Here is a 72,089-nt window from a genome sequence, read left to right as displayed (position 1 = left end):
GTAGAGTAAATACCACCACTGCCTAAGGGCACATTGTACCCTGTTTTGCTGAAGCCAAGCAGATCTTGGTCTGGCCAGTGTTCAGATGGGAGATTTGTGGGATGTAACATAAACAGTCAAGTACAATACTTCCTGTTTGTCCAGAGTGGACATGCAGTGGGGGGTGTTACTGCAGCCAGGAGGACTTCCTGTCACACCTGGTCTGGAGCTTCCTCCCCCTGCGTGTGACCAGGTAGGTGGACATGACCCTGGGAGACCCCATAAAAGGCACCACCTGGTCATGCAGCCATCTTCCCTTCTTGTTGTTGTTCTTCTCTTGATGCCATTCTCTCTCTTTTGCTGCTGGTACTGTTGTATTTTGCTGCCTGCTGCCTCTCAGCCAGCAGGACATGGGCTCAAAACCCCATATGGGATGAACCCACCCACATTCTCTTCTGTAACTCTACGCCATAGCTGCCAAGTTTTCCCTTTTCTCGCGAGGAAGCCTATTCAGCATAAGGGAAAATCCCTTTTAAAAAGGGATAACTTGGCAGCTATGCTCTACGCTAAAGCCTGCCTTCAGGGATCCAACTGTGAACTGAATGTGAGTCAACTTCTTATTACTTTTAAAAGAAGATTGTTGCGTCTTTCTTCTTTTTAGGAGGAATAAAAGGGGACTTACCAGGAACTAAACCCAATCTGGACAAAGCCGGATCGGATTGCTTAAAAGTGAAGAGATTCAAATGAATCTACCAACTAGCTTCCTGCTATATGCCAGGGAATGTACTCTGCTGCTGACTCACAAGCGAGAGTGAGGAAGGATAATATTTAATCAATATATATCCTCTCCTAGTATCCACAACATTCCCACAAGATTGCCCTGGAACCCCATGTGCATTGCCTTGAGCTTCATGACAGAAGAAATGTGGAGTATAAGATGTAGTAAATAAAAATAAATAATACTCCACAGTCATGGGTCAAGGTCTTTGCCAGCATTGCTGATGAGGATCCTTGATTGGACATATGTAGATGATTGTCTCAGTGGCGTGCGGTGAAATTTTTCGGAGGGGAAAAGTTAAGGCTAGAGGGGGCAGCTTTTGAGAGTGATGGGGGGGGTGACTTTGTGACATCACAAGCATTGCACCTCCCTCCCTAAGCTGGACAGAAGCTTCCTTGGCTTTGGGCAGGAGGCTCCAGGCCTCCAACAAGATGCTGGTTTTGGGAAGGTGGTGGGAGGGCTATTAGACCCCATCAGAGCAGCATGCCTCCCTATAAACCAGGCAGAAGCTTCCCAGGCCTTAGGAAGGAGGCACCAGGCTTTAATACTCTAATTTACCGGGAACATTTGGGGGACTAGCCCAGTCTCCATACCTGCCAAGTTGCTGTCGGAGAAATAAGGGACCGGGCCGGAAGTAGCAGACCGGAAGTAGTGCTGCTGCCATTTTGGAACTGGGCAGAGCAGCATCAAACGTCGCTTCTGAGCATGCTCCGCCCAGTTCCAAAATGGCCATCGTGCTAGAATAAACCGGGGGGGAAAAATCCATTTTTTCAGCTAGGAACATCTGGAAAACGGGGATTTCCCGGGGAATATGGGAGACTTGGCAGCTATGAGTCTCACTATTCTACTGACTACACACCACTCATTTCCATCCTGTATTCCCTTGCCTGGAAGTAAGCCCCATTGAACACACTGCATTGCCTGTCTGTACCTTGACTCTGATTCCTCAACTCCTTGTCCAAGAGAACCTAGCACAATTGCTTTAAGTTAATTATTCCTCTTCTTCCCCACCCCACTCCCACGTAAAGGAAAAAGACATTCTGGTCCCAGTGAGAAAGAAGAAGTCAGCTCGGAGACGAATGCCAAAATGTACTGCCAGATCCTTAAAAGGATGAAATCTTTATTAAAGACATTAAGTACAGTAGGAGCCATTAAGGAAATGGGTATTTTGAAAGATATCAACGACCTTAACTTGATGAATCATTAAGTGTCCTTACACCAAAGCGTTTTCCCCTTCTGTCGTGCAAGCGGGTGGGCAGGGTAGAATCCTTAACAGCTGCACTGCCAGCGGCTACTCTGTTGTCCGCCTCTCAAAAGCACAGGAGCCCCTCTAGAAGAAGAAGGTTGGCAACCCCTTGCATTTGCATTGCTTTCTGAGGTCACTCCATCTCTGACTTTGAGATTGTCAGGCTGATCTTCAGGTTGTCCTCGGGATGTGACTTTCACTGGGAAGGTCCCCAAGGAGTTCTCCTCTCTCTCTCGCTCTCTCTCTCTCTCTCACACACACACACACATACAACCAAGGCTCTGGACCTGCATATTATCCATAATCTGGAAACCTGAGAGAGGAAAGGGGCAGGATTCTAAGAGCTCGTGAGCCCCCTGGTTCCTGGTGGGGTGAACCATATCACTGGGCTGCAGGACTGGAGAGTAGAAGCAGGGCAATGGACAACAAGGCCTTGCTGGGTTGGTAACCAGCCAGCATTGCAATGAAGCAAATGAAGATGGGGATGGATTGAAGGGGAGTAGGCCAATGGACTTAATAAACCTGAGTCACAGAAGAGCTGGGCAGTTTTTTACACCAGGTGTCAAAAAAGGTTATTTGTGTATGCTACTATTGTGGCCCATGTTTCGTTAGCCCCAACATGGAAAAGAGCGAGGTCCCAACTAAAGAAGAATGGCAACTTAAGTTGACAGAATATGTGCAGCTTGCAGACTTAACATATGGAATAAGAGAACAAGAAGAACATACGTTTAGAGAAGACTGGAAATCATTTATTGAATATATGGGAAATAACTGTGTACAGCTGAAAACGCTGGTAGCATTAAGATAAATTCAATAGTGTAAGTCAGTTTTGATGGAAGTACTACCGTAATGGAATACTGAATGGTTTAATTTATCTAAAATATGCAGGTATTTATGATATGTAAAATGAACCATGGAAAGAGAAGCAGGGACGTCATTGGTATTTTAAGGATGTTTGAGTATTCGAAGTTGTAAAACAGAAAATTTAAGAAAATAATATTTTTTAAAAAGAAGAGCTAGGCAGTTAACTATGATCCAGTCTTGCACTGCACTATTAGAGGTGTGCCTTTGATGGTGGGTCTCCTCCCAGCTCTTGATACAGAGTGCTTGTATCAAGGGTTCAGTCTGATGACCTCACGTGTGACCAAACCACCCAGACCTGGTCCCTATAACTGGTTCCATCCTGGTTAGACATGGGTTTCTTGGTTAGATGCCTGTAGGGTTTCAAAGGCTCGTTAACCTCTTCAATGAAGTACGCTATGGTGTGGGAGGTTATAGATTCTATAGTGTGGGAAGCGGTAGGTTGCGATCCTGTCAATCATATGGGTACAAATGAATGAATGTCAAGGTCTAAACAAATGTAATATTTATATATTATAACATAGGGATTAAATAATTTAAAAAAACATAACAAAAAGAGGTCTATGGCTGGTGGCCAAAAGAATGTACAACAATAACCAGATAGTCTTAAGCGGTTTCACAACACTGCAATGTGTAAAATGACCTAAATATGTTGTAGAATATCTGGCTGTGCTGACATTTATGTGATATTACATACCATGTCTGCATTGCAATGTTGTGAAGCCACTTAAGATTATTTGATTATTATTTGTCACCAGTTGTCGACCTATTTTTTTTTCTTCTTGATAAAGATCTAAAATTATCTCATACCTCTGTGATTAGATACAGTAGGTGATAGATAGAATTTAAGCCAGTGTGGTGCAGTAGTTAGAGTATTTGGCACCAAAAAATGAAGTTCACAAAATGTTGATTCAGCTCTATAGAAAATGCTTGCTGTCACCTGCGGCCACCAGGAGCTGACTCCAGGGCTAGTTAAAAAAAAATATTACCCAGTAGCTTTTACCATTTGAGTTCCAAAGATGTTACATTTTAAAAATCTCACAGAGCATAGTTCATTAACTTAATGGACTATGCTGAAATGGCTAAAAAAGACCGGAAGAATCAGAAATCAGGAAGACCAAAATTTAAAAAAGGAATGGGGAAAATTTATAACTTATCTTAAAGACCATTGTAAAGAGTTAAAATCGTTAGTAGTATTGGAATATCACTTGTAGTTTAAGGCTGATTCTGGACATAATGTAAGAGGTAAAGGGTTTGGATTATCATAAAAGATCCAGGAGGAACTGGATAATAATAGGACCCACATAGGGGAGGATGGAAGTCTAGGAGATTCCTTGGAATCTTGTTTTTATTATTTATGTTTGACATATCTCTGTAAAAATGTAAGTTGAATATATATATACCGGGGTGTGTGTGTGTGTGTTGACCTGCATAAAAATCTACGACCTATTGCCGTTGACATGCTATTTTGCCTCCAATCAGCTTGCGGCCCTTTGTTAAAATGAGAATTTTGGCCTGTAAGCCACCTTCCCCGCATTGATATTTCATTCCAAAATACTGCAATGGCGCCCTCAAGGATAGTCGCATTGCAAAAGTACCCTTTGTGTTGCCCACTCAATGAAGTCCACGTACAAATGACTCATCCACCGCAGCTGTAACCAAATTGGCTGATTTGATTTGTCCAGAAGGCTAAATTTATTACGCACCTCTTAGCAAATGTAATCCCAGCTTCTCCTTGCTAATAAGAATAATAATAATGAATGTCGTTTTTGGTTCCCTTGAGACCGGAAAAAGAGACCTTTGCATTTTCCAGACACAACTCGTCCTCTTCCACCCCGCCTTCCAGCTCGGACAGATTCCATTTTCGTGATGGGAAATGGCTTTATCTTTGATTAAAAGAGGGACTAATCAAATAGAGTGCACCGTCAAGCAAGGGCCAAGATTCCAATACACTTGGCTGCTGCACAGCAGTAAGGCAAAGTCAATGTCCCTCTTCGTGCTGCAGCCACAAAACCCATTACCACTTGTTGAGGATGTGACCTGCATCTCAAATAAAGGAGAGCGCCCTTCAGCTAGTTTCCTCCTTTATACATTCTTGGTTTCGTCCTCAGAGTCTGTAGAGGACCTCTTTTTAAAAGCCCCAAGACAATTTAATGCATCAATCTAAGACCTGCAGACATTGACTTAGGTATGGGGAACCTGTAGCTCAATTTCAACTCCATTGTCCCTGCCCATTGGGCATGCTGGCTGGAGCTGTCGGAGTATAGTAGCATCCAGACAACCACAGGTTCCCCATCCCTAGTTAAGATTGGTGTTATTTTTCTAGAGAAAGAGGTACCAGAACTCTGGAAATGGTATTGGCACCCACCTGAGAGATGCCAGAACTGAGTTCTGGAGAATTCTGGCTGGAAAAAAAGCTCTGGTTAAGATGATGAGAGATCCTTCTTGATGAGAGACACTTTTGTAAAGATACAAGCTATCTTAGAAATGGATGGATAAACAGACTCTTGAGCTGAAATATTGCTTAGAGGTTTTAGTTGGGGCAGGGTTGTTGCTGCTATTATTATTTTTAATCTTTATTTTGTATTTTTATTATGATTTATGTGGAAATAGTTTAATTTGGTTGTGTACTTTTTGATGTTTCATTCATTGTGGATGGCTCTTTTTGTAGTGTTTTGAACTGTGTGACTTCTTTTCGTGCCATAAGCTGCCTTGAGCATGGTTTTAACTGTGGAAAGGCAGTGTACAAATAAAACGGTGTTTGTACATAATGAGTCTTCTCTCTGATATTTATTCATACCTTGCCTTCCAGTTCCAAGAACTCACAAGGAAGCTTCCAATCACAAAACAAAAAGAAAAGCATAGTTACAAAAATATGCAACTAGTAAAAGCAGCTAATAAAAACAGCAATAAAATGGCAGAAACTGTGCTAAAAACCACTTCCTTGTTCATTAAATGCCCGGATAAATAAAACAATTTTAACCTGGAGTCCACAACACAAAAAGGTAGAAAGCAGGGGAACATCTCTGAAGGTGGTAATTCTGCATCCGGACTGCAATTATAGAAATGGTTCCATCCATCCGCCATCTCCTATCTAATTCCTAGACAGACATTCTAAAGCTAATCTAAGTAAGCAATTTCACATTGAATCAGGCATTCCTTTGTGTACTTATGTCATAGTTGTGCTCTGATCATGCAGTAGAAATGTTCCTGGACTGTTCCACTTCAAAATGTTGGGGGTGCACATGTTTTGATGCTTCTCTCTCTCTCTCTCTCTCTCTCTCTCTCTCTCTCTCTCTCTCTCTCTCTCTCTCTCTCTCTCTCTCTCACACACACACACACACACACACACACACATATCCTCCCCACAAAGAACTAACTTGCCAAGCTAAAAGCCTTCTTCCTGGGATCTTGCCTGCTCTGATCAAGAAGCAAATTGACACAAGGAAAGCAATCCAGTCTTGCAATCTCCCAATTGCAACAAGATGGGACACCAGCCAGCAGGAACTCATGATTCTGCAGCTTGGCGCAGATGAGCTTTTAAGACTAAACCAGCAATGACAAACCTGTAGCTGCCAAGCCACCAGGTCTTATCGGACTCACAGCCAGCTTACCAAACTTTATTCAGGGGTTCGGTCAGGGGTCTCTATTTGGATTTTGCATAGGACATCTCAGGCAGGGGTATATACATGCGCTACACAACTCAAACCTAATGACACACGAGGGGGTCAGATCCTCTGACAAAGTCTCCATCCTGCCACGAAACTTGTAGGGCAGCTCGCTGAGAAAAGACATTTGACCATCCAACACAGCAGGCTGCTACTGCCAACAGGACTCCCTGGTCCTGAATGGGGTAACTGTGCCCCTGAAGGACCAGGTACACAGCCGGGAAGTCATTTTGGACTCACAGCTGTCCATGGAGGCGCAGGTCAATTCTGTGTCCAGGGCAGCTGTCTACCAGCTCCATCTGGTACGCAGGCTGAGAACCCACCTGCCCGCTTGGACTACTGTAATGCGCTCTACGTGGGCTACCTCTGAAGGTGACCCGGAAACTACAACTAATCCAGAATGCGGCAGCTAGACTGGTGACTAGGAGCGGCCACCGAGACCGCATAACACCGGTCTTGAAAGATCTACATTGGCTCCCAGTACGTTTCCGAGCACAATTCAAAGTGTTGGTGCTGACCTTTAAAACCCTAAATGGCCTCAGCCCAGTATACGGGAAGGAGCGTCTCCACCTCCATCATTCAGCCTGGACACTGAGGTCCAGCGCCAAGGGCCTTCTGGTGGTTCCCTCCCTGTGAGAAGTGAGGTTACAGGGAACCGGGCAGGGGGCCTTCTCAGTAGTGGTGCCCACCCTGTGGAATGCCCTCCCATCAGATGTCGAGGAAATAAACAACTACCTGACTTTTAGAAGACATCTGAAGACAAAGTTTCAGGGAAGTTTTTAATGTTTGATGTTTTAGTGTGTTTTTAATACCCTCTTGGAAGCCACCCAGAGTAGCTGGGGAGGTCCAGCCAGATGGGCAGGGTAGAAGTAATAAATTATTATATGATATTCTATTATTATATTATAACCACTCCCTTTCCTGCTGGCCTCAGCAGACTGCTAACACACACAAAAGATGGCCTGGACTCCATACTAATGACAAAAGTTGTAGCACCGGCAGGGTTAATGAGCTTCAACAGCATTTGTCAAAGTACTTCCTTGAATTAGCCTAGTCATAATTCTGCAACATCAAGGCATTATTATTTACTGTAGATAGTATTGAGATGTCAACCTGCTTGGCATTACTTAGGATCCATGGTCTTATGTGTCTTCTCAGTGCTCCACGGAACTCAGTAAGACTTGTATATAGCTTTATTTGGGCTAACTTTTTTATCTGTTACTTTGCTAAACTTTTGCTTTGTGGAGGTCTGATGGCTATAGATCAGGCATCCCCAGACTTCGGCCCTCCAGATGTTTTGGGCTACAATTCCCATCTTCCCTGACCACTGGTCCTGTTAGCTAGGGATCATGGGAGTTGTAGGCCAAAACATCTGGAGGGCCGCAGTTTGGGGATGCCTGCTATAGATAAGAAATAAATGAATACGACAAACTTCAGTGGGATTTGCTGCTAAGTGAATGTGCATTGTTAGTCTCTATTCTGTTAGAACTCACAGGGGATTGCAGTGCTTCAAAAACCTGCAAAATTTGTTTGGCCAGAGACCACTGACGGAGAACAAAAAAATGAATGTGTATGTACAATGATCATTGTATCCGGCTGCCTTTAAGTTTTGGGGGCACTAATGCCCCATATATTTGGTCTGGGTTTGTTTCTTTATTGATGAGAATCATTCAGATTGATGAAGAGTTTTGTGAAACTTGAAAGCTTGCACTCTCTAACACAGGCATCCCCAAACTGCGGCCCTCCAGATGTTTTGGCCTACAACTCCCATGATCCCTACCTAACAGGACCAGTGGTTGGGGAAGATGGGAACTGTAGTCCAAAACATCTGGAGGGATGAAGTTTGGGGATGCCTGCTCTAACACATGCTAACAGAAGTTGCACTAATAAAGTCAAACCGTTGCAGTAGTATTACTGAAATGACCTTCCTGGGGCACAAGTCTGGGCAGTGAATATGGGGGTTCTGGGCTGCCCAGGCAGCAAGACCCCCCTCTTGGCCTCTCTGATGTGGTCCAAAGGAAAGCAGAGCAATACATTTCGCAGCAGCTTGTGTGCAGGAGTTGCCAGAAGGAGGAGTACAAGGCTCCACCCAACTGCCTTAGGACTTCACTCCTTAGCCTTTACTTATCTCGAAGATCTCCTGCAAGGCAATGAAGTTTTAGGATCAGAGTTTTCCTTCTCCCGGGAGGGGGGGGGCTACCTTCCCAACTTGATGACCCCATCTGCCCCTCACTTCCCTCTAAAACATGTGCTTCTTGACTATTGGACCCACTATTGGTCTAGTCCACTCAATCCACCAGAGCCTGTCGTTGCATGCAGGGGCTAGCAAACATTGATAATTTATTTGTCTAATCCTCTTTTAAAGCCACCCAAATTGGTGGCCATCACTGCCTCCCATGGGAGTGTATTCCATAGTTTAACTATGTGTTGTGTGACATATTGTCAGGGACTGGACTGAAGGGGTTGAGATTGAGGAATGGTGGAGATCGCTCCCCCATCCCTTCTCTTCCTGAAGTGTCCAGAGAAGAGGAAGGCAGTACAGTGGCACCTTGGTTCTCAAACTTAATCCGTTCCGGAAGACCGTTCCAAAACCAAAGCGTTCCAAAACCAAGGCGTGCTTTCCCATAGAAAGTAATGCAAAATGGATTAATCCGTTCCAGACTTTTAAAAACAACTCCTAAAACAGCAATTTAACATGAATTTTACTCTCTAACGAGACCACTGATCTATAAAATGAAAGCAATAATCAATGTACTGTACCATAAAATAAATAAACCAGTAATGTAGGTGATAAAAATTAAAATTACTTTTTTTTCTTACATGCACTGATGATAGTCATTGTTTGGATGGGGGGCTTTTATCCATTTCACAAAAACCAAATTACTGTAATTGAAAAAGCCTCAAAAACAAAATGCTAAATAAATAGCAAAAACAAAAGCGCCAAACGTAATCCATTCCGGAAGTCGGTTTGACTTCCGAAATGTTCGAAAACCAAGACGCAGCTTCTGATTGGTGCAGGTGCCCCAGAAACAATAGCCAACAACCATTTCGGATGTTCGGCTTCTGAACAATGTTTGAAAAACAGAAAACTTCCTGGTTTTCAGCATTTGAGAACCAAGGCATTCGAGAACCAAGGTACCACTGTATTGAATTACAGCAGTGGTTTGAGCATGGGTTGGCAAACTAAAGCCCGGGGGCCAGATCTGGCCCAATCGCCTTCTAAATCCGGCCGGCAGATGGTCCGGGAATCAGCGTGTTATTACGTGAGTAGAATGTGTCCTTTTATTTAAAATGCATCTCTGGGTTATTTGTGGGACATAGAAATTCGTTCTTCTTCTTCTTTTCCTTCAAAATATAGTCCGTCCACTCCCCCCCCCCACAAGGTCTGAGGGACAGTGGACCCGCCCCCTGCTGAAAACGTTTGCTGACCCCTGAGTTTGAGGAAGGTCACAGCTCAGAGACAGGAGAACAGAAGAGTAGGGAGGTGTTGGGAGAAGAAACGGAGGAGGAGGCAGCTGACACGTTATCACTGGAGAGTATTTCTGACCGCCGCCCCCCTTCTCCCAAAACCTGACGTTTGTTGAGAGTGCAAGAGCAAAAGGGCTCAGAGACAATTAGTCCCTGGTAGCCACCATAAAGGGAAGTGCTGTTGCTAGGAAGGGAGGGGGAGGAGCTCAGTTGGAGCAACACCATTAATGGGATACTGACTGCATTCCTTTGTCTCTCGCTATGAAGATTGAATTAACTCATTAGTAAGAAATTCTTCTTTGGTTCCCCCCCCCCCCACCTCTATTTCTTGCTGCCACCGTGGGAAGGATAGAATTCCCCAAGCCTGACACATATGCTTGTATCTTGCTTTTCTACCCAGGAGTTCAAGGTTATGTGTGTTTCCCTCACCTTCCTTCCTCCCCTTTTATATTCACAACAGCCTTGTGAGGTGGGCTCAGCTAAGTTAATATATGTACATAAGCAGTGGTTCTTGTCAAAAGATTGCAAGGGGAGGATGCAATGTAATGTCGTTCTTCCTTAGATAGCTGACTAGATAGCACTTGAAACCTCACAACTGTTGGGGGCTTGAGCTGTCCTGCTCACCCCACAGATGGTTCTGGCTGTCCCGGCTTTGCCTTTCAAGACCTTCCCCTGGATTTTGAGCTTCCTCTTTACTAAAAAAAAAAAATCACATCTTTTGCTTGTGAATGAAAACAAGCTGTCATCCTTCAACCTAAATGGTGGTCGGTGAAAATTGGCTGTGCCAAGTGTTCTCTCCAATGAGAGTAAAGGTGATGATTTTGCAGTGCTGTTTAGCCCTTAGTTATTGTTATCAGCCTTTGCTACCATCAGTGACTTGGGTAGAATAACTCCTAATCAATATACGCACCCATCCTTCTGCAGCCACTCAACAGAGCAGGGTATATGCTCATTGCCATGCTGAACCTTCATCCAGTCTGAATGCAGGTGAAAGACGGCCTCTGAAGCAGCAATCCGCTAATGCCATGTTAGTATCTGGTTAGCCAACAGCCCTGCTTTGAGTTAGTAAGTTGGAGAGAAGTTGGCGGCAGCGGTGGGTTTAATACATTCATAGAGCACTTTACCAGCACGTTTACTCAGAAGTAAGTCCAATTTGCTTCCATCATTATAAAAAAGGCATTTTCGTGTTGCTGTTCATTATACAATCAAGGCATTTGAATTCTATAATAGTGTTGGTGGCAGCGGGTTTTTTTGTGTGTGGGGGGAGCGGGAATAGAAGATAATGCAAGGGGATATTTTCTGTAGGGTCTGTAAAGAATGTTTTCTCTAGGTGTCATGCAAGACTTGGTATCTAAAAACGGAAAGTTTCAGAGCTTGAGCTTGAGCCAGCTTGTAAATCACAGTTGTGCTCTCTGCATATGCTGTTTGCATATGCTTAAAATCACTTTGCTTTCTGTTAAACCTAAGCCTCTGCTGTGAACTGGGACTCCCAAGACTGAGCCTTAATCCAGCCCTGTCTGAATGTTCCCTCCCTTTGTCCCGACTCTGCCAAGTGCCCGTGGGGACGGTGAATCCCCTTCTCTTCCCATCCACCCACCTGCCTGTCCCCTTTCCCCCAGTGAGTCAGAAATCATTTCAGGGAAACTGGAATTTATCCTCTCGGGGTTGTCAGATTATCACGTTATACAGTCCTCTTCAGAGCTGAATCTGTTTCTACTAAAGCAGGAGGTGGGGGGGCAGGAAGTCTGTCCTGGCTGGCTCAGAACAAGGGCTCCTCCTCGCCCCACATCCCGTTTCCAGCAGGAACCCAGTCCAGCGCGTCTGAGAAGCGCTCCAGTAAACGCACTCGACCCTCTCCTCTCCTTTCCTTCCGAGTCCTCCGCGGTAGACTGCTTCTGAGCTTGGAGGCTCCACTCCGCTAGCCTGCTTGGTAGTCGCTAAGCCCGCCTGTGCGCGGACTTGAGCGGATTGCGACTTTCTCCGTTTTGTTTTCGTTTTTCTTTTTTTTCTTTTTTAAAAAAATAGCCCTTTCTAGCTCCAGCAGGTTTGGCACTCTTCTCTGCAGAGCGGCGCAGCAGCGCTGCACTCAACACACGCGTCCTCTCTCTCTCCCTCTCCCTCCCCCCCCCCCCCAATAGCTGCCAAGTTATCCCTTTTTTAAAGGGATTTTCCCTTATGCTGAATAGACTTCCTCGCGAGAAAAGGGAAAACTTGGCAGCTATGCCCCCCCTCTCTCTCACACACACACACACCGAGCCGGCTCTCTCTCCCTTCTTCCGAGGGGGATCTGCTCCGAGGTGCGGAGTCCCCGCTTAGCAATTGGCTAAGACTCCTCCATGTGTTAAATTAGCATAAAGAAACGCAGCTGGCGAAGTAACCACTCGGGGACCGGAGCTGAACTGTGCGTCACAACTTGCGCGGGGTGGGAGGCCAGTGTGTGAGGGGAGGGGGAGCCGGCTTTTTTGGAGAGGCGGGGCGGAGTGGAAGGAAAAAGTAAGAGCTGACAAGTCCATCCGCGCTGGTGGCACCAAGAGGTAGGCTTCTCCGTCAAGGAAGGCAAAGAGAGAGCGCTTGGAGGCAGCCAAGGATGGAGTTGCGGAAGGGACGGTCTGAGCTCTCCAAGGGTCCCTGAGCTGGAAGGAGAAGCAAGGGGGCGAGGAGAGAGGGAGAGAGGGAGAGATCCTTGTCCTCCACTCTCCAGACTGGACGGATTGATGGGCAACCCTCGGTTCCTGCCACCTCACCAAACCTTGGCCAGGGGCGGAAAGGCGAAGGCAAGCGCAAGAGGACGCGCCCTCGGATGCCTCCTGAAAAGGACTGACAGCACTCAAGAAGCGCAGCCACGGAGCGCCGCTTGACCAGAAAGAAAGGCGAGAGGGCGAAATCAGAGAGAGGCTCGGGATTCCGGGCGAGCAGGCGAGTGAGGTCCGAGGGAGACGGATAGGAGGAGGAGGGAAGAGACAGACGGAGAGAGGGAGGAGGGAGGGCTCCGTCTGGAAGTCGAGCCACCGAGGTGCGCGTCTGGCTCCAAAGCGCAGCGCGGAACACCCGAAGTAGAGGAGCCGGTAGGAAAGGCTTCTGGGTGGGGTGAGCAGAGGAAGGTGAAGGGGCCTCTGGAAGGAAAGCCGGGAAAGCCAGGGGAGGCATCGTGGAAGGGGGGCTGCGTTTAAGAACGGGGGGAGGCGAGGAGTGAAGGAAGACGGCCGAGCCTCCTGGGGAAGTGGAGGAGGGAGGGAGGAAGAGAAAAGAAAGAAAGTTCGTTCTGGAGAAAGGAGGGAAGTTGGGTAAGACAGGAGAGGAAGCATTGTTAGACCCTGGGAAATGAAATCTGGGGAAAGAGGGGGTTGAAAGGCACGGAGAAAGGAAGGGAGGGAGGGAAGAGATAGATCAGAGAGAGAGAGAGAGAGAGAGAGAGAGAGAGAGAGAGAGAGAGAGAGTGTAGGGCTCCTCTGCTCCCCTCGCCCCATGCCCAGCTAACGCCTCCTGCGGCTGCTTCTCCTCTTCCCTGAACTCCCAGCTGCTGCGAAGAATGGAGGAGGAGGCCTCCGCCCCGTCGGGGCCCCGCTCGGCGGTGGAAAAGCTGTCGGAGGCGGTGGGCCAGCGCACGAAAGCACTAAGTAGCGCCCTGCAGGAGGCCAACCGCCAGCGGCGCCTCCTGCTGGTCATCGTGTGCGTGGCGCTGCTGCTGGACAACATGCTGTACATGGTGATCGTGCCCATCGTCCCGGACTTCGTGGCCGCCCTCAACGTCGCCGAGGAACGCCTGCAGGGGGCGCAGCAGCAGCAGCAGGCGCCCGCCCCTGCCACCGCCGCCTCCAACAACTCCACGACTGGTGGTGGCCTGGGCTGGTCCCTCAACAGCAGCCGGCCCATGCTGAGGCCTCGCTACCCGGCCGACAGCGACGACATCCGGATCGGGGTGCTGTTCGCCTCCAAGGCCATCTTGCAGCTGCTGGTCAACCCGCTGAGCGGCACGTTCATCGACCGCGTGGGCTACGCCATCCCGCTGCTCATCGGCCTGGGCGTCATGTTCCTGTCCACCATCATCTTCGCCTTCGCCGAGAACTACGGCACCCTGTTCGCGGCGCGCAGCCTGCAGGGCCTGGGCTCGGCGTTCGCCGACACGTCGGGGATCGCGCTAATCGCCGACAAGTACACGGAAGAGTCGGAGCGCAACCGCGCGCTGGGCATCGCGCTCGCCTTCATCTCCTTCGGCAGCCTGGTGGCGCCCCCTTTCGGAGGCATCCTGTACTACTTCGCGGGCAAGAGGGTGCCCTTCCTGGTACTGGCCTTCATCTCGCTCCTGGACGGCCTGCTCCTCCTGTTGGCCATCAAGCCTTTCAGCGACAGGTCTCGGGACAACATGCCCGTGGGCACCCCCATCTACAAGCTCATGATAGACCCCTACATCGTTGTGGTAGCCGGGGCCCTCACCACGTGCAACATCCCCTTGGCTTTCCTGGAGCCCACCATCTCCAACTGGATGAAGAAGACCATGGACGCCAACGAGTGGGAGATGGGCCTCACCTGGCTGCCGGCCTTCATCCCCCACGTGCTGGGCGTCTATATCACCGTCAAGCTGGCAGACAAGTACCCCCACCTCCAGTGGTTCTATGGGGCGCTGGGCCTGGCCACCATAGGGGCCTCCTCCTGCATGGTGCCCGCCTGCCGGAACTTCTGGCAGCTCACCATCCCTTTGTGTGGCATCTGCTTTGGCATTGCCCTGGTGGACACCGCCCTGCTTCCCACCCTCGCCTTCCTGGTTGACGTCCGCTACGTGTCGGTCTATGGCAGCGTCTATGCCATCGCCGACATCTCCTACTCGGTGGCATACGCCCTGGGGCCTATTGTGGCCGGGGAGATCGTCCACTCCTTTGGCTTCGTGCAACTCAACCTGGGCATGGGCCTGGCCAACGTGCTTTACGCCCCCATCCTCCTGGCCCTCAAAAACATTTGCCAGATGAAGCCCTCGCACTCGGAGAGGAACATTCTCCTGGAGGAGGGGCCCAAGGGACTCTACGACACTATCAAAATGGAAGAACGCAAAGGCAAGGGCAAACACCTCCACCCGGTAGGGGGCGCTGAAGAGAATAGCGTAGACTCTTTCCATAGAGACTTCAGAGGGGCGTCTGAAGAGGACTGTTCAGACTATGACTATACTTAGAGGGTGGGCGGAGTACCCCAAGAGGGAGTTATGGAGAGCATCTTGGCTGTTATGCCCCAATGTGCCAATATACTATTTTAACCTTTGTCTTGATGTGATGGCTTTCTTCTTCTTCTTCTTCTTCTTCTTCTTCTTCTTCTTCTTCTTCTTCTTCTTCTTCTTCTTCTTCTTCTTCTTCTTCTTCTTCTCCTCCTCCTCCTCCTCCTCCTCCTCCTCCCCCTCTCAAAGGTATTACCTTAAACACCCTGTCAAGATGAAAGCTCCGGATAACTATCCTAACATGAACGGTTCATTTGTAGAGATCTGTGATGGTCCTTTCCCATTAAAAGAAGGGAGGGCGCACACGTCCAAAACTCCCTGACAAAAGCCTGTTGTGCCAAGAGGTTTTTCTCGCAATGTTTGTGTGTGACTTTCGGCTGGTTCACACATGCATGTACATCACTAAGTTTGCCACATACACGGGGGTAATGCTGTCCCTTGGAAGCGTTTGACACAAATACACGGGTTTTCTTTTTCCTTTTTCCCCCCTACACTTGACTGCGGCACACTTGATGACTTGAATGTGTGAACTGACTCCGCTGAGAAAGCGTTGTGTTTTTTGAGGTGGTCTGAAAATTATGTCTGTGTGGTGTTGGGCTTGTGAGGGTCTGCTCCTCCTTTGTGAATCATCCCCTGGATTTTGTAGCTCGAGGGAGACAGGTGCCAATCACCCTGTCCTGCATAAATTCTCACAGAAACACCTTACAACACCTCTGAAGTATCTTCTTAAAATTGTAAGGGAGAAAAAAGTAAGTTGCAAAATGCACACCCGGGGTCTCAATAAATATTGTACATTTTTATAAATATATATAGGTACCTATGTGGAAACTATCGGTTTCATATTTAATGCCAGCAATGGAAATCACGTCGTATTATTTCTCCTCTCAGTGAGGGGGATATAAATCTGTAACCATTTATTTATTTTTCTGTTGTGCTGCTACTCTGATAAATGCAATATACCGTACCATGTTTTAGTGTGAAAGTGCTACACTGGTTGTGCTGGCTGAATAAATGGCGTTCAGGGGAACCGTACGTCTTGGCTTCGTTGTTTGTTTGTGTAAGGGCACGGTGTGCAGTCCTAAGCACCCTTATTGAGCAAATTCCATTGAATTCGGTGGAACTTCTAACAATATTGCACTTGACTGTCAGATGGGTCCATATAGGAGCTTTAACTCCTGACTTCAACAGTAAAGTTATAGGAGTCATTCTGGAAATAGGACTTCCGTCCCTCGCAAGAAATCCATATAATATATTCCTGCCACCTACCCAAATATTATAGAAAAAAGACGAAGGCAGGCTGGCGAGATCCAATCAAAGGAAAGCACTTTATTTTTTTAAAAAAAGCCAGTGTCGTTAATGTACACCTATGTGCTTAAGGCTACAATCCATTACCCACTTTTCTAAGAGTAAGCCCAACTGAAATCAGCTGGGGACTTCTGAGTAGACGTGCATAGGATTGCACTGCCAGACTGGCCCGTGGAACTCAATGAGACGTCCTTCCCTCTCTTGCCCACGGTTTCTCACAAATTAGTTGCTCTGAGCTCGAGAGGACTTGCCTCCCGGTGAAGGCATGCGTAGGATCACAGCCTTAGCAATGGTTAACTGAAGATTTGGAATCAATTGAATTTTCAAAACTGCGTGCTCCAGCTGGCGCACCGCTCTCTCACAAGTATTTATACAAAGTAAAAGTATATTGAAAAGTTTTGTGAGCGACAGCAGGGATCGGAAAGGTTTTGGTGATGGGTCTGAATCAGGAGAGAGAGAGTGCTATTGCGCGCCTCTCGTTTATTTCGATGGGGCTTGCGGAGGATAACTTCCCAGTGGATCCTGAGATTAAGCGTGCAACGATTGTGTTTCTTTTTAAGGAGTAAGTGTGGCTTACTTCCGAGTAAGCAGGGTCGAGTGTACCTCCTAAGGAAGAAAGTCCACTGGATCAACCAAGCGGCACTTAGGATCCCGCTGCGCATCTCCTTCCAATCTTGTGCAAGGGTAATTTAGGATGCTTAAGACCGCGGTCCTAAAGTTACTTCCTCGGAGTAAAGTCTCAATACATTTACTGGCGCTCACTTCCCAACAAATGGATTACGGAGAAGGATTAGAGCAGCTGTTTTTCATGTAGAAGGTCCCAGGTGATCTCTAGGTCGGAGTGGGAGAGGCTTCTGCCTGAAACCCTGGCTAGCCACTGCCGGTCAACGTATGCAATAGAATCATAAAATTGTAGAGCTGGAAGGGACCACTAGGATCATCTAGTCCAACGCCCTGCAAGGCAAGAATCTATCGGCCAACTCGGGACTCGAACTCACGACCCTGAGATTAAGAGTCTTATGCTCTACCAGCTGAGCTCTACCTAGACCTACAGAAGGACACCCACCTTGTTCATGGCTTCTCCCCACCCCGCTTGGATCCGGCAGACTAGTTGTTAATCCTCTCCCCCACCGTCCCACCCACGTTTGCATTTCCCAGTATTCACGTGCGCGCGGGACTGGGTCCCCTTAATTCACTCGGGGTCGTCAGCTAGAGGAAAAAGGACCAAACGAGCTCGCGACCCAAGAGATCGGTTGAGGGCGTTGGTGGACAGCTTTCAGGAAAGTCAATACAATTGTCATCATAATTGAAGAAAGAAAGAAAGAAAGAAAGAAAGAAAGAAAGAAAGAAAGAAAGAAAGAAAGAAAGAAAGAAAGAAAGAAAGAAAGAAAGAAAGAAAGAAAGAAAGAAAGAAAGAAAGAAAGAAAGAAAGAAAGAAAGAAAGAAAGAAAGAAAGAAAGAAAGAAAGAAAGAAAGAAAGAAAGAAAGAGGGGGAGAGATCGCACAACTCTCCTGCAGACAAGCAATGAGAAGGAGGTTGGTTGGAGCGCTGTTCAGCTCCAGATCAGCCTCTGTCAAGCTGGGGAAACCGGAGGTAGCGCTGAGCTGATGAATAAGCGATTAGACTGTGGCATCTCCTTTCTCCCCTTGCTTCTGCGTGGTGCTATTTCGCGCCGGGTGTGCAGGAGCATCACAAGAACTTCGCTGGGTCTTTCCCGTCCCCCAAATTGGTCACGCTGATATGGGCAGCCTAAACGCAAAACCTACCTGTACAACAGGTCTTCAGTGGCGGACTGACTCTGAACGTGAAGATTATTACACTCGGTGACCCCAGCCAAGGGCACTTCATCTCTGCTTGCCCTCTCTCCACGAATACCTCCCCACCAATTCATTTATTAGTCCCTCCCTATCATTCTCAGGGCAACACAACATTCGGATCTTAAAGACGCCTGCTTGGGGGGGGGGGAATCCACCCGATTAGAATTACTGAGGTCAGTTCGCCCCCGCCCCCATTAAAATATTTGAAGGGGCTGGGCCCCCACAAAACTGATGAGCATCGCCATTCAAATAGTGTCCGTGCACCTGCCGTATGATCTATTATGCGGGGCGCCCCCCCAGCCAATATTTTATTCAAGTTGGCACCCCCGTAAGAGAGTATAATATCGCAGCCTTAGGTCCCTTTTCCAGGGTTAATGGGGAGGGCACACCTTTGTATCTGCAGCTCAGGGGGCGGGGAAAACAGCGAAGAGGTAGGATCTGACCTCCTACATTCACATCCAAGGGTTCATTTCGTGCCAGAACCCCGGGGAACCGAATATTTCGTTTCCCCCGGGAGCCCCGGTTCTTTCTCTTGCCACGCGCCCCCTTCTCTTCCCAACCCACCCTCGGAGCTCTCCAGCTGTGGTTCAATACGATTCAATCATTTCCTCGCAGACACACAAGTTGGGTATTTTCTCCGCAGCTCCAGTTGAAAAACCATCTGATTCCGACGCACGAGAAGGGCCCTGTCGAGCTGTTGGGGGTGTCTAAGGAGCGTTTTGGAAATGCATTTCCAGCCACACTTGACAAAGGAGCTCGTGGCGGGGGGTTGTTGGCTTTCGATTATGCAGCCAAAAGAGCTAGCTGCTAGAGGAAGGTGGGGGGGGGAGAGAGAGAGAGAGGAAAAGAAAACTGACGCCACTTTAAGAGGGTGGTGGTTTTTATTGGGGAGGAAATAAAGAAACCCAACAACGAATTTTCCTCTCCAGCTCGCTCGTTTGTCACCTAAGCGCAAGGAAAGATTCCTTCTAAACCCGTTGAATGTTATTAATACTTTAAAGGCTGAGAGCCGATTCGCGCTTACTCGCGAGGAGGCCCCTCTGAATTTAGACAGCCAGCCAATAGGAGTGGGATGCACAGGATAGAGAGTCGCTAAATCAAATTCACACCGTGCTTTTCACATTGCTCGTGAAAAAGATCTCAGATTACACGTTGTTGGGGTAGGCCGCTTGGATCCCGGGGTTGCTAAAGGGCGGCTTTCTTATCTTGATCGTTGCTTGATCATTCTGAGATCCGTTTTAGGGGGGGGGACATTAGCCCCACGCTTACAAAAAGGAGGCGGTGAATCTGGATATGGGACTGAACTGGGGGGGGGGGGGCGAGGGCGGGAGCAGGCACATTAGCAAAATCATCGCTAACACTTCCCCCACGGAGAAATAAGTGGTACAAGTCTTTGCGTGCCTCTTCATAAATAATCCCCATCGAGTTCAGTAGGATTTACTCTCAGGAAAGTGCAGATAGGATCGCAGCCCTAGGGCTGCAACTTCTGCTTCAGAAGAGTAACGTGCTGCGAGATCACCTGCGCCTTATGTGCACGTTTAATCGGAGCGAAGATTCACCGGGCTGGGTTGAATAGGACTTGCTCCCAAGTAGGTACGAGAGGATTGCGCTGTTGGGTTTTAGAGAGAGAAGCGGGCACTTAACTGGTGCCATGATTGTTGCAACGTCGCAACGAATGTCCAAGACATTTTTTTTAAATTGCAATTTTGTCCCACCTTTCTTCCAAGCAGCTCAAGGCAGCATACAATAGTCTCCCTCGCAACGCTGTGAGGCAGGTTAGGCTGAGAGATTCAATCCTTCCAGATTCTCGGAGTCTTTTGCAACCTCTCCGCCCCAGAACTTGCATCCTACAATAGGGGATTCAAAGAGATGTCTTTCTTTGTCTCCTTGGAACAGCGAGGGACATTCTGTGTTTTCCCCTCGGCTGTGAGGTTCAGTGAAGAAGAGCGCTGGACTTGGAATATCTTTGCCACAAACTTTGAGCAAGTCTCCTACCGGTAGCTCAATTTGAGAAAGGGAAATATTCTTGACATATCACAGTTGGGTAGGCGAGTTTGAACCCAGAAAGCGACAGGAAACATCTTCGCCAACAAAGAGTGTTACATGAATCACACCAGTTATTATAAGGCTCGGTTATATTTAAGGAAGCAATTATCTCTGAAATTTAAGTCTGGAGGCGGGGAACGGAGAGGGGCGAGGTTACGTGCCTATCGAAATCCACTACAATCTCCATTCTGGGATTACTCAAGAGCAGGGCACGTTTAAGTTACCGCTGTGGTTTGGAGGAGGGATGCTAAGAATTCGCACTCAAGATACCTCCAGCCCCTTGGATGGGAGCCCTAGGAGTGAAGCACCTATGGCCCCCCTTTCAAATGTGTAGACGCGCCCTAACTTTGCCCAGAAAGCGCCCCTTTCCCCCACGCTGCCTGACGCAGCGCTCTGTGTAGTTCGGCAGCCGAGCTTGCTTTTCACACAAGCACTTGGTCCAACCAGAGAGCGCCTTCCTTGGCCTATTGCAGTGGTCTTTTTCCTGACCCACCGCCACCGCTCATATCAAGAAGAAGCAGCCTGCCTTTTATCCACAAGCAGCGACCCTCTTCCACCTGAGAGAGGTAAACATTTTCGGTGAGCTTCTGTTGCTCGTCGGGTTCCCTAGTTTGGACCGCCTCCTCGCCCATCCCAGGCTGCGCGAATAGGAAGGGCGAAGGGGAGGAGTTTCCACACCCAGCGGCGGGGAGCGAGGTGGGTCGCGTGGAGAGGGGGTAGCCCTCCGAGCACTCGCGCGCGTGGCCACAAGGCTCGCCAAAGCGCAGCAGGCGGCGCAGAGGTACCATGGACAGTTCCGCTGGAGGCTGCTGAGCAGCTCCTTCCTCCTTCCAGCTGCCCAAAGCCCGAGACTTCTTCGCTTGCAGGCTCTTGCTCATCAGCCCCGGTCCTAGGGAGAAACTTTGCCTCGCCGCGATCGGTACAGCAGAGCCAGGTAAGGAGAGGTGCCGCTGCGCGTTTCCAAACTCATGGCCTCAAAGGACGCGCCCTGCGAACCCGTGTCTGGCGCCTGAGTCACATTGAAAAGCAAGGAATCGGTGGTCGCCAGGAAAAGGGGCTTCTTTGCAAACAAAACAAACAAACACGGTAGAACTTTCTGCCTCCCTCCTCTAGTCTAGGAGGGAATATTTTTCTTTTAAAAGTCAACGAACGCCCGTTTCCTTGCTGATCTGCGCGCTCTTTGGTTTCAATGGGACTCTGTCTGCTCAAAATCTCCATATTTTAAGTGGTTGGCGGATCCGGCTCTGTGTTACTAACTAGTGTCGCGTGGTGGTGTTGGTGGGGAGCATCTTACTAACCTCGCTCCAGTCCGCCATTCCCTTTCTCAACTTCGGGGAAGGGGAGGAGTGTAAGGACTGTATTTTACGCTAGCGCTGTCTTTGCGAACTGCGCCGAAATCATCTGACCTGGAACCTTACCCTCCCAGTTTCAATAATTCTTCCCGGCTAGGGCTTCCCAAGGAGTGAGGCCCATTGAACTCAGTGGGGCTTACTCCCGAGTAAACGTGCCGAGCCTCCTGCTGGAAATCATCCTCAGGCCCATCTATCGTGATGCTGAACTACTAGAGTGGAGAGGAACGCGATCCTCAAAGACCATCGAGGCTGCAGCCCCCTAAATGTTTAATCCGGAGCAGTGGCCCTGAAAAGAACGGGAGCAAGTAGCTTTGGGGGTTGACATCGCAGCAGCCCAGTTGTTTTCGAAAGCTGCAATAACCTGTTGCATCTGCACCACCCCTTCACAAGGCGCCCTTGGCTGGGGACAGACTTTCACAGGAACGATTAAATCCTTCCTCTCTCGCATCGTTTTCTCTTAAGCTTCCTACTTCTCATCAGCCTCTGGTTTTAATTTAGGACTTGGTCGCTTAGTGGTAGTATGTCTAGGTGGACTTGAATTCAAGACTCTGATCTCCCGAGAGAGGAAGAGCATGCAGATATCTAGCTTTATAGATGGGCATTTTTCTTGGTCCCTTTGACGTTGCTTGGGAGCCTGCCCCATTCCTCCCAACACCTCGTCCCCTGGCGTCCCCCACAGTCACCCCCATGTCTGTAATGCAAAACGCTCTTCTCTTTATGCGGGATTTCTCAGCATGCGCTTCCAAAGTCAAGAGCAGTGCTTCCCAAACCTGGGTCTCCAGCGGTTTTTGGACTACAAGTCCCATCAGTCCTTGCTGGGGGACCAGCGGACAGGGATGATGGGAGTTGTAGTCCAAAAAACGCTGGAGACTCAATTTTGGGAAACCCCTTGTCTAGAACAAAGGCATCTCGTCCTCATTCTCTTCTACCTCCCGCCATCCTGGTGAAAATGGATATCCAGCGGGTGTAAATCAATAGCTGTTGGCAATTCATCTTCTATTCCTCTCCTATATATGTTTCCTTCCTGGTGAAAAATGGATAGGCAGCAGCTGTAAATCAATGGATGCTCACAACTCCTCTCGCATCCCTCTGCTATATGTTTCCTTGAGTATAACCATCCTGACCATGTCTGCTCTGAAGTAAGCCCCCATTGAATTCAATGGAATTTACCCCCAGTTAAAAGTTGCATAGGATTGCCTTCAGAGCATATTGATCTAGACGCTCCCTTGCAATGAACAAACATCCACAGGGATGGGGAAAATATTGGCGCCTTCACAGCAAGTTTTCTCGCTGGGAAACTAGGTATGAAAATTGTGTACAGTTTAAAAGGCAGGGAAAATGTTTTCTAAGGTCTGTTTATCATTGCAGCACAATCGATCCAGGCTTTCTGCTGTCTTTTATTTTGTAAAGTTTATAGAATGAAAGAAAGAGAGATAGATTCCTTCCTTTTCAACAGGAGCTTACAGTTAAGCTCTGATAAGGGTTGTTGCAAGGCTTGGTTGTCAAGAGAAATGGATAAGGTATCAGGACATGGTGGCATGTTGTTGTTGTTTTAAAAAATAAATACTGGTAAATAGCACTACTCATACTGGTGTCACCACATATTGTCTAGGATGTACTGGTTGCTGCTTTCTAACTACCATATACCACATGTAGGGTCCTCTTGTCAATTCTGATGCACCTCTTGCAAATTACCATGCTTAGCTCAGTTGGCTGCAGCACGGTGCTAATAACACCAAGGTTGCAAGTTTGAACCCTATATGGGACAACTGCATATTCCTGCATTGTAAGGGGTTGGACTAGATGATCCTCAGGGTCCCGTCCAACTCTACAAATCTTTGATAATAACAATAACAATAATTTATTATTTATACCCTACCCAAGGGACCCAGGTGGCGCTGTGGTTAAACCACTGAGCCTAGGGCTTGCTGATCAGAAGGTCGGCGGTTCGAATCCCTGTGACGGGGTGAGCTCCTGTTGCTTGGTCCCAGCTCCTGCCAACCTAGCAGTTCGAAAGCATGTCAAAATGCAAGTAGATAAATAGGAACCGCTACAGCGGGAAGGTAAACGGCGTTTCCATGTGCTGCTCTGGTTTGCCAGAAGCGGCTTTGTCATGCTGGCCACATGACCTGGAAGCTATACGCCGGCTCCCTCGGCCAATAATGCGATATGAGCGCACAACCCCAGAGTCAGTCATGACTGGACCTAATGGTCAGGGGTCCCTTTACCTTTACCTTTACCCTACCCATCTGACTGGGTTTCTCCAGCCACTCTAGGCGGTTCCCAACAGAGTATTAAAAACACAATAAAACATAAAACGTTAAAAACTTCCCTAAAAAGGGTTGCCTTCAGATGTCTCCTAAAAGTCTGTTAGTTGTTTATTTCCTTGACATCTGGTGAGAGAGCGTTCCACAGGGTGGGCGCCACTACCAAGAAGGCCCTCTGATTCTATGTCATACTCCACAAAGACAGGCTTTAAGCTAGCTACAGGCCATGCTGTATCTAAATGTAACTGGAAGCCACTCTCTAGTACCAAGTTTTGTTTTGTTTTGTTTTGGAGGAGGGGTGTTCATGATAAAAATGCCCTCTGCACATGCCAAAAGCAGCTACCACCCTGTTTAGTTTTCCTGAACTTGAACCAGAAATGAGCTGGCCTCGGAGAGCTAGAGCTCAAATGAGGGGCTTTCTAGAGGCAAAGAATGTAAGGGGTTATGGGACTTGTGGTCCAAAAACAGCTGGAGACCCAGGTTTGGGAAGCACTGCTCTTGTCCTCATGCTTTTTAGTGAGTCAGATTGTTCAACCACCTAGCTAAGCGATGCCCCAAACTGACTGGCAATGGCTATCCACTGTTTTCAACAGGATTCTCTGCCAGCCCAACTTGAAAATGCCAGAGATTGAACCTAGAACCTTCTGCAGGCAAAACAGATGCCTTGCCACCGAGCTATGGGCCTGCATGGATGGGTCAGTTGGTTAGAGCCTGCTGCTGAGAATGCCAAGGTTGCAGGTTCAATCCCTGTATGGAACAGCTGCATATTCCTGCACTGCAGGGGTTTTTCCTAGATATTCCCCCGGGGTCCCTGCCAAGTCTGCAGTTCCATGATTCTTCACGTTACCTCTTGATGCAGCTTCTGAGAATGTCCATCGTATCACATGTGCAAGTACCAAAATCTACTTTTGGAACACACCTGGATTTTCCTACCTGTTTTGCTTTATTCTTAGTACTGGGGGAGAGAGTAAAGGACAAAGGGCACTTGGGAAACAAAGTGAGCTGGCTTAGGCATATAAGCAGACCAAATACAGATACAAAATACTTAATATGACCATTATATTCTGTCTTTGGCTGGAAGCAGATGACACTTGCAACTATCATGGAAGAGCTATTATCATTGCCTTTGATGTCTCCATGCACATTCTTTTGTCCCACTGGACAAACAAGGTTATAAAGCTCTACAAAAAGCTCGCAAACCCTATATATATCCAAGGCCCCATTCACAAATAAATAAATAAAAATAAATGCCTACCCCAGCTGCTGTCAGCTAAGAAGAATTAGTCTGACCTTCAAAGGTTTGCGGTTTTGGTAGCAAAATAGATGTCAGGAAGTATTAAAGCTGCTTATGCCTTAGTATTATCTTAATAAAATATAAATCATGCCACTTTCATTTAATTCTGTGCACCGAGCTGCAGTCCGCGTGATGTGCTAGTTAGAGCAGCCTTCTCCAATCAGATTCTTTGGACTACAACTCCCAGTCTGGCTGGGGCTGATGGGAGTCATAGTCTGAACCATCTGGAGGGCACCAGGTTGGCAAAGACTGAATCAGAATATTGGTTTAGCAGTCGAAAGAGTTGGTTGCAGAGCTCACTGGGTGACCCTGAGCCAGTCTCTCTCTCTCTCAGCCTAACCTACCTGACGGAGCTGTTGTGAAGATAAAAGGGAGGCATGAAGAACTATGTACCTAAACTTGAGCTGATGCTTCTTTTTAAATCTGACCTTCTTGGAAGACAGGCAGCATATAAATGTACTAAAGCAATCAGTAAAAATAAAGCACATTTTCTGAGATGACAACCAGTTTTGGTCTACCCTTCCCCATTGGAGCAACGTGTGAGTTCTGTAATTTGTTTTACAGACTGCATTTTTGTTATGGACTATGATAAACATGAATATGAATAAACCGAGCTATTTATCAGACATGACAGTGTGGTGATGATGCCAGTATTGCTCTGAAAAACAATGACTGCCTGTCTGCAGAATCTGCCTTTCTCCTCCTAAATGGAATGACATTTGACTATTCAGAAGTTAGTAAATTGTCCAGCTGTACAACACAGCAATTTTAATTTCATGGCCACCTGATCCCCAGCAGAGAGGGCTCCATCCCTTGCCAAAGTTGTGGAACAATGATGGGGAGCTTGTGCCCCTCCATGTTGTTGGTCCTTTTGGACCATTGGCCATGCCAGTTGGGGCTGATGGGAGTTGGAGTCAGACACCGTCTAGAGCAGTGTTTCCCAACCCTGAATCTCTGGCTGTTTTTGGACTACAACTCCCATCATCCCTAGCTAGCGAGACCAGTTGTCATGGATGATGGGAATTGTAGTCCGAAAACAGTTGAAGACCAAAGGTTGGGAAACACTGGTCTAGAGGAAGGGTGGGGAACCTGGCAACCCACAGACCAAACCCACTAGGCATCCCCATTTGGCCCATGAGGCTGTTTAAAGGAAGCTACACATGTCCACGGGGAAACCATTCTCATACATGTCAGGTGTGGGACAGGAAAGGGTGGCCTTCAGAGGAACCTCCAGGAGCTTAAAGTGGGCTTCCAATGGCTCCTTCATGCTGGAACAAGGTTTGTTCCCAAGTGGGCATCAGCTGGTGGGTGGTAGGAGCCTGTGTCACTCAAGGAGGTGGAAGAGGTTTGACTACAGAGCTTGAAAGGAGAGGTGCAAGAGGGACAGAACCGCACTCTGCACTGATGCTCTCAATCTACAATTTTGAAGTCGAAAGAACCAGTGCTGGGTTTTGGCCGATGGGCAGGGAAACCCACCTGTCAACCATGTGATATTATATTATATTATATTATATTAATTATATTATATTGTCAAAGTTGGCCCACAGGGTTGGGAGCAGGCCTTGTTCCAGCACAAAGGAACATTGGGAAGCAAAACAAATATTTCACACCCCATCCCTGTCTGAGCCAAGTCTCATCATTGAGCCCTTTGCAAGCAGTGCCTCCTAATCACCCTTCAGAATAGGGATCCTAACTCTGAGAGAGCGCAGGATCAACCCACACATTCAGCAGAGGTGTTGATAATTGCATGACCACATCTCATCACTTGGCAAGCTCGCCTTCTCTGATATGAGCTCTGTTAATGAAAGGCAGTTGCGGAGAACCGTTTTGCATATCCTGCCAAGCTGTCAAGCGATGATGGCCGCAGCTCTCAGTTAAGAAACATGTTTTCATGCAAATTGGCCTCTTGTTGCTCAACTGTGAACATTTTCTAGCCTGACATATTGTCTGAAGCATAGGGGGTGCCCAAATTGTTGCGGGAGAGGGAGAAAACACTTTTCCCATGGTGGGGCTCCAAGATTGCATTGATGGTTTATATGGATTGCCCAGGTCACATGGTTACTTCCCACATCAGCTGGAGATGTGATACTGGTCTGGATGCAGCCATGTGACCTGGGAAAGCTATGTGGTCCTCATTAGAAATGGAAAGTTCTACCAATGTGAGATGTGAAGAAAGTCCTTTCCCTGTGGTCCCCACACCACAGAGGCAGCCTGCTGTGAATGGGGTTGCTGTCTAAAGTTAATTACAGTGCTGCAGTTTCTCTAACTGGGCAACAGAAATGTACATTATTTAACCAGTTTATAATCTACTTTCCAAGAATACGCTTCACAAAGCAGCTTACACATAGATATAAAAAATAGAATCACAAAGCAAGATAAAACATACACCCCACACACTTTGCACCGTCTTTTTAAATGGTTATCTGTAGAAACTTCTTATTGAAATTTTTTGTGTGTCTTTGCATTTTTGTACGTATTTGTTTTCAGGCATCTAACCTACACTATATTTTGTATGAACATCCAGTTCCTATTACGCAAATGTGCATCTCGTATTTTTTTAAAACTCAACAACAAAATGCCAGTTAGTAAGTCTCATAAACTTGTGGTTTATTTTAAAGGTGACTTTCAAAATAACCCCACCCTGCCCCCACTAATGAACCTTATTTCCATTAACTAACCGGCCTATTATTTACCCCAGTTCAATTCTGTTTCTTCCTCCTTTTTTTCTCAGCATCACTGCCCTGCCCCACACTTCAAATGATGCTGCAGATCCGTAATGTGTGCATACCTTGAGTCTACCTTTAGCATAATACAGGGACAGATGGCAACTACACCAGGGTAAATATTGCCAAAAGAAAATGAACTGAAGTGCAAGCAACTGTGACATCAAGGGAATAACTCTGTCATGCTATTCACACACACACACACACACACACACACACACACACCTTTTGGGCAAGTGCATCAAGATCAAATAGAGATGCCAAACTAAAATAAATCCAGCAATATTGTCAGGAACAGGAATGTTAATTAAGACCTCCAGGTGGCGCTGTGGTTAAACCACTGAGCCTAGGGCTTGCTGATCAGAAGGTCGGCGGTTCGAATCCCTGTGACGGGGTGAGCTCCCGTTGCTTGGTCCCAGCTCCTGCCAACCTAGCAGTTCGAAAGCACGTCAAAATGCAAGTAGATAAATAGGAACCGCTACAGCGGGAAGGTAAACGGCGTTTCCATGTGCTGCTCTGGTTTGCCAGAAGCGGCTTTGTCATGCTGGCCACATGACCTGGAAGCTATACGCTGGCTCCCTCGGCGAATAATGCGAGATGAGCGCGCAACCCCAGAGTCGGTCACGACTGGACCTAATGGTCAGGGGTCCCTTTACCTTTACCTTTAAGACCAGATACCTCCCTTGTGTAGTTGTGGTTTCTTTCCTTACATTTGTGTAATTGTCATTGACAAGCACATCTCTTTTGGTTTGGTTTGGGGTTTTTTAAAACTATGACCATAGTTGGTTTTTTTAAAAAACAAAAAACTACAACCAAATCGGATTGTTTCCTGAGCCTGCAATCTTATGTACACTTCCTGTGAGTAAGCCTAATTAAACACAGTGGAATTTACCTCTGAGTATTGGAACCAAATAGATTGTTCAGTCCCCATAAGGGACAACTGCGTGTTCCTGCACTGCAAGGGGTTGAACGAGATGAGCTTCTGGGTCCTTTCCAACTCTACTATTCTATGAAGCATTTTCTACAAGGGTAGAAAAATTAAGGAGGGTTTTGTTTTGTTTTTTCCCTGACAAGTGCAGCAAATGTCAATCAAAGGATGATTTAAAGTTCAGATTGACCTCTCTCATCTATACTGGAGAGGGTTCCTCTGTCTGCCTCCTCCACCGCAAGTTACTGCTGTCGCTTTGAAGAACAGTGAAAACCACAGGATCCTTTAAATGTCACTTTCCCCATCACAGGGCTAACTGGAAGAGAGGCGCATATGGAGCTGGGCCTAATCAAAGTAGCTGGCATTCATTTGTCTCCAAAGTCCTCTGCTCTTTTCAGTCATTTGGGTGACTGGCTGTAAAGCCATCCAGGGAATTGTTTCCGTTGGCATAATCCAGTCTTCCTTTTGCAACACGAACCACTTGTGAAAGAAGCTGCTGCTCGACATTGAAGATGCGAGACACAGGAAATGTGTGAAAACTGAGACTTCCTGTTTTGCTTGTTTGCTTAGCTGTCTTCCAAGGAGATCAAGGTGGTGTTACCTGGTTCTCCCCTTCTCCATGTTATCCTCACAACAACCTCGTGAGGCAGGTTAGGCTAAAGGGACAAGGTCTGGTCCAATGATATTTCCTTAAAAAAGAAGAAGTTCATATTAGTTTGTTTGTGTTACAAAGCAAACAGATAAACAGGGAAAGGTACATCTATTATCTCCACTTTCAGTTCATAGTCTTGTTCGCAGTTCATTTACATTTGGTGAGAGATACTTTTGTCATGGACATCTTGAAGTTGGGGGAAAGGAGAAGGTGGGGTAGAGGGATGGGGATATTGTTCTTTTGTTCTATTACCTATTATCAGAGTAGGTCCAGTGAGCTTTCTAACTCACTCCTTGACAGGGCCTCAACAGATCCCCAGTGATGTTGGCCTCTGATGTTGGCTGTATCCATCCCTTGCTTATGGCAAGGCTAGGCAACCTGTGGCCCTGCAGATGTTACTGGACTCTAGCCCAGCCAGCATGGCCAGTGGTAAGGCATGATGGGAGTTGTAGTTCATCAACATCTGGAGGACTTTGGATTAGTGGTTTGGAACACAATACCTCCCTTGAACCTTGAGATATAAGAAAGAAATTTGGCATGCCGGTTTTATACTTCCAATATTCTAAGTTCACACATGAGGGGTTCTTTCGTCTTGCACACTTTTCAAACCTGGGAAGGGCAGGAAGCAATATATATTGTACAGGACAATCTGCCTTCAGTTTTGGGAACTGTTCTGTTTCTAAAGCTCAGAACTCTGTGATGCTCCCCCATGTGTTTTCAGAGAGGCGCAAAGAAAATTTAAAGCATATTGTCACGTGACCTCTCTTTTGAGCCTTGATGTATCACAAGGAAGTCTGGTATGCACTTTTCTGGTGTAGTTTTCAACTTCCCACCCCCATGAAATAGCTCAGAAGGAGGGAGTGGGCAGACATGTGAATACCTGGAACATTATTTCAGAGATCTATCTAGTTGTTGCCATATGCCAGGTGCTATGCAGAACTTAGAAATGATCCAGTTCTTGCCCAGGATTCAATCAGATGATATGAAAACCAGTGATTTAAAGAAAATGATATTTTGAGTCAGGTGGCAAATGAAGGCATCAGTAAGCTTCAGTTGAGTCAGGAAAAAAATTAGTTAAAAGGAATTGCACTACCATATTTCATTACTTTCCGAGCATGGAATGTAAGACCCAAGCTCACTTGGAGCCTTTTGAGAATTTATGTTGGCATAAAGGATAATGGATATTTGGCAAAGACCAAGAGTGGAGGGGAACTGTTAATCAATGCATTAACCTTTCACCTCGGAATATCCATTTCCACATCTTGAGCAGATTGTTGATCAAAGTGAGCTTGGCAGGCTTTCATTTCTCTGCCTATGAGGAACTAGCAGTTGCCACAACGCTGATCACACATTATTCCATCACTAGGAATCAGGAAGTCTGAGTCCAGCACAAACACACACTTTTGACTTGCACTCCCATTACACCATTCTGTAGAATGCTGTTCCTCAGGAATAACGGGCACCTGGAGGCAAAATGGTGGCGAGGAATAACGGGCACCTATTGGACGGTGCCTGTGACATCACTGGTCACGAGCAATGCCTATTCCTCTCATTTTAGGTTGTATTTGCTTAATTGTCAGGGACTGGGCAGAGGAGGAATGATGGAGACCACCTCCCCATCCTGACCCTTCCAGGGTAGAGGAAGAGGAAGACAGCATAGATTTACAACAGGGGTTTGAGGGAGGTCACAGCTCAGAGGCAGGTGAGGGAAAAAGCTGGGAAATCATGGGAGAGCCAGAACAACACCCGGCTGACACGTTGTCATTAGAAAGCACTCCAGACCCTCCATCTCTCAGAACTTGGCAAGCCTTAAAAGTTGGAGAGCAAAGAGCTCAAAGACAGAGGGCACCTAGCGTCACCCATAGAGGAGGTGATGAGAATGACAAATGAGGAAGTGGGAAAGATGGTGGGTGGAGATTCACTTGGGACAACGCCATTATCCAAGAGGCTGGGTTCTATAGCCGCTCTCTGTAATATCGAAATAAAAAAGGACTGTAAGAAACTTTCCCTTGTCTTTATAATTCCTGCTAATGAAACAACCCCTGTGTTGCAGACTTGAGTCAAAATACCAAAAAAAGATGCAACACGTCGACCAATTCCAACGGGCGAAATATATCTATTTTTATCTTTATAAACTATAACGACATGTGAGACAGTGATCCAAGGTAATCATACTGTTTCGGTTTGGTCTTCTTCAGTTTTTTAACTTAGTGTTTGTATACAATCTGCGGAACAGGGGTCATACACATATGTAACCCCTGCTCATATAAATGTATGGCCCCTGTTCTGCAGATTGTATACAAACACTAAGTTAAAAAACTGAAGAAGACCAGACCGAAACAGTATGATTGCCTTGGATCACTGTCTCGCATGTTGTTATAGTTTATAAAGATAAAAATAGATATATTTCGCCCGTTGGAATTGATCGACGTGTTGCCTCTTTTTTTGGTATTTATAATTCCCGGGCAACCAGTCGGGAGCCTCTGACAGCATCCTGACTTTAATTTTGTTCATTCCCTTGCTATAGTAACAAACATGGTAGCCCTCGAACCAACAATTGAGAGAATGACAGTGAACTGCCTTCTCCAATGTCTTGCTGTCATTTTGTGGACCTGTTTTCTGTTTCTTCTCCCTCTTCCTCTAGTGACTTCTTCTGCGCTCCCCTCTCTCCAAAGAGTGCACATCTCCCATGATGCACTAAGAGAGAGATAGGGTGCCCATTTGCGGCCTATTCATAACTATGCAGTCATAAGTCTCCCACAATTCCTGATATGTAAACAGGATAGCACAGAATGGTTTGAATTTGGGACGTTTGTTGAAGTTCACCTGTTGCTCCACTCATGCTCAGACTGTATATATGTGTAAATAAAATCATACAACACACACCACAACCCTCTAGTGATGACACTCAAAAGGAACAGAACTTGAGGAATGATGCACCCCTGAGGAGCTCACTACTTAGAAATGGGGTGCCTGTATGAGCAGTTATAATAAGGGGGTGACTGGTGACGGTAGTGGATGAAAATGAGAAAAGCCATATGCAATATTCTCTGAGGTTTTAGTGTGCATCGCATCTACAAAAATGATTTTATTTCCAAAAACTGCAAATCCCATTTTCTTCCCCATGTGCATTCCTGTAATAGCTGCGAGTTTACACATGAACATAATGCAGCAGACTTTCCTGAATCCCTGTTCAATCGATGAGTTGTTTCTGTCCCGTCCCCCCCCCCACACACTCCCAATTATTTTTATTTCTAGACCTGAGGCGTACGACTCTGCAATCACCTGCAAGTGTTTTCGATTTTAGCCTCTCCATCAAAAGGACCAAACGCAACGCAAAGATGCCAATCCTAGAGAAAGCCGCAAAGAAGAAAGAGAAAGAAGCTTGCAGCCAAGATGAGATGGTGAGCCACTGTTTCTGGGAAATAACATCAGAATGGGATGTTGAAGAAGGGGCAATTGCTGGGTGCGTGTGTGAAAGTGGTTGGTGTGACCTTGTCATTTGTCATGACAATTCAACACTTGGAAAATACACAAAAGGTGGCATTGAAAGATATAACATGCCACGTTGCAGTGGGGGACACCAGGATGGAATGTATCAGAAAAATGAGTATCCATTCTTCTTAATTGTGCTTAATAAATCAATTAACCTATTTCATTTTAAATGAATATTAGGTTGGAGCTCACTAATTCACTTACAGTGACACTGCCCTTATAGGGAGGTCTTCTGAGACCTGGTGTTTGATCACATCTTGGGAAGAACAGATCAATTGGTTTCAAAATCTCCTTTTGGTTCTGTTGTCAGTTTTGAAGGCCCCAGGGTATTTCATAAAGATCTAAAAATCTTTCTTCTGGTAGTAGCCAGAATGGTGATTTCTAGAGGATGGAAATCATCCTCTCTTAGCAGTCTCTTGTCATAGCCCTTACTGACAAACTTGATGTCTAATACAATGTTGGCAAAGTGGGTGACTCAGAATGATGCTTTTGAGCAATGTGGCTTCACTTCATTCCCTTTATTAATGCTATAGTGAAAGGTACATGACCCCCAAACTATCTTTTCATGAAGACACCCTTGTATGAAAGTAGCTGATACATAATGATGAATTGAATGGCTAGGGCAGAAATTCTGACTAGACCTTGTGACAAGCAGATATTTTGAAGTAGTCTACTCTGGATTTTGCTTCCTGTACCCCCTTTGTAGCAAGTGTGCAAGATGTAAGGCTTGTCGTTTCATTTGCTGTTAGACCACTTCTTGTTCTGTTCTATTTATTTTGGAGAACATTGATAAGATACCATTTTTAAAAATAAACAAAATCTCTGCCCTGTTCAGTACATCATTAATGCATGCAGCTTGAAGTACTGTAGCGGATTTCGGAGACAGACAGAAATGGTTGCATTGCTTCTTGCAGTTCAAATTGTTACAAATTCTGCATTTAACTATTTGAAAGGATAGGGGTTATACCCCAGAGGCAAAAGATATGCATGTACCAGATAGGTTTGTCATGGGATCAGATTCCTGCATCTTTGAAATTTGCACAAGAGGAGGAATTTCTCTCACTCACTCCTAGAGTCGCTCACTGCAACACCATAATGGAAGAAGATGCCCTGGCCAAAATCCTTCCTTTGGTGCAATGACAACAAAGACCTTAATCCTGTTCCATATGGAATCTGACAGATCTCAAACACGTGTAACTCATAGTTGCAACAAAATTTCAAAGAGCTATCCAGTGTCTGATCAATGGATATCTTTTTTTAAATAGGTGCTGCCCAAACTTCCAGTCCCACCACTGCAACAAACATTGCACATGTATCTTCACTGCATGAAACACTTGGTGTCAGAAGACCAATATAAGAAGACTAAGGTCATGGTGGATAGGTTTGAAGCTCCCGGAGGCCCAGGAGAGGTCCTTCAGAAAAAACTGCTGGAAAGACGCGAAAAAGTTGAGAACTGGGTAAGCCCAATGCTACTTTGTTCCAGATATCCTCATCAGATAGAACATGTAGAATAGTCTAAAAATGGTTGCTTGCTTGTGCTACAGCAGGCATCCCCAAACTTCGGCCCTCCAGATATTTTGGACTACAATTCCCATCATCCCTGACCACTGGTCCTGTTAGCTAGGGATCATGGGACGTAGGCCAAAACATCTGGAGGGCCGCAGTTTGGGGGTGCCTTTGCTACAGCCTCTCTCCCGCATCGCCTCCCCTCTGGGATTGGTTCATTTTTTTTTAAATATATTTTTATTAATTTTTCCAATTAAAACCAATTATATCACATTATTTCAATTTATACACATATATATCAATCAAACCGAATGTTATACCAAATCATCTAAAAAATTTTGGGGGTTCCCATGCTTCAAGAAATTGGGGATTCCTCGCAACCGTCTACTGCCGTCTTTTTTCTAAAATTCAAATCGTCTCTCCGGGTCCATAATAATCCAGATCTTTCCCTTACAGTCACATAGATGTTTTCCTCTTTCAACCGATTGTTTCCCAGCTGCTGAGATAAATATCAAACAAGGTTTCACAAATGTTCTTTCTCCTGTGTGGGTTAATCAGTCCAGCCTCCCCATAAATCTTCTTGGTCTGGAGCTCCCTGTTGCGTCGTCAACACGAAGCAGCGCCATCTTAAAAAACTCAAATCACTTTCGTTTTCTCTCATAACCATGTAGATTAACGATCTTTGTAAAATTTACAGCTTTTCCAGGCAGAAGATCCAAACATCAAACCATAAACTCTTGGTAAATTAATGGATCTCCTTGCCCTATAGCTGAACTTAGCTTCAGGTCGCTGCTCCAATTCAAAGTGCGTCACAGCTCATAAATCCTCCGAACGCGTCCAGGCACTCCTCCCGTCCAACTAGAGGGGGGCTTTTCTCGTCGGCAACTCCACATCTTTAAAAAATATGCTCAGTAACAACAGGGATTGGTTCAAGTGCTGTGGTGGCATGGTAGGCTTTGAAATATTTCAGCTACCAAGAAAAGCTGACACACAGTGAGACCGAAACTAGCATGGGTGGGGTGGGGTCCCACAGGGCCAAGAAATGCAAGGTGCCCAGAGATGGAAGGTAGATAAAATTCCTACCATAGAAGAATGGTTGACCAGCTTGATGGATTACGCCCAATTGGCAAAAATGACTTTGAAAATCAAAAATCAAGAAGATAAAAACTTTAACAAGGAATGGGGAGAATTTATAATTTATCTTGGAGAACACTGTAAACAATTAAAAACATTAGCAGGATTGTAACAACCCTTGTAATGTAACAAGAACTAAGGATATAACAGAGTTTTATTAAAAGAAAAATGGAGGAGAATATAAGATGCAACGGAAAGAGATTAACAAGAGAGCCCACAGGGGGTGGAGGGAAGACCAAGGATTTGGGGAATACTATATCTTTGTGATGTTAACTAATATTTGACTGTAACCTTTAATTGTAAAACTATTGTAAGGGGGAAGGCTTATAGGGAACAGCCCCCCCCAAATCAGGTCGAGTTCCTCGCCAAGCAGTAAGTCAAGCACAGGATCAGATTACAAGAGCCAGGAAACAGAAAGGGAGACCCGAGGCTCTGACAGCCTCAGAGAGCCCTTGCTCCAAGGGGAGGGAGAGAGCGCGGTGGAAGAAGGGACCGGCAGACAGTCAGCCGGGAGGCCATTCCCCCCCCCTCCACGCCGTAATTGAGACGAACGGCTCCCCGTCAGAGCAGGGGGAGGCGCTTCGGGGTTCCCAGGCTGTTATGTTGGGCGCGAAACAGAAAGCAGCCATTGCGAGATTCTGACTCAGACTGAGGCAGACATGATTTATGGACACTTTGCACTGTAAATAGTATGCACAAATAAAAACATCTGAAAGACAAGCAGATGTGGAGGGTCGTTACTCAAGTGTAGCCACAACAACCCCTGACAACTATATATATGAAAGAAATGCAAGGTGTCATATATTGCTGGCAGGAAGGGCAAAGATGCTGGTGGTAACAAGAAAAACAGGGAGGATGAGAGCTCGGAAGATGAGTGGGGTAACAGGACAGAGGCCAGATGGTTGAATGAAGGAGAACAAGATATGCAGTGGCCTACAAAGCAATGACTAGAGAAGCAGAGGCCTGAGAGAAAGAAGAACAAAGGAGCCATGAATTTCAAGAGAGAAAAGGTCAAAGAGAAATCTGCCCCTTGAGTAAAAACAATTTTTAAAGATGGAAGAAGAAGAACTTCAATGTCTTAGTATAATTAGAGCCGTGCAGGTGAAAGTTGTCCTAAAGTTCTTGTTCCATGTCCTCCCTATTCCCCTCCCTGAAATACTCCCAAAGAGATGCCAAAGCAAAAACAATGATTTCATTATTCCAGACTAAAAGACACAAATAGCAATGAAGGTGTGCTATTAAAAAAACATATATAGGAAGAAGGATTGGAAGACCAAGCTTATATTATGATACTTTTCAGCTGTGACAGTTATAATACATTTTAGCAGAGAGTAAAAAAAAAAAACATTGTTAATGATAGAAATCAAAGCAAAACCATGGTTAACTATAGAAATCAAAAGCTCTACCACAGTAGCAGGCCAGTTTTTCTTCTCCACCTTAAAAAGGTTGCAACAGTTAAGGGTAAAATTCCAGTGGCTGATCATAAACCCAAGAGATTCTAAAACAGAATTTGGCTTTTGCTCTTCTTCCTTAAGACTCCAGGGAATGTGGGGGAAGGACTCCCCCCCCCTTACAGCGTCTGTTCCTACAGCAATGAACAAAAGTCTCCAAGGAATTTTATTCCAGCAGATGCCTAGATTCAGAATTAAGCACACTGATAAGCACAGAGGGCATGCCTTGTATTGCTCAGCTATCTAATCATCTATAACCATTTCCCCCCTTCTTGTAGGTTTTAAACTACTGGCTGGATGACATGTACCTTAACAACCGGTTGGCCCTTCCAGTCAATTCCAGCCCAGCAGTTATCTTTGCTCGGCAACAGTTCCAAGATGTAAATGACCAACTGAGGTAAGGTATCTGTCGATTACATTCCGGGGAGAACCATCCTTCCATCTACTCTTGTGGCCAGGTAGTGCCACCCTTAAACCAGCCTTTGTGGTCTGGGCATGCACAGGAAGAAGTATTAATACTTCTCTTATAAAATGGACTATGTTCATTCATTACTGGTATTGATTTGTAAGATATCAAGGAATTTACAAAATGTTGTAGATGTCATTGATCTAAATACACCTTTTCTTTAGTATTACAACATTCCTGTAAAAACCTTTTACAAATTTAAAAATGGGTTTCAATGCAGAAGTACTTCTGCCTAACAGGGTTGATCTGGATCAAAGCCCGTGGCTTAGTTAGAAGAGGAAGCTTCTATGTCTTGTCATGTGGAAACCAGAGGCCACGGGTCATGTTTTTCAAGGAATATATATTCAGTGTGTTTGCTACTGTATGTGAACACAAAATGACAACATTCCTATAAAACAGACTGTATGTTAAGCTTCTGTTCCTGCTTTATGGCATAGTTTGTTGCAGGGAAAGTATCTTCAGGGAGATCAAACCCAATGAGAGAATAGCTTCTGCTTTGCGATAGTTACAACTCAGTGAACTGAAGCAAAGCAAAGCATGTCGCCTGATCTGAGATTCCATGTCACGAAGGGAAGTGCTTTTGTGTTCAGTTTAAAGCCTCGGTGGAACAGAGGGTGAGGATGTAGCAGGAGTGTAAAATGAAAGATATCCAGGAAAGTTACTGGTATTCGTATTTTAAAGCCCTGTGTCAACAATGCCTAGTCCAATGCTGAAAATATCAGATCTGTTTGAAAGGCTGCCATTTTCCACAAATGATCTGCAGCATTTTATGAGCACTATGAGCCCAGTCCTTGACAAACTGCATGAGCCACTGATTTAGCTACAATGGCACAAGTATTTCAAAATATCCACAAGGCTGGAGTAACATTGTACACTGTGACCTAATGGTCACTACACCCTACTTTGTATTCAGAGACTAGTGCAACACATTTTTGAATATGTTCCCAAGACCTGGGAACAAAAATGAAATATTGCGTTACACAAATATATCAAGTGAACCAATAAACAGTGACGTCAAATTTCACAATGCAGACCTAGGCTTCTTTTTCTGTTGAAAAGGGGATGGAATACATAAGTTTGTCCCCTTCCAAACTGGTTCTTGGCAAGGATTCATGGCAAGAACGACACTACAATCATTGCTTGATTGGGCCCATCAGTGCTCACAATGGCATGCAGCCTCCTGAGAGATCCATATCTCTGGATTAGGCACAGTTTTTGGAAACATCAGTACTTTGCAATCCATATACAGTATATGTAAAAATAAAAGATGAGAGAAAACATGTCCCGCTAAATGGGTCAATCAAAAAGATCTCATTAGGGAATGAGACATGTGAAAGAAGACTAAAAGTAAAGTGTTGTGGGTAGAGATGTTCCCTTTTGAATTCACCAACTTACTGGCCAAATGGACTCAAAGGAAAGTCCCAGAGGTTCATACTAGTACATGTAAATATGCATAGGATTACAGCCTTAATACTGCAAGGTAGTAAATAATACAGGAACATACCTTGTATGGGCGCAGACCATTGGTCTATCAAGCTCTACATTGCCCACTCCAGAATAGCCAAATGTGATGCCCCTCAAGATACCACTGGATTCCAGTGCCCATCATCACTAATCATTGGCCATATTGACTGGGGCTGATGGGAATTAGAATCCAACAAGATATGGAGGGCACCATTGTGTCCATCCCTGGTCTATGGTGTTTGAGGGCCTAACTACACATTATGCTAAATTTGCCAGCTGGAGCATGAGAAGGCTGCTGAACTGTAGCCAGGTTCCTCCTTACTGTTAGAACTCCCTTACTATTTGTTTCCAAGACAAAACTAAATACAAAATGCTATGTGCAAATGCTATTTTAAAATGTCAAAGAATATCTGGAGGGTCATTGTTTGTTCACCTCTGGCCTAGTTGTCCATCAGAATTACTCTGTTTTGGACAAAGACTTGGATAAACAACAACAGCAACAACACCCTATGGCATGAGCACATACTTCCTCTCATGAAACTGAATAGCTTCATTCTGACCATTGTTTTCTAGAAAACTGTGTTTTGCATCTCTGCAGTGGAGAGAGCCTGTAAACTGTAAACTCTCGTGAGCAGATGGGAAGCCTATCAACTAACAGGAGGAACCTTGTAGCAGGAGGAAATGATAGGGCTGTTGTCTGGGCCTTAGGCAAAATTTGGCCAGGGTATGGATTTCAACGACAAAGCTCTCTGGAGGTCTGCTTCTGAGGACCAAACTAAATGCAATGGGGGCAGATGGTTTTCTGTTCACATCACCTCATTCCCATCTAAAGCAAGGAGCAAGCAGAGTCATACTTAAGAATAAAGGAAGCCTATTGGCAAGGCTGCTGCATCACTTCTGCTTTGGCCCTCATTGAGATGGTGGACTTGTGTCCCTGCTATTCCATTTCACACTGCCAGTGGAGACTCAAAAGACGACATGTTTCTCAATACAAAGAGAAATACAGATAACTTTTTACCAAGAGTTGTGAATTTACCAATGGGCATATTCCTGTACACTAGCAGGAATGAGCCACAGAGTCTCAGATTTGTGCGCTCTACCCCACCCCTGCATGGAGAAGAAGAAATACAGATACACCCACACACAATGAAACAAAATAACTCATTTTAAAAATGAGGGGGACAGGGGTTTGGGGTGCCAATAGGTGTCTGAGGGCACCACATCGGAAATATGAAACACACCCAGTAACTGGTGTTTACCAGCAGGCAAAGGGTCAACTGTATCTGTTCTATTTTTGTATTGTTATTTAGACAATGCCACCCGAGCTTTGTCACAGGCAATTCTTGCTTCTTCTGTCTTTGATTTTTACAGGTTTGCTGCCAATCTTATTTCTGGAGTTCTTGATTATAAAGCACTGCTGGACACGTAAGCAACTTGGCTTTTGTGAACAGAATCAATGATTTCACTGGGAGCATATTCACAAAGCTGCAGGATCCAATTGCATCAGATAGTAGTTTAAGGTTACATGTACACTACCAGAGCAAACCTGTTTTTAAAAACTAGTTTGTCATCACTTCAGAAGTGTGCTGAGAGTCCTAACTCAGGAGTAATTTGACGGCTGGGCTCTAGACAGCTCAGTCCCAGAATGTGAAGTCTCATGTCACCTCTGGAATATCTTTTTGAGGATAGGTCTCAGCCCTAGAATATATGAAAAGTATAAAGGCAAGATTGACTGTGTGCATGTGCACAGTGCATTTCTGAGCATCTGAGCAACCTCTGCCTGGCACTCCAATGACTACATAGCCTAGAGTTCATTGGAGAAGAAGCCATGCCATGCAAACTAACCAGTCCTAGTGCAGAGACAGTGGTGCAGTTATGTAATTTTAGAGTTTGCACTTATTGGTCTTATGGGTGGCCTCCTTAAGAGGGTAATGTGCATTACAGTACTTGCTTCCAAATGTGGTAAGCCAATCTTGAGGCATTTGTGGGGGCCCTCTGCTCATTCTATTGAGCAAGACGCTAGACGTCTGCCCCAACAGCACCCTGATGAGTGTAGACATTACCGAACTGAACTGAACTTCTGTCACGTTAGCAACCTAACTTTAATATTGTAAGTCTCCCTTGATAATGTGTGTATGTGGAGTATAAATCTTAATAATAAATAAATGGGCCCAGCATAGCATCTTGAGTGGCTTTTCATTCCATTGCGGTTCCTGAACGTGTCCGATAAATGTTGGCCGTCCATTTGTGCAATTCAAAGCTTGTTACCTCAGCAGTGCTGCCAATTCAATAAAACGGCATCAGCTCAACCCTCTTGCATGCAGCATGCTTTCTCATATAAATCCTGTGGTTGATGTACTGTGAGAGCTTCTTCTCTGCGATGATAAATGTGGCTGATGTGGCTGCTTCAGATCCATCCAATTAATCAATCCCCACCAGTCCAGATCACTGGCTGTCCATGTATATTTTACAAAACACCTGTTTGAGAGATCTCGTTGCATCTTGGTCTTTCTAAGATGTCGTTCCTTAAGAAGCAGTTGTCCTGCGTTGGTTATTTCTTTTTCCAGCTGGGCTGCTCTACTTGTAGAGATGTAGACGTAGAGGTTCTCCTTATGAAACACTTGCCATGCAAAGACTCAGGGCAGACCTTCCCTTTCTCCCCACAAGATACGTGGGGGCAGGAGGCCCCACCCTCATGTATGAAAGCACATACATATTTTCACCTGTGTGATTAAAAGTTCAGGTGGAGTGCATTAACAGAGAGGAGGTGGAAATGGAATGTGTCCTTCTGTCCTTACGTTTTGCATACATTACCGTTTGCTTTTTCAACACTCGCCCACTGAATGCAAACACAGTTGCATCGTAAGTTTACCTAGTCATGTCAAGAATCATGAATTTCAGCTTTGCTCTGGGAGCCCGTCTATTTCCCATTGCCGTAATCTTATTGTTGTATGATTCTATTTGTGTTGTGTATCTAACCTAATTGTAAACAGACAAAGGACAGATTTCTCTTCCTTTCTGTCTACTTCTTTCTCTCTCTCTCTTTTTGTCTCTTTTGCTTTGTCTCTCTCGTTCTGTCCCTCCAGCCATGCTGTGCCTGTTGATTTTGCTCGTGGACAGCTGTCTGGTCATCCTCTCTGTATGAAGCAATACTATGGACTCTTTTCTTCCTATCGTCTTCCAGGACATACCAAAGATACCCTTGTGGCCCAGAAAAGCAATATCATGCCCGAACCGGAACATATCATTGTTGCTTGTAACAATCAGGTGCGTGGACATTCATTGGATGCAGTTTTTCCAAAAATTGAGCCCGCTTCATTTTGCTATGAAATTGACTAAGCAAGGGGAGGGGGTGCTGGTTTGCTTTCTAACTGAGCACCAAAACTGTACCGCAGATGAACTGTCTCTTGAGTTCTTTCTGTGAGTGGGTTTCTACAATTGGCCACTATAAAGCTGCAAGCCTAAGCATACTTACTTGGGAGTAGAGATGGGAAGGCCTGAAAAAAATGGGGGGAAACCGGAGTTTTCCCCAATTTTTCCATTCCCCCCCCCCAGGCCTTTCCACCTGTACTTGGGAGCAAGTCCCACTAAGCTCCATCACATTTCACTTCTGTAGTTTATCTATTAAAGATTACAATAATCACCAGCACCGTTAGTTTGAAAAGAAAAATCTGGGGATAGGGTACTAATGACCAAAATGATACAAGACAGAAGAGCAAGTAATGAACGAAGTGATAGATTTTTAGAACGATGGTCTTCACTTATTATATTCTGGAATTATAATTTCCAGGACATTTACCCATGCAGGCAAGTCTTTGCCTTGACATACTATCTTCCCATGAACAAAGTATAGTTTTTTTGATGTGGGGAAGTTGAGAAGGAAGGGGATAAAGCTTTGTCAGTGGATCCTGCTAAGTACCCTTGATGCCAACCAACCAGTACTGCCATGGGACGTGCCAGAAGGCGGTCCAAAAGAAGAGGAGGGGGGAAGACAGCCCCAAAATTGTATAAAACCCTCATGCAAACTGTCTTCCTTTGTGCTGTTTTGTGAGCTATCACACAGTGCCTTTCTGCAGCCTAGGAAGCAGAAATAAACTCTTTCTCTGGAAGAAACCTCGGTGTCTTTTGACTCCTTCCTCCCTCCCCGGGAGCAACGCAACGTTCCCAGCTAACTGGAAAAGGCTACACCCTGGCTCAAAGTCATTTTGAATCATGCAGGATCGTTTCAACTAAAATTGTGTGTTCCTGCTATTGCTTTGCCCTTCATTTTTAACTGCTCCCTCCCCCTCTCTCCAGTTTTTTGTTTTGGATGTTGTCATTAATTTTCGCCGTCTCAGTGAGGGGGACCTATTTACTCAGTTGCGGAAGATAGCCAAAATGTCAGAGAATGAAGAAGAGAGGCTGCCTCCAATTGGTCTCCTGACATCTGATGGAAGAACAGAGTGGGCTGAAGCCAGGACAATCCTTGTTGAAGGTTAGCAAGTGGCAAGCAAACTGCCTCTCTTGTCATAAACCCTGTTCACCCCATCTTCTCTGCTCATCATGTCTCTAGATGGGACAGTGACCAGCTTCTCATAAACAGCAAACAAGGTGGCAAAACTGTTTCTCCACTTTAAACTGCAGGTGAAAGGACCACACAACAGAATGCTTCTCCATTACATCTTACACATACAAAACTAGATGTCAGAGAGGAGGATTCTAGCCAAGACTTTCTCATGGCATGCCAGGTGTCCCCACACCCCCATGCAGAGTTTTTATTTTTGGCATTGAATAACATTTAATCTGGTGAGTCTACACCTGTAACCTAAAATGGCACAGCACAGAATAGAGATGGGTGAGAAATTTGAATCAATTGCATCTAAAGGCAAACCTACCTAATTTGCACTTTCCAAAACTCTGCACCCACTCAAACACAACCATCCTTTGACATTTGCACTTTTCTGAATTTTGCAATGCAGTCCTCCAGCCAAATAATAAGCAAAATAATAATAATGCATACACTAGGGGAAAGGGTGCATTTGAATGCATATATTATTGAAAAGAACATACCAAAAATACATTATAGTAGGGGAAATTGTTTTGCACAAAAGTGTGTATGGTAAGCAAAATTGCATAGAGAACTGTGTACAGTGTGGTACCTCGACTTATGAAGGCGATCCATTCCACGACGCTCTTCGGAAGTCGAATCCTTTGTAAGTCGACGTGTCCATTTTGCGCATGTGCAAAGCATGATTTTGTGCTTTGCACATGCCCAGAAGGTGCACACCGCTTCTGCGTATGCGCAGAACACGCGCACGGCAAAAATATTTCTGGGTTAGCGGAGTTCGGAAGTCGAAACCTTCAGAAGTCGAGGCATTCGGAAGTCGAGGTACCACTGTATTAGGATAAATTCACAGTAAAATGCTGGTGAACTTTCATGACTTCTTTTTTAAAAAAGCAAACAGATGAGGCAACATTAGAAAAACGAGGCACTGGAGGGGGGGAGAAAACCACGGAGGATGAGTTATCATGGCTCAAAACCACTGATAGCCTTAATCTTCACAAATTTGTCTATTCCTTTTTTAAAGCCATCCAAGTTCCATAGTTTAACCATATGCTCTGTGAAAAAGTACTGGTATTCCTACATTACCAAGCTCATACTTCATCATATCATACATACAAACACACACCCTTTGTAAAAGTTTAAGCTTATTTTTCAAAGAGCAAAATACAATTTTGGAACTCTCAGTGGCACACTGCAGAAGGGGCATGTTATTGGCAGGAAGAGCCAACAGTAATTCATTGTACCAAGCCAATTGTTTCTCTCCTCAGATTCTACAAACAGAGACTCTCTTGATATGATCGAACGAAGCATCTGCTTAGTATGCCTTGATAGTCCAAGTGGGGAGGAACCCACAGATACCAACATGGCTTTGCAGCTTCTGCATGGAGGAGGCTACAGTAAAAATGGTGCCAACCGTTGGTACGATAAGCCTATGCAGGTACGAAGTTGCTATTGGTGCATGTGAGTTCTCATGTCAAAGGATGGTCAATATGGAAGGGTTGTAGCATTTTAATGCAAGCCCTTCTAATATGTACTTCCCAAACATGAACCAGGATGCAGCTACCCTCTGAAATTTGCACTTCTCTGAATTTTTCAACCCCCAAACTACATATAACAAAACATATTTTGGCAGTTAACGTGCACAAAAATGGTCACAAAAATGATGCACCAGAAATGCAGCCTAGGAGGGGAAATTGCTTATAGACAGGCAGGTATTCAGCAAAACCACTTGCAAAAACGTGAAATGCGCAAGACAATGCGTGCATTTTTTAAAATGCAATTAGTATAGTAGTTAGTGTGTAAGACTCAGACCTGGGAGCGCAGAGTTCAAATCTCCACTCAGCTATGTAACACAATAGGTGATCTTGGGCCTCACTTACTTTACAAGATTGATGAGATTATGAATTGGGGAGGGAGAAAACGATGTACAGTGGAACCTCGGTTTACGAACACCTCAGTTTACGAATTTTCAGTTTACGAACGCCGCGGACCCATCTGGAACAGATTAATTCACTTTCCATTACTTTCAATGGGAAAGTTCACTTCAGTTTATGAACGCTTCAGTTTATGAACAGACTTCCGGAACCAATTGTGTTCATAAACCGAGGTAGCACTGTACACTATCTTGAGCTCTTTGGAGAAAAGGTGAGATAGAAAGTATTTAAAAATTGCTAAATGATTTGGAAATGGGGAGAACTAAGCTCAGACTGAACTTAGCAGAATGAGAGAAGAACCAAAACTGACCGATCCAGCCTGTGCAGTTGGATGTACTATGTCATTAGTAACTGAATCAAGAAGGAGAACCTTCCCTATACTCCCAGAGCTGCTGTCCCAGACTGAAGACACATGTTGCCTAGTTAGTCACAGTCGCCTTTGACTGGACTTAACCATCCAGGGGTCATTTACCTTTTTACATAGATAGAAGATTACCTGGAACTTTATGTACCCTGACCCTGAGGTTTGCTTAGCTAACCACCAGTCCCTAGCCGAAACCATGCCAGTCTAACCAACACATTACACTGGCCTGATCTCTTCATCGCAGCCTCACATAGTCAACCCCTGACCTCTAGACCTGAGGAGCAGATCTACCTCACTCAGGTTTCCCATTAAGTAAGCACCATCCCCATTTGTGTTTCTCAATGTCAAACTCCACATGGGGTGGCGTAACGTCCCCTACCTCTATATATAATTTGCTTCCCAGCGTATAATTTCCTCCACACCCACAAGAGTGAGTCTAATTGGCCTACAGTGCGTAACAGGCAGAAATAGCTGTATTCATTTCCAATTAAGTCAAATGGAAAATGTTAAGCTAAAGAATCCATCATGGGAGGGTGAGGAATCTAGTTTTCCCCAATCTTGCCTTATTTTATGTTATATTAATATCTGGTGGAGCATATCTGCTGTTGTAATTTGCTTTAAAAAACCTGACCTTTCTGTATAGGGTTAGTTTTCTTGGATGCCTCTGTGCAATCTGTTAGGACCTTTGCTGCTTGCAAGTGGTTCAGTAATTACATTGGAAATGTCCTCCTGCAAGCAAAGACTTTGTGGGGTTGTGGCCTTTGACTCCACTCCAGATACAAGGCATGCAAGACTAGGAGCCCAACATGGCAGGTGAACTTGCATCTGCATGGAAAAATGGGGAGGAACCAGCTTCAGGACCAGCATCAAGTGTCAGCAACCTCATTTCCCTGTATCATAATTTGATGAGCTTTCATTAAAGATTAGATAAAATCTTACTTTCAAAGAGATTTGCTATAAAAAAAAACCCTCACGCACAAAATGATTTTAAAAATTTTATTTATCAGTTTTTTGACCATTTTTGAAGTCACTGTACGCAGATATAAAATTGAACCCAAGCTTTAGAGTCACATATATACAACATTATATAGGGTCATCAAACACACAAGGAAGCTTTTTTAAGCTGCAGTAACAGTATAGACACCACTAGAGGGCGATGTTTTGCTACCTCTCCTGTAGGTTCTTTTCTCAGCATGTCCGGCAGGGTCTGCTGGCTGAGTTTTGAGGTCCCAAAAAGGGGCTTTTACCTTGTGCAGGTGTGTCATTTGTATACCCCATGTTGCTAAGAACACTCCCCATTGTGGAATGTGGTGTGTCCAAATTTGATATGAAATATATATAGAATTGTTAATACAATTTTATGAAATGGTAAAACGGCATACAAAAAAAAATAAAAACAGTTTGTGCGTAACCTTTTAAAATATTTCAATGGAATATACCTCATTTTAGTCATTAATAGGCAAAAGTTCATCCATTTGTGCTACAGGAAATAATTTTTGAGGAAAAAAAATTGAAAACGTCATCACCCTAGTCAGCACCCTCAGGCATCTGCAAAGGGCCTAGAGATGGGCACATCTGTCCTTTTCAATTTCCCAGTCATCAAGTTCTGTTCTATACATTTCCACGTCAGTTTCTGAATCTCCTCCCCACCCAAAGTCCTTATGAGAAATCCACATATCTCCCAATATACTTTTTGTATGCAATTTTGCCTAACACCCACACACATTTTTGCAAAGCAATGTCCTTTAAAGAATGCATTGTTGCGTATTCTTTTCTCTAGCAAATGCATTCTTTTGCATGCATTGCATCAGCATGTGCGTTTTGTAAGCATTGCTTGGCTGGGGCGGGGGGGGGGGAGAGGAAGGAATACATTGCAAAATTCAGAGAAGTGTGAATTTTGAATTTCTGTGTTTTTGGTTCATTCAGAAAGCGTGAATTAGGTAGGCTTGTTTTAAAATGTGAACAGAATCACATTTATTCCTCACCCTCATAAATGTGTATACCCTTTTGGTGGTGGCGGTACACTGACAAGTCCCTAGACCTGCTGCAGTGAGGAGTTAAGCTCCCTGAAGAAGAGAGGCCCATTACCCAAAGACCCTCCAAAACCGGCAGCCAAGACTGATGCACATGCGCAGCCACAGGGATGGTGAGAAATCTAGGTCAATTCACACTTAAAGCTGAATCTATCAAACATGCGCTTTCTAAAATAATGGAACAATGCAAGCAAATAATGCTTGCAGCCTGATCCAGTGACTATCCATATTTTTGCATGTGGGAATGCATTCCCCAATTGAATCAGGAAATCCCCATGGGGGGGGGTATGCTCTTGCGCAAGAGCCATAGCTGCCAAGTTATCCCTTTTTTTAAGGGATTTTCCCTTATGCTGAATAGGCTTCCTCACGAGAAAAGGGGAAACTAGGCAGCTATGGCAAGAGCGCAGCACCCAAAAATGTGCAAGATTGTGGCCCCGAAAAACATCTGTCTTTCTGTGCCGTGCTTTTGCATGGGTCATGTGACTCATGCAGCAGCACAGCCCCAGAAGCCAGGCATCCTGGTTTTCCCGCTGCAGCATGTTGGAGGGTATGGGAACGTACCTGAAGGATTTAAACTGCTTCAGAATTTTTCCCCCGACAAAACCTGAAGTTTCATAAGTTTTCTAGAAGTTTTAAAATAAATATGTTGCTGTTGTTGTTGTTTAGTCGTTTAGTCGTGTCCGACTCTTCGTGACCCCATGGACCAGAGCACACCAGGCACTCCTGGTGTGCTATAAATATATAAATATACAACTCAATAATATAAATATACAACTCAATATCGAGTTGTATATAAAATAAATATACAACTCAATAAAAGAGGTGGAAAGATTCACTGGCTGTTTCTGTCTATATATACCCCCCCTGCTCAGTTTGTTGTGGGAAGAGATGGAGTTTGTGGAACAGTGTGTGAACATTCTCCTTTCGACGGGATCGTCCTGGTACAGTGCACTGAACATTTGCTCAGACACATGTAAGTTGCCTGTGATGGGCCTGTAAGCTATTATTTCCTTCTCTTTTCCAATGCCACTGGAGTATTGCTTATCTTCCTCAGCTGTTGGAATTCTGCAGTCCTTCCAGTGACATTTTGGAAATCGGTGGCACCTTGATGAGATGCACATTTTAAATTTTATTTGGTGGTTTATGTACAGTCATACCTTGGCTCCCAAACGCCTTGGAAGTCAAACATTCCAGCTCCTGAACGATTGAAAACTGGAAGTGAGCGTTCCGGTTTATGAACATTCTTTTGGAAGCTGAATGTCCAACGGGGCTTACGGGGCTTCTGATTGGCTGCAGGAGCTTCCTGCAGCCAATCAGAAGCCGTGCTTTAGTTGATGAACGTTTCAGAAGTCAAACGGAATTCCGGAACAGATTCTGTTCGACTTTCAAGGTACGACTATTAGATTTCTTACCCACCCTTTGTCATAAAATCTCCGAGCAAGTTACAACAATGCAAAAATACAATAAAATCAGTTAAAACAACTTAAAATCAGAAAAAATAGGGTGGGTCCTAATATATATCTCAGGTGTTGACGGTCAGGATAAGGAGGTCTGTTCAGCATATGATTTCAAAACTTAGGAGCTGCCACAGAGAATTCCCTCACTTGTGACACACTCCCCAAGCTTCCTAGGGCACTGGAACTACCAAGAGGGCCCCATATGCTGACTGAAACACTCAAGAGGGTCTTTGGGGAAGGAGTTGGGTCTTTCAGATGTTTGGTACCCAAGTGATTTAGGGCTTTAAACACCAATGTGAACACTTTGAATTGCTCCCAGCAGCTAACTGGAAACCAGTGCTGCTGTTTCACAGCTGACGTAGGTTATAATTTGCTTATATAAAAAGATGCAGAAATCTAAGCACCGTGAAACCCTTTTTTAAACTTTTGACTCTTGCAAAGGGATGTCCTATTGCCCGCCTTTTGAGACACCTAGAGATGCCAATCGCTTCCATGGCATGACAACTCTAAAGAATTAGGTAATGTGGTGAAATTATAAACCTGGAAATTTCAGCTTTGATGTCAGCACATCAATGACTTTAAGTAACGGGAGAGGAGAGCTTTCTAGTGTGTCTTGTTGGTAAAATAGCCTACCAGCCTAGAAGATCGGTCCAGTGGCAGTGCCAGTGGATTGACTGCCACAAATGGATTCATCACCTCTGGGTACTTGGGTGTATCCAATCCATTCATGGCCATTTTGCCCAATGGATGCAACCTAATGTAACTAACAGTACCTTACTAATGCATTAATATTAACCATTCAGAAGCAGCAGTGAGTATAGATCAGGCAGAAAATGTCATGTAGATCAGTTAATTGCAGCAAGACCTTCAGTCATCTGTCTAATGTAAACAAACAAACAAACCTTTTTGAGTTCTACAGCATGCAACAGCAAATTTATTGGCATTCTGTCATTTTAAAAAATCAGGAAAGAATGTGCAAAGAAATTGGTCAGAGCAGATTCAGTGAGTGAACTTCCTGCTCCAAGGAGACTAAGGTGGAAATGTTCTCCAGAAATTCAGGGACACTTGGCGTCATCAGCAGAAAAACTTCAAAGGTACCATCATTTCATTAGATTTTCAACTTATGTGTGTATGGGTGGTTATTTTAATGTGTTGGTCTTTCCTTAATAACATAATCAATGAAAGAAACCAGTAAAAGCTGAGAGAAAGATCAGCTATAGATCATAGTGGTTTCAACTTAAGTTATTAGGGCTGCAAGCTTTTATTGACTTTCAGATTGACTAACTGCTGAGTGGGAGCTGATTGTAATCAATTCATTGAACGAATTGCCTATTTCTTTCTGCTTTGACCCATATCAGCCACAGAGAGAGATTGTGGCTGAAGAAAATGGTTTTAACTCTTCTTCTCTGCCATTTTCCCAATGAACATCCCCATTTCTTTCACTAAAGCTGTTGTCTGCCCCCTTGGGGAAAAGTTATGGTCATGTTTCTAAAGGACAAATGCCTTGCAATGAGATGGTAGGAGTCCGAATAATCTCCATGACTCTTTTTATCATCAGAGAGTGCTAGAGTGGATCTCCAGTATGTGTTCTGTTCAGCCTGGCAGAATCCCTTTCGTTAGGATAATTGGCACCAATGGGCCTAAATGGTTGTCCAATGTATAACTAAGGAGATGGGTGGAGCCAGAGGTGATATTGGGAGGGCACTGGTAAGCCCCGCCCCACATAATCAATCACATGATGTGGCGCGCACACACACCATTTGAATGGCAATGCCCATCAACTTTTGCCTGGCCCCCTCAAATATTTTATTGGGGGGTCGAAAGGACATGGGTGGCACTGTGGGTTAAACCACTGAGCCTAGGGCTTGTCAATTGGAAGGTCAGAGGTTCAAATCCCCATGACGGGGGTGAGTTTCCGTTACTCGGTCCCAGCTCCTGCCTACCTAACAGTTCAAAAGCACCTCAAAGTGCAAGTAGATAAATAGGTACCACTCCGGCAGGAAGGTAAACGGCGTTTCCATGCGCTGCTCTGGTTCTCCAGAAGTGGCTTAATCATGCTGGCCACATGACCCGGAAGCTGTATGCCGGCTCCCTCGGCAGTAAAGCGAGATGAGCGCCGCAACCCCAGAGTCGTCCGTGACTGGACCTAATTGTCAGGAATCCATTTACCTAAAGAACCTCAGCCTCTAAGAGTTGGCTCCTATGGGTGGAGCCTTCTTTGGGAAAGGGGCATGTCTTTCTTCCGCCTTCCCCCTTGCTTGTGGGTTGATGTCATTGATGTCAACAAGCTGTTTGTGCAGGAGTGCAGGTTCTGACTGAGGTGATCCGAGGAAAAGGTCAGAGCTGTAGGGCTTGCTGGCAGCTCTGAAGAAATATCTGCTGCAGCAACTTAAGATGTGACTCTCCAATATGGTAAATCCAGGACATTTTTTTAATTTGCTGGAACTCGGTTTCGGCACTTCTCAGGTGGGCGCCATTGCCGTTATAAGAGAAACAAGGGAGGCATTCATGCTGAGTTCCAGCACCTCTTTTTCTAGAAAAAAGAGCACCGGCAAAACCTGTATATATGCAAAAATATCTGACATACCACAAAACACCAGTTAGCCTCATTCCAAGGGAACCATATTCAGGGTATGTGCTGTGGCAAACCCTGGGAATTTGCACTGATACGGGTTTTAATAACACCTTAATGATATCTCATCTTTAGTATAACAGGGGGTGGAGAGGAATAACAGAACAAAAGCAAACTCTGAGGGCTAAGCGTCACACAAGATTGTGCCTCCACATTTGCCATGGCAATGTAATACTTATTATTACCGGTATGTTTCTGTCACATAATAAATGACTGCAAACATGACAGGATGCAAATTGGATACAGCATTTAGCCTTTGCATAAAATGCAAAGAACAACCTCTATTTGTACACATGGTGTAGCCTAAGCAAGCAAATGAATAAGTCAAGACATACAGAGTGGGGAGAAAATGTATAGGCAAGAGTGACAGCAAACAACTCATTTGAGTAGACAATTTGAATTGAAGTATTAGTTCTTTGCATGTTCCCTTCTGCCCCTACAAAGCCTTTTTCTCCTGCATTGCATTTTCCAACATGCCATATGATCACATTGCTTTTATAGCACAGCTCTGAACAAGACATATAATACAAGGAGTTTGACACAATGGCCCAAGATCACCTGCCTACATACTTTGGGGCATACACCAGGAGAAACAAAAATAGATTGAAATAAATAAATTATGTGATAATTTTCCTGTTCTCACTTCTGGAGTTATTCCATCATTTTCTAGGATGGTGAAAAATCTAGATTTTATTGCCTATAAATTTGAAAACTACGGAAAAGAGTTCATCAAGAAACAGAAGATGAGCCCAGATGCCTACATTCAAGTGGCACTACAGCTGGCATTTTACAGGTATGTAATCATTTTTATTATAATTTTTATTTATTATTATTTTTATTGATTGAATCTATATAACGCCATATACCCAGAGGTTCACATAATAAAATCAATAAACCAGCTATCAGCTCTTGTTTGAAGCTTGCAATTCAATGTTCTGGGAGACCCCCGGGGCAAGAATGAGCAAAAAATCAGAGCCTTTTCTCATGACCCAGGGACCCCACCTTCTTGCTCACCTTTAGGAAAGTGAGAGCCAAGCTAGAAATTGTTCACACTATTAGTAACTGTGTGAATAGTTATGTAAGTATAAATTGCAGGGTTTGGGGGAAATAATCAAGACTGGGGCAGTGGGATGCTAGCAGTGGGTACGCTTATTTAACCCTTTGTTTGTCTCCCTTGTTTCCAATCTACATCAGGAACCCTTCACCAGCCATTAGCATCAGGAGGAAATCTCCCACTGGTGGCAATGGAAGCTTTCCTCTTCATGCAAACAGCAGACATGCAGGACCCAATCCAGATCAAGACTATTGTGGGGGGTCTTCCATCAGGATCTAAATCTGGATTGGCAGGGAATGGGGACTCACACCTACAGTTTATACTTAAATACATTCTTCACACAAATATATCGTCTAGGTTGGCCCTGAGATGAATATCTGTTTCCATCAGATATTCAGGAAGGCCAAGGTTATGCTGTCTCCAGCATTTTGGGACACAGCACAAAATAAGAGAGCTAATATTTGTCTCTGTCTCTCCCTGCCCTCCCACCTGACATCTGGGTCAAGCCTGACATCCAGGAAGCCTTGAGATCACCAGTGGAGACACACAGTCTGTCCAGAGAGAACATTATAATTCATCCTTGCTCATCTTTGGAGCACCAAGTACTGTAGAATGACAGATTAGAGGTTGTGTTAGAGAAGCATCTTGGTGCGGTAGTGTTTAAACATGGCCATCCTGGATGTTAAATGCTGGGTCTAACTATGATGGTTAGAAAATGCAAGCAGGAAATGCAAGCAGAAGGTCTACCTCCTCTTCCTCTTCCTGCTTCTTGCACTTGGGCCAAGTTCATCTCTTATTATCAGATGCTTCTATTGCTTTGATCACTATTAATCTTATTCCACACCACCTTGGGAACCAATTGGTTGAAAGGGGGAGGTATATCAACGCACAAGATGCAAGCAAGCAAACAGATAGGATAACTGAACAAATGATCTTCCTTCCCCTTGGCCAGCTTTTGCTACACCTGTCTTCGTTCATTCTGCTTCCAGTGTGCAGATCAGTTCCCAACTCCCACCTTCCTGTTGCCCAATCAAACCAACCTCACACCCCTCTGAAAAGGGCAGCCCTGAGTGGCATTTCCTTCCTTCTCTGCATAAACTGTAGTACAACCTAGGCCTTGGGCCTAATGTCATTACATGGTGCATTTCCCCACCTCTGATCCACTTCCTTGGCTATTGCTAACAGCAGAGCTGGATTTAGGGCAGTGCATATTATTATTATTATTATTATTATTATTATTATTATTATTATTATTTTCTCCAGCCACTCTGGGTGGCTCCCAACAGAATATTAAAAACACGATAAAACGTCAAACACTAAAAACTTTCCTAAATAGGGTTGCCATCATATGTCTTCTAAAAGTCAGATAGTTGTTTATTTCCTTGACATCTAATGGGCGGGTGCCACTACTGAGAAGGTCCTCTACCTGATTCCCCTGCACAGGGAGTCAAGCCAAGGGGGTGCAAAACAACAACAACAACAACAACAACACAGGTGCCTACTGAGAAGACCCAAGCAACTGTACCAAAAAGAATTATTGTGAAAATAAGAATTGGGGGGAGGATTTTTGTTCTCACTCAGGGTGCCATTTTACCAAAGTAAAACAGTCATACCAATAGGTGGCTGTCTAACCACTTCCAGTCTCCTAGTTGTGGCATAGCTGCCAAGTTCCGGCCTGAGAAATAAGGGACTGGACCGGAAGTAGCAGACCGGAAGTAGCTCTGTCGCCATTTTGGAACTGGGCGGAGCATGCTCAGAAGCTACTTTTGATGCTGCTCTCCCCTGTTTCAAAATGGCCACTGCACCAGAAGTCGCGCTGCAGCCATTTTGGAACTGGTCAAAGCAGCATCAAAAGTCGCTTCTGAGCATGCTCCGCCCAGTTCCAAAATGGCCACCGCGCCAGAATAAACCGGGGGGGAAACAAAAAAAACCGTGTTGTTGGTTTTTTTGCTGGGAACAGCCGGAAAAACGGGGGTTTCCCGGGGAATACGGGAGACTTGGCAACTATGAGTTGTGGTGCAGCCAGGAAGGAAACAAAGCCCACTCTCTCAGTCATAAGCCCACTCTGCAGTGAACAAGCAGAAGAGTAATAGGCCCTAATTAGCAGACAAATCAGAGTATATAGATGCAGATTGTCCTCGTTGCCATTAGAATCTGAAGAGTAGCAAACATTCCCTGCTTAAAGCATCATGAATTTAACTGGGAAATTAAATGAGACGCCCTGGAGCCATGTAAAAAAGAAGGGGGGGGACAGCTTTGCTAGACAGCAAACATTTATCAGCGTAGCATTAAAGAAAAGGGGGCATGTGAAGATGGAGGCGAACAAAGGGCATTCTACAAAATTAAGGTGCTTAGCTGCTGCTCCGTGACCCAGCCAGGTTTGCTTTCAGTGTAGATAAATGACTTTGAAATTCTCTTTAGTAAATTAATCTAAAGAGTGGGGTGGGGAGCAACATACACATCCCCACGGAGCCTTCTCTGTGTTGCTTTTCAGCCTGGGATCTTAACTTGAAACTGCAAGCTTTTCCACCCAGTTGATCAAAACATGCCCTGGCCTCATTCTAGCCTTGGTAGGGCAGCACATTCCTTCAACTGCAAGTCTCAGTGCCACAATAACAATGTGATATCCTATCTCTGTGCAATAGACTGTGAGAAGGAAAGATAGTTGTGCCTATAAATTGGCTAAGGACCGACATTACCTCAACCAAGTGCCATCTGCCAACCACCACCTGGAGGACCTCACAGCAGAGGAAATACAGATGTGAGAACTGCAGCTAGAGTGTCTAGACATAACATGCCATTTCACATAACCCATTGCAACAAACACATCTTCACCCAACACACAGGTGGATTATGGAATTCAGTGTTGCAAGCTATGAATGACAGCCACCCGTTTTGATGGCTTTTAAAAGAGATTAGACACAGCCACTGATAGACCAATTGCTCATGAATATAAGCTACAGTCGTACCTCGGGTTACGAACACCTCGGGTTACGAACTTTTCGGGTTACGAACTGCGACCCGGAACGGATCGTGTTTGTAACCCGAGGTATTACTGTATTATGGAACCTCCAATTTATGTTCTTGTAGTCTTAAACATAGAGTTTGTGCTCAGCTGGGATTTGCAGCCAGTGCGATTTGTGCCTATGCACACGTTTTCAGTTTGTTGCGTTCATACTTTCCATTGTTTAGGAAAGCTTTTAATGTTTAATAAATTATTGTATTTTAGTACTTCTGTTGGAAGCCGCCCAGAGTGGCTGGGGAAACCCAGCCAGATGGGCGGGGTATAAATAATACGTTGTTGTTGTTGTTGTTGTTACATTAACTCCTGAAAAATATCCCATCCTAGTTCACACACTATAGTAAACCATAGTTAATGATTTGCTGTCAATATGCCAAACTGGGCTGTTTTGCTCCTTCCCACTAGTGCTAGGGAGAAACCAACCACAATCTCTTAGTGTCATGTCCAAATCAGGGATAATGGTTTGTTTCATTCATACAAGTCATGATCAGTAAATAAGCCAAGAACAAACTTTGACTTATCACCATGGTTTAAAGCAAAAAAAAAACCATCTTTGAGCTCTGGTTTTTGCATGTCTTTCTAAGCAAGAGATTCATCCCAGCACTATGAAGGACGAGCGAAGTGGACACAATCAGGTTCTGCAGGACAGAGGCGGATTTAGGGCAACGTGACCGGTTCCGCCCAGGGGCCTGGGCCTAGGGGGCACCTCAGAGTGTCCCAACTATGACGTAGTGAATTGAGAAGAATATAAGGTGAGAGGCAGGGAGGTGCTGACTTTTGGCCTCACACCACAGCGCACTGCTGAAATTTGAAAGACCAAAGTCCACTTCTGCTTCTCACTTGCTGATTGTGGCCTTCCCACAATCAAGAGTAAATTTCTGGCACTACCCCTATTTTGGCGGGGAGTGGAAAGATCAACGCTTCTGGGCCTCTCCACTCCAATGGACATAGAATGGTGGATGCATCTCGTTTATGATGCCTTAAATTTTCAAAGCACACATCAGGCCCTCTTATAGCACATAGGCCCTTGGTTCCCAAATTCAATCCGTTCTGAAAGTCTGTTTGACTTCAAAAATGTTTGCAAACCAAGGCACAGCTTCTGACTGGCTGATTGGCCCCAAAAACAATGCCGACAGCCGAAACGGACGTTCACAAACTGGAACACTTACTTCCAGGTTTGCAGCATTTGGGAGCCGATTTGTTTGGAGCCAAGCCATTCAGGAACCAAGGTACCACTGTACCAGTCTCATGCCCTGGTACATAGCGTAGGAATCGCTGCTCTTCCATGTCTCCCTTTAATCACAGAAAAGTATGGTGTTGTTTTTTCTCTATTGAATTGAAATAAAAAGAGTTGCCACCCCACAAGCCAATGATGAATCTTGCCGTGATTTCATTATGTAGCCCAAGTGACATATTCCTTGAGCTTACAGCGAGCAAACGGCTTTACTAGCCCTGTCGTCAGACATAAAGGATTTCTTGACTAGTACCGCATTAACCAAAATGAATTCAGCCATATGTGCATCAATCTTGTCATTTAAAAGGGGGGGGGTGCCATGTCTGGCCTTCGTCTAGAACTCTATTAGCATAAACATGAAATATTATGCCAAATAAAAATCAAAGGCTGCAAAACGAAAACCCGGAGAGCCTATATTTATTTCATACCGTCACATCCCCCCCCTCTAAAACCACTATATGTATTTCACCGTGCCTGTAGATTATACGGGAGACTTGTTCCCACCTATGAAAGCGCTTCCATACGGCGGTTTGAAGAAGGAAGAGTAGACAACATCCGATCTGCGACTCCCGAAGCTTTAACTTTTGTCAAAGGGATGATGGATAAAAAATCATCTCTACAGGTAAGAGGATTTACACACACCCCTTTATGCTGTTATATCCTGAGAAACAGGGCCAACTCTAGATTTGCAGAGGCGGGGCTTGAATAAGATGTCCTTAGTAAGACTCCTCTGAATGGGACCACTCTCACCACTCCTCTCTCTCTCTCTCTCTCTGGCCCTTCTCTTGCTCAATTCCTGTGGAAGGGCCATAGCTCAGTGGCAGAGCATGTGCTTGGCATGCAGAAGGTGAAAGGTGCAATACCTGTCATCTCCAGGTAAAGTTAGGGATACATCCTGTAAGGAACTTTAGAGACAGGGCCGTCTTAAGTATATTTGGTGACCTGGCGCTGTGGTGTGATGGATCCCTCCAGCACCCCCGCCCCGACCTGCCCCGTTTCCCAGCGTGGCGGGTGGGCAGAGCTGCACGGCGGGCGGGCACAGCGCACAGTGCGGCTGCCAGGGGCACAGCTCCACGGCGGGTGGGCACCCTGGCGCCCTGCATCACCCAGCCTGGCCATAGGGTCGGCCCTGTTTACAGAGCTACTGCTGCTCATGTTTTTAAAATGGACAAAGAGGTGGGGACTTGGAGGTCCACAAAAAAATGCTTTCGGCATCACAGCAGAGTATCACTTGGATGCGTCAGTTTTTAATAATAATAAAACTTGAGGAAAAAGTTTTTAAATGACAATTGGGGCAGTTGGGAACCCCCAAAAAGCACTTACTTCTCCAAATCTTTATTGGGCATTAGAAGTATAGGCCATCATAAAACATCCATATATGAAATTTTAAAATATATACAAATAAACAGCCATGCAAAATACATACTAACAAGAATTTTCATTGGAATTACTTCCCACTAAATAAATTTGCCACTCCAAGAGGTATTATTGACAAACTAGTGGTTTTCAGCCCGTTCAATAACGGGCGCTAGAATCCTGGTGTTCGGAGAAGCGCTTGCGCAGCGCTTCTCCGAACCCTGGGACCTGTCCTTGCTGTCGGTGGCAGGGGGACAGGAATGGAGGAGGAGAAAGCGCTGCTTTCTCCTCCTCCGTTTCTCTCCCGCAGCCGCCGACAGGAAGCAGACATCCCAGGGTTCGGAGAAGCGCTTGCGCAGCGCTTCTCCGAACCCTGGGACCTGTCCTTGCTGTCGGCGGCAGGGGGACAGGAACGGAGGAGAAAGTGCTGCTTTCTCCTTCTCCGTTCCTCTCCCGCAGCCGCCGACAGGAAGCAGACATCCCAGGGTTCGGAGAAGCGCTTGCGCAGCGCTTCTCTGAACCCTGGGACCTGTCCTTGCTGTCGGCGGCAGGGGGACAGGAACGGAGGAGGAGAAAGCGCTGCTTTCTCCTTCTCCGTTCCTCTCCCGCAGCCACCGACAGGAAGCAGACATCCCAGGGTTCGGAGAAGCGCTTGCGCAGCGCTTCTCCGAACCCTGGGACCTGTCCTTGCTGTCGGCGGCAGGGGGACAGGAACGGAGGAGGAGAAGCGCTCGGAGAAGCGCTGCTTTCTCCTCCTTCCTTCCTCTCCCCCAGCCGCCGACAGGAAGGACGCGCGCACTCTCCCCCCCGCCTCCTCCAACCGCCGCTCCTCACGGCCAGGGAGGGTTGCGAGGAGGCCTTCGCCGGCCTCCACCCTCGCTTCCCTGACGTGCCCTGCAGTGAGGCGGTGTCCGGCGGGAGCGGCGGTTGGAGGAGGCAGAGTGGGGGGAGAGTGCGCGCGCGCAGTCTCTGCCGTCCAATCCCTGTATCCCTGGGGCACATGCGCAGTGACCCAGGGACACACGGGACAACTGGACGCAGGGACAACTTGGACATTATTATATAGGATACTCAGCCTCCCTTGCAGTTAAAAATTGGAGTCTGCATATGGTCCTCAGATTAACCAACCCTAAATTAAAGGATCCAGTTGGCAAAGCAATGAGACTGTCAAGAGATTATTGTGATAGAGTGCCCATAATTTTTGGAAGCAAATTTGAGCTTTTAATTCTACTTCAGATTTGGCCGCAGCAATTTTGTAAAAGGTGTGTTTGTGTTTGTGTTTGTGTGTGTGTGTGTGCGTGCGTGCGTGCGTGCGTGTTTTTAAGGGTGACTTGAAGAGTTGGCATCTTCCACAAAGTGCAGCTGCCCACATAGCACTATCATAAAGGGATGGCCCATGTCATAATGCCTCTTGCCATAGTGGGTTTTCCATCCCTCAAAGAAAGGTGTGCGCCTTTGTTTTAAAAATTAAAGGAGTGCACTCTCAATTTGTTTGATATCGTAATGGAATAAGATGCCTTCGTTTTCACTGTCCACACTCAAATTTTGGTCAAGGAGATAAAGAACTACACAACTTTTAGAAGACATCTGAAGGCAGCCCTGTATTTGGAAGTTTTTTTGATGTTATATTATGTTTTCATATGGAAGCTGCCCAGAGTGGCTGGGGCAGCCCAGCCAAATGGGTGGGGTATAATAATAGTAATAGTAACAGTAGTAGTAATAGTAATAGTAATAACATGATAACCAAATTAATTTAGAAGCTGCTTCAAATCCACATAAGTTCCAGTGTGTATAGGCCCTGGGTCGCCTTTTAAACATTTAGTAAGGCGCAATGTACACACAACGAAGAAAAGCAGTGGTTTGGAGTCTGCAATTCTAAGCAGAAAAGGGAGAAGGGAAAAGAGTGATGAACTCTTTCCTCTTTCCCTGTCTGACAATTTTCAGCTCAAAATCACATCAACCCAACGTACATCTGGAATCCTACAGGGGGAAATCAGCCTGGAGAAGCCATTTCCGTGTGGGAAAACGGTAGGCAGGCAGACAAGCAAAGAATTAAGCACCCTCTCTCAGCTCTTGAATGCAAGGTCCCAAAGATGCTTTTCTTCATGAACAAACAAAAAGTCTGCCAAAGCAACATTTGCGTGAAGTGTGCCCTTCGCCCCTAAGGAAAGCAATTCAGTGGTGCTTGCAGTACAAATGAGCACAGCGGGGAGCTCAGTGGGCCAATTCTGTACCTTCTCCCACTATATTCCCCCCCCTGAGGTAATTATCCCATCTCACCTCATAGCATTTGAACTCGTTAAATCCTTCCAGCTACAAATGCAATGTGTCCTTTCAACATTTCGACTTCCTTTTTGCAGCTGGAGACAATAGGGGTTTTTTTTGGGGGGGAAACCACTCGGAGGTGTAAAAGAGACTCTGTCACCCTCTCTGGTTTTGCTCAGGTGTTTTCTCTGACCCAACAGACCTGGTGCATGTTTGAGAAGCATCTAGAAAATATGAGAAAAGTGCCAATGGAGAAGACAGTGGGATGAGTGTGCCACATGCCGTGGCAGTAGTGCCTTTGCCATCCCACCAGTAACTCTGAAAAAGTCTTTCATCTGCCTCTATTTTAAAAGTGGAACTACATGTTCGGGCTGATGCTAAAAACAGTGGACTGTCACCACCTGTTCCACCTGCCCCTGTTAATATTTGGTAATGTTACATGAATCCCCGTTTCCAAGCAGCAAAAGCATACATTGGGTTTGGTTTCCTTAGACCAGGCATCCCCAAACTGCGGCCCTCCAGATGTTTTGGCCTACAACTCCCATGATCCCTAGCTAACAGGACCAGTGGTTGGGGAAGATGGGGACTGTAGTCCAAAACATCTGGAGGGCCAAAGTTTGGGGGTGCCTGCCTTAGACATTATCATTGGAGACCTTGCAATACTCAGATGTAACTTCCCAGCAAAAAGAAGAATCTAATGCATTCTAAGTAACCACCACACAACAAATATTTGGGATACCAAAGGGTGAGGATGGGGTACCAATTCAATTCAGTTTACATTTAAAGCTGAATCTATAAAATTCACACTACCAAAACAATATGAGAACCAAAACACAGCCATCCTTCAAAACGAACACTTATCCAAATTTTGTGATACAGTTGTCCAACCAACTTGTGTTCACAAAAATGCATCAGAGGGAGGGGGATGTGCATAAAAAGTAATATATTTGCATTAGGTTTTCTCAAATGCATGTGTGTTTGATACGTTTACATGAAAAATCCATTAAAATATTTTAATAAATATATTTGTGAAAGCAACATACAAAAATGTGTTATATTACTGGAAAATGCGTTCAAAATGCGTATATTCATAGATGTGCCAATTAGGAGAAATTTGCACAAAAATGCTGAAGAGTTTCCAAGAAGATTGCATTTTTAAAAAATTGCTACAGAAATGTGGCGAAGTGAATGCAAGATTGGATGAATGAGAATGATTTTTATTTGCTTGTCTACTGCTTGTAACGGCTGCATTCAGTTCATGGGCGTAGCTGAGGAAGGGTAGGGGGCAGCTGCCCCCTCCCAAATCAATAAGATCAATACAAATCTGAGGTTCTGCCACTCCAACAAAAGGCTGCACCCCCAACAAAAGACTTCACCCCCTAACAACAATCCTGGCTACAGCCATGATTCAATCCACTATCCTTAATGAAATTTGTGTAATCTAATAGTAATAGTACTTTGCTTACAAAGCCTTCTGTCAGTTTCTTATTTCTAAATATTTCTTCTTGCCTATAGGACTCTGAGAAAATGCAACAATTTAAGGATGCCATAGCAGCTCAGACAAATTACACTATTTTGGTAAGCAAAACATTGTCTTGATAAAACTCAATTTTTTGGCATGCCTAACTCTAATTTTTTCTTCTGAAGTCAGTAGATTAAAAAATGGAGCACAATACTGACAAACATCCTATATGTTTCCACAAAATGTAGAGCATACAGACCAAAGAAAACTGTCCTCCATCTTTACCAAATTTGGAATGTGAACTGGGTCTTTCCCCCTGTGTGTGGATCCACCCTTAGTCTATTGAATTAGTTGGATCGTTATTTGCACTGTGCACACTAAATAATAGGGTGACACTTTAGTGTCAATGACAATGAATGCTTTCTTCTTCTCAGTTATCAAACTAAACAATGATTCTCACAAAAGCCATAATGACCAAACAATCTAATGGAATTTATTGAACCTAGTTTAAATGGTTAAGGTATTCTTGAATTTTCAGATTCAGTTTCGCTGACAAGATCTCATTAGAGGGTTTCGGGGGAATGGGTGCAAAATGGCATCATAGACCATTTTGAAGCAGATCAAAATGGCATATATATATATATATATATATATATATATATATATATATATATGTGATTTGATCCAGGTGGTGCACAAACCGTACCTTTATAGCCCGTAATTTCCCCCCAAAGAATCCTGTGACTTTGTTTTTAAGGTTGCTGGAAATTCTAGCTCTGAGGAGTACATTATAGTTCTAAGGATACTTGGAGAGGTGCTTTAAATGTTTGTCGCATATGCTGCCTAAGTTACTTATAATTCAGTCCCATTGAAGTCAATGTGAAATGTTAGTAATGACTAACTGAAGACTTGTTCATTTCAGTGAGATCTGTGGGCAACTAGCTTAGTCTAGCTCCTCCCCTAAATTTATATATTGCTCCTACATAGGATGTCCAAGAGGTCTTCCATCCTAGAGACTGTTTGAGTCATCCCTCGCTTAGCTTCAGTGGTACAACATCACTTGATCTCACTTGATCCTCTGAATCCAATGACATGGCCAAAACTTGGCCCTCCAGCTGTTTTGGGACTACAACTCCCACCATCCCTAGCTAACGGGACCAGTGGGTCAGGGGTGATGGGAATTGTAGTCCCAAAACAGCTGGAGGGCCGAGTTTGGCCACCACTGTCTTAATCCCACAATTGGCATGCTAATGAATGGATGACAAATCTCTTGTGCTTCAAAGTTAGGTTGGGATGCAGACTGAAATAAACTAATAATTAATGGTACGTCCTTGAGTAGACTCAGGAATTTAATTCTCAGAGACTAGATGTATATTTCCCGTCAGCTTTGATCATTTATATTTCCTAATTACTGTTAAAGTAGGCACACTTTGAAACATTTGTGTAGCTCATCAGTTGGGGTGTGAAGGATGACAATTGCCAACTTTTGTACTTGCTCCCACTGCTGGGCCTTTAACGGCCACTTGATTTGCTGCAGCAGTTAGCAGGAGCTTTATTATTTATTTGCAAACATCTCTGAAGATGGACGATAAAGCTTCCTTCATATGAAGTAGCACAAAATATACCACAAACTGGCAGATTGGATTAGCGCATCACCACATCTGGCTTTTCCGTTCAAAGCGAAGAACAGGAAAACCACAGTTGGTTTTCTTTCTGGCCCACTGACAACCCAAAGCTAAAATAGGAAAAATACCCATCTCATTATTAACAGAGTAATGTTATTTAGTTGTTCCTTTGTTAGAAAAACAATATTAGTATATTCACACACACACCCCTCACCTTTTATTTTGTAAGCTCAGCTTAGTCTCTTTCTCTTCTGACATGATATTAATCTATCTTGGAAAAAACGTCATGGGCCAGAGGCTTATAAATCATGTTGGATAGCAAAATATTTCCATTGATCCTTCAGTCTGTTCCTCTTGATGGGGTAGAACTGATGGTGACCAGTCTGAGGTTTTATGATCCTTTCTCAAAAGTCATTTAATATGTGCACCAGTGGACATGCCGGTATTAGTCTCCAGGGTGTAAGTTTTCCAAATGAGGCATGAAAGGTCAATTCATTCCTTGGCCTTAGCATCATCCATCTAAGATATTAGCAAAGGCAACCACCATTTTGCTTAGCTGGAACCCTCTTCTTCTCCCTTCCTAAATTCTGTGAAATTGGACGTTTAGGTTCTGACTCTGCCACAAACTCGCTACATGGTCCAAGGAAAGCTACTTGACATGAGTCAACAGTGTGATGCAGCAGCTAAAAAAGCCAATGCAATTCTGGGCTGCATCAATAGGAGTATAGCATCTAGATCAAGGGAAGTAATAGTACCATTGTATTCCGCTCTGGTCAGACCTCACCTGGAATACTGTGTCAAGTTCTGGGCACCACAGTTCAAGAAGGATACTGACAAGCTGGAACATGTCCAGAGGAGGGCAACCAAAATGGTCAAAGGCCTGGAAACAATACCTTATGAGGAACGGCTTAGGGAGCTGGGTATGTTTAGCCTGGCAGGGGGTTGGACTGGATGGCCCTTGTGGTCTCTTCCAACTCTATGATTCTACTGCCTCCCACCTTCGGATCCCTGTCCGTAAAATGAGAATAATAGCCCCAAACTCTACTTCATAGGGTTGTTGTAAGGATTACTGTTACAGTGAACACAAGCAAGTACTTTTTAAACGCTCACCTTGGGCCACCATACCCTACCTTCCAGGGTTGTTGTGCAGATTAAATAGCGAAGGGCAGAACCATGTTGATCTTTGGAGGAAAGGAAGCAAAGGTGGATCTAGGGGAGCGTTAACGGTGCCATCGCACCAGGCACAGAACTTCTGGGGTGCCACAACTATGTCATCCACAGAAGGTGGGAGACGTGGGGTGCTGGATTTTGGCATCGCACAGGGCCCCACTGAAATTTGAGCCACCAGGTTCCATTCCCATTGAAAGAGAACAAAGGTTGCATTTATGGTGAGTTCTGGAACCTCTTTTTCAAGAAAAATAGCACTGCTCAACAAACCACGGTTCCCAGAATTCTTTGGGGGAAGCCATGACTATTTAAAGTGGTATGGCACTGGTTTAAATCTATGGTGCAAATGGGGCCACAGTGTGTAGGATCTGGAAGTGCGCTCTGAACCCACCAGAAACAATTGCAGGCAACAGTATATTACACTGATAGAGCTCTCCTTTATACGCTGATCTAAGTCCCAATGAGCACTGAACCAAAACCGGAAATTGAGGGAATAGAGAATCCCTCCCACTCCAACCAAGCAGCATGAAATTAAGTTCATTGGTACTGACATCCAAGGGATGTGTCTGCAATTTGGGGCATGTTCAATTACAACCCATTCTATATGCTGTTTTGACTAGGCTATTACAGGGATGGCAATAGACAACCACTTGCTGGGACTGCGAGAGATAGCCCGTGAACATTTCAAGGAGCTGCCAGACATATTTACTGATGAAACGTATTTGACAAGCAATCGATTTATTCTCTCCACAAGCCAGGTGAGCGAAATTCATATCGGGATTAGTCATAAAAAAGGAACCCCATTATTCTCGCCGTGACAGATGTTATGAATCAGTGACAACCTTTTGACATATGTTGTGGAGGTTTAGTGACTCCGGCAGCACTCCCAAATGCCTCGGGGTTCTCATCCCTTTCATTTTGGACAACCAAAATTAATAGCCCAGTGGCAACAAAAAGGTAAGAGGGTGAAATCTAAGGGATGGGCAAACCGTGGTCCACAGACCTGATGCCTTCCACAAATAAGAGCCCCGGTGGATCAAAGCAAAGGCCTCTCTGGGCCAGCTACATAGTCACACCGGTGGCCAACCAAGTGCCCATGAGAAAGCCACAAGCAGGAAGTGAACAAAACAGCCTTCGCCCACTCATGATCACCAGGAACTGGTATTCAGAGGCAGATCCCCTGAAATAGCAGGTGTAGTACAGTCATACCTTGGAAGTCGAATGGAATCCATTCCCAGAAGTCCGTTTGACTTCCAAAATGTTTGGAAACCAAAGAGCAGCTTCTGATTGGCTGCAGGAAGCTCCTGCAAGCATCAGAAGCCACAGAAGCTGTGCTGGACTTTTGATTTCTGAAAATCGTTCAAAACCCGGAACATTCACTTCTGGGTTGTCAACTTTCAGGAGCTGATTTGTTCGGGAGCCAAGGCATTTGAGGTCCAAGGTACATGACTGTACACAGTTGCAATAACTAATCGCCATTTGTAACCACCAGAAAAATCTGTTTTATCTACTCTATAGCAGTCCACAGCTACATTCCTAAAGAAATGAACGTGGTTTCCAAAAAGTTGCATGGAAGAGAAAGTCCATATTTTGTTACATTTCTCGGACTCCAAAAGGCACAGAAAGAGGCAGAGCTGCTTAATTTTGGACTGCTCCTCTGGAAAGCATCTGCCTCTCCCAATGGCAGCCTAAGATGGTTTTATTCAAATGGGCTTTTGGTGGCTACAAGTAGAGTAGAATAGGGATGGATATGCTTGTTTTTCATATAACAAAACAAAATAAAAAAAATTCCTTCCAGTAGCACCTTAGAGACCAACTAAGTTTGTTACTGGTATGAGCTTTCGTGTGCATGCACACTTCTTCAGATACAAAAAATAAATAAATCAGCAACCTCTCTTTCCAGTCTATTTCTGAAATACTTCTGTAATAAGACAGCTACTTTGAGATCTTGTATAGAATGTCCTGGGAGATTGAAGTGTTCTCCTACTGGTTTCTCTGTCTTGTGATTCCTGATGTCAGATTTATGTCCATTTATCCTTTGGCGTAGGGTTTGGCCTGTTTGTCCAATAGAGAGAGCTGAAGGGCACTGTTGGCATTTGATGGCATACATAATGTTAGAAGATGAGCAATTAAATAGTCCTGAGATGGTATGTTGGATGTTGTTGGGGCCAGTAATGGTGTTGTCCGGGTGTATGTGGCAGAAATCATATGACAGTCTTTGTCACATTCGATTTCAGGACAGCGTACAACATAAAATTAATACAATAAAACAAAAACAAAACAGCAGACAATCCATAAAACAGACAGAAACTAACTTTGGGTATTTTGCCAGACTCTTGGGGGATCACAATATTAGAGCCAGGCAAATGCCCTCTTTGGACAGAACATATTATTTACTCACCCCAAGCCCTATGGAAAAGCAAGCTAGCAGTCCAATTAATTAAATAAGGCTCTCCTTCTGTATCTCTTACACTCACTGCCATCTAGCCAAGTGTGCCTGGGTGTGTAAGTCCACAACAAAGAAACAGATCAGATTTCGAAACATCAAGTATGATACATTGACCACTTCCATTAAAGTCAATGGGACTCCATTGCTGTAGGAGAAAAAGGAAAAACACTCTCTCCCGCTGGCTCATTCCTACAGTACTGTCGAGAGCCCGATGGCTCATACATCAGTATTACTTATTAGTACCATCATTAAACAAAGTGCTTTTAATTTTCAAAGTGCTGTATAGACTTGTCTCATTCGTCTTCAAAACAACACTGTCATGTAAATAGGTCACTACTATGTTCATTTTACAGACCGAGAATTGAAAAGATAGATATTCCTTCAAAGCCACTCACTAACTACATGATAAGTAGGAATTTTATCCTAGGCAACTACCCCTCAGCAGAAAGTTTGGGAACAAGAGAAACCAATTTCCATGAGCTCCTCCTAAACCTGATTTGCTAGCTGCATCCAGCATGCCCTCACCAAATTTTTCAAACTTTTGTAGAAAAGGAGTCCTATAATAATTCCTATCTGCTGGATTTAAAAAAAAAAACACAGCTGACCCCAGAAATCACCCTTGCCCCTCTTTGCACTGTGCTCAGGGTGCAAAAGCCATTCTTTAATCTACACACCGAGTGTGGCATTACAAGTTGATTAATGATCTGGGTTTTTTGTTTCTAAAATTGTAATTCCTACTGTTTAAATTAAGGTATTCTTCAAGCCACAAAGCCCACCAGCATTTAGCAACATCGCATTTCTATATATACAGTAGCAATTTTGAAGACATATATAATGCGCCTGAGATAATGAATTTGATGAAACTGTATGTCAGATATATACAGTGCTTTTTTTCTTTAAAAATGTTTAGGGGTACTCTCATTTTCCTACTCATATTGAAATACTGTCCTTCAATGAGGCCAAACTTAGAAGACCTCTGGATTGAAAGGGGGTAGTACTAATACAATGCACAAACACAATAGCCTTAAAAAGTAATTGAATCCAGCCATGATGTCTGTGGCTTTTCAAATATGACAGAGTGTAACCAGAATACCACTACTGTACATAAATTCTCCAAGAAACTATCCATGGGCAAAAAAAGTGAATCTGAATAGCTTCATAGCCTTCGGCTGTTGCACAGCAAATTTATCTGACAATTCTATGACTCTATTAGTGGAACTAATGGTCTGTCTTGTGCCATTAAAAAGCCAAATGTCATCTTTGAAAGCTTGAGTACAACAAAAAGCAGGAATGCATGGATTTCTGAACAAATAACATCTTCGCTTTACTAGGGAGCATTTTATTCCATTACAACATTATAGAATAATCAAAGCTTTAATTGGAGGGGGTGTGGATCCAGCTAAGCGATACCATCAGTGAAATCTCTTTGAGATTTATGTAAGCTCTTCCAGTAAAAAGGTAAAGGTAAAGGGACCCCTGACCATTAGGTCCAGTCGTGACCGACTCTGGGGTTGCGCGCTCATCTCGCATTATTGGCCGAGGGAGCCGGCGTATAGCTTCCAGGTCATGTGGCCAGCATGACAAAGCCGCTCCTGGCAAACCAGAGCAGCATATGGAAACGCCGTTTACCTTCCCGCTGTAGCGGTTCCTATTTATCTACTTGCATTTTGACGTGCTTTCGAACTGCTAGGTTGGCAGGAGCTGGGACCAAGCAACGGGAGCTCACCCCGTCACAGGGATTCGAACCGCCGACCTTCTGATCAGCAAGCCCTAGGCTCAGTGGTTTAACCACAACGCCACCTGGGTCCCTTAAGCTCTTCCAGTAAACTGAATTAAATCTCAAAAGCAGTTGGGTATTAAAACCACAGGAATATGGAAGCAATCTTTAACCACCGGTACAGTCCTTATTCAAAAGAGACAATGAGCAAAAGAAACAATGAGCACATTGTGCACATATAAAGATCATACCATTTTTTTTTCACAAAGATAATCAAATCATATTGGGCAAGCTCTCTAGACAAGATCTGAAGCCCAAGCAGACTTTAGACTTGCTTTTCTAGAACAGGTGCCACCTGCTCCCTTGACATGCGACAAACTATATTTGAAAATCAGGGTTTCAAAAGCATTTTGTGGTGTGGCGTGTGTGTGTGTGAGTGAGTGAGAGAGAGAGAGATTATTATTGTTATTATTTTATTTATTATTTATACCCCGCCCATCTGGCTGGGTTTCCCCCGCCACTCTGGGCGGCTTCCAACAAATGCCAAAATACATTAAAATATCACAGATTAAAAACTTCCCTAAACAGGGCTGCCTTTAGGTGTTTTCTAAATGTCAGGTAGTTGTTTATCTCCTTGACCTCCGATGGGAGGGCGTTCCACAGATTCAAATTAAAATAGTCAAAATTCCACTGGGCTTGTCTATGCCTCTTGCGTCAGTCTTCAGAGCCTTCTTCAACCCGGCCTTTGGCTAATATTCTATAGCCTTTCAAATGTCTCTGTGGGAAGGGGGGGTATTGTATTGTTTTGCTGTTTTGATTTACTTGTTTTAATTCCTGTGTTTTATTCTGTGAACCACCCTGAGATATTATGAAGGGTGGTATAATTATTATTATTATTATTATTATTATTATTATTATTATTATTAAGATAAAGGGGCCCCTGACCATCAGGTCCAGTCGTGTCTGACTCTGGGGTTGCGGCGCTCATTTCGCTCTATAGGCCGAGGGAGCCGGCGTTTGTCCGCAGACAGCTTCCGGGTCATGTGGCCAGCATGACAAAGCCGCTTCCGGCGAACCAGAGCAGCACACGGAAACGACGTTTACCTTCCCGCTGGAGCGGTCCCTATTTATCTACTTGCACTTTGATGTGCTTTCGAACTGCTAGGTGGGCAGGAGCTGGGACCGAGCAACGGGAGCTCACACCGTTGCAGGGATTCGAACCGCCGACCTTCTGATCAGCAAGCCCTAGACTCTGTGGTTTAACCCACATCGCCACCTGGGTCCCATTATTATTATTATTATTATTATTATTATTATTATTATTATTATTAAAAATGTACCAAGATCATGCAATTGTATGTAAGAACCATTTTAAGCAATGGTCCAAATCCAGGAAAAGATATTTGAATAAAATACTAAACCAAGCAAAACTCTCTCCTTCAAACAGCAAAGCTTGTGTCTGAGTTAGCAATAGAAATAAGAGTCCGAGCAGGACCATTAAGAAACAAGGGGGAAGTGTTTGCATGTTCATTTGGAGAAGTACGACACCTTTTTTTAAAAAAAAGAACCAAAGGGGTCACTTTTTGTGAAAAAACAGATTGGTTCGTGCAATAAATAAAGAAGCTCTTTAAAAAAAACCCAGCTGAATGAAGACTTAAGCAGGCTCAGGGGCTTCGAGGAACAACATAAAGTTGAGCCTTGGTTGGAAAACTTTGGAGAGAGAGGTAAATTGGGCAACTAGAGCCCCTCAGAGCTTATAGCATCCTATGAGTGGTTATGGGTGGGTGGCTTACTGGAACCCTGAACAGGACCACTCCTGCTCATGGGAGGCAGGTTAGCATATTCTGGAACCATTTATTGCAAGTCCCAATTGTAACGATTATTTTGCGTTTCCTATTCTCCTAAGAAGGCAATATCTGAGCTATGTGACGCTACTAAGTTATTTCAACAGTACTTTTTTTATTCTGCGAACCACCCTGAGATATCCGGGTATAGAGCGGCATATAAATTCAATAAATAATAAGAAAATAATAATAATACCTTAATGTAGCTTCATTTCTTTGTTCAGGTTCCAACTACCATGGGAATGTTCTGCTGCTATGGACCTGTGATTCCTAATGGCTATGGTGCTTGCTATAATCCACAGCCAGAGCATATATTATTCTGCATCTCCAGCTTTAAAGACTGCAAAGAGACCTCCTCCAGCAAATTTGCTAAAGCTGTGGGAGAAAGCCTCATGGATATGAAACAGCTGTGCAACAAATGCAACTTGCCCAAGTCAACCACTCCAACTAAACAAGGAGCACCTTCAACACCTCGACCTGGCAGTAAGCACTAAGTGGCTGCATTCACACATAACGCTGAGCTCTGATTTGTTTCAACCGTGGTTTGTTCAGCAACCCATGAGTCATCCCACAGATGAACAATCAAGCCACAGCTTGCTTATCCAAAACTTTTCTAACTATACTTGCTAGAGCAGGCATCCCCAACCTCGGCCCTCCAGATGTTTTGGGACTATAACTCCCATCATCCCTAGCTAACAGGACCAGTGGTCAGGGATGATGGGAATTGTAGTCCCAAAACATCTGGAGGGCCGGGTTTGGGGGATGCCTGTGCTAGAGCATCTAGGATGGGCTAGCCAAACCAACCATGGATAAGCAGGCCTGTTGAG

At 44.8% G+C, this 72,089-nt stretch overlaps 2 protein-coding genes across 2 annotated transcripts; both read left to right on the top strand.

Moving 5' to 3' along the window:
- The first annotated feature begins 13,529 nt into the window (after positions 1-13,529).
- Positions 13,530-15,164, top strand: SLC18A3 (solute carrier family 18 member A3). The gene has a single exon (XM_035138347.2). It carries the CDS (start codon positions 13,530-13,532, stop codon positions 15,162-15,164), a length of 1,635 nt encoding a protein of 544 aa, XP_034994238.2.
- Positions 15,165-32,929: 17,765 nt separating this feature from the next.
- Positions 32,930-71,854, top strand: CHAT (choline O-acetyltransferase). Its single transcript, XM_035138155.2, has 14 exons — positions 32,930-32,992; positions 34,349-34,540; positions 37,453-37,571; positions 40,476-40,529; positions 42,191-42,371; positions 43,401-43,578; positions 44,916-45,085; positions 48,851-48,951; positions 50,401-50,529; positions 52,738-52,860; positions 57,858-57,999; positions 62,514-62,576; positions 65,873-66,010; positions 71,487-71,854. The coding sequence occupies exons 1-14, from the start codon at positions 32,930-32,932 to the stop codon at positions 71,754-71,756; spliced, it is 1,923 nt and encodes a 640-aa protein (XP_034994046.2). The 3' UTR covers positions 71,757-71,854.
- Positions 71,855-72,089: the final 235 nt, after the last annotated feature.

Source organism: Zootoca vivipara, chromosome 5 (genome assembly GCF_963506605.1).
Source record: "Zootoca vivipara chromosome 5, rZooViv1.1, whole genome shotgun sequence".
In the NCBI taxonomy this organism is placed as follows: domain Eukaryota; kingdom Metazoa; phylum Chordata; class Lepidosauria; order Squamata; family Lacertidae; genus Zootoca; species Zootoca vivipara.
This window is presented reverse-complemented; position numbering and strand designations above follow the sequence as displayed.

Excerpts from the sequence above, each read along its gene's own strand:
- CHAT (XM_035138155.2), top strand. The coding sequence starts at position 32,930 with ATGCCAATCCTAGAGAAAGCCGCAAAGAAGAAAGAGAAAGAAGCTTGC. Across the intron at positions 32,993-34,348 it reads CTTGCAGCCAAGATGAGATG|GTGCTGCCCAAACTTCCAGT; the intron begins GTGAGCCACTGT and ends TTTTTTAAATAG. Across the intron at positions 34,541-37,452 it reads GCGAAAAAGTTGAGAACTGG|GTTTTAAACTACTGGCTGGA; the intron begins GTAAGCCCAATG and ends CCCTTCTTGTAG.
- SLC18A3 (XM_035138347.2), top strand. The coding sequence starts at position 13,530 with ATGGAGGAGGAGGCCTCCGCCCCGTCGGGGCCCCGCTCGGCGGTGGAA.